Raw genomic sequence first — 69,890 nt, forward strand, 5'->3', positions numbered from 1 at the left:
GTGCTACTGCTAGGTGTGTTTTGGAACATGAGAGATGTAGAATTATTAGATGTTAATTATAGTTATTTATGTAATTGTGTTTTTTCCCGGTGTAAAGTTAAATATCTATTTATAAATATGAGATAACGAACCTTTTTACATATAACTTTTTACGAAAACGTATCGTTTAGCAGTTTACAAAGCATGCGTAAAAACCAAGGAAAACAACTAAAAATAAGTTGACCCGAAAAATATAGTCTAAGTACAAGCAAGGGAGTTAACCAACGCTAAGTAATATTTTGCAAAAATAAAAATAAATTGTTTAGTAGTTTGAAAAATATGCGTGTAAAAACAAGCAAAAAGGTGAGAAAAATCAAAAAAAAAAAGAAACGTAGCCGAAATACTATGACGAGACGCATCTCGTGCCCCGCGTCACGGCGCCAAACGGATGTCGGAACGCGTGTTCGCCAGCTGGGTCTCCAATGTGAAGTCCACGGGAACCAAGGGGGGCTCGAGTCACGACTCACGAGTTCAGACTCGATCATCCAACCGAGTGGTATTACGTATAACAGTATGGCGGAGTTGTCCTAAAAACCGGGAGCACATGAACATCCGATGGGATCAGGTTTTGTTATCACAGGACAACGTTCGGTGAGACAGCCGCGTCACACGCAGCACGGCGCCTATTTACGTACGCACCAGCTGCGCGTCCGTACACGTACAATAGGGAATCACAGGATGTTTGCCTCGTATTGTACTCTTCTTCTTCAGAGGTGCTACCTTGAGGATGCGTGTTTTATTTTTATTTTTATTTTGGAACGTGCTCGTTTCTACAGTAATTCTACGTGCTGTCATTTCGTACACAGAGAGTCATTACATCCGTGCTTTTCGCTCGCAAAGAGGGAAAAAGAATGCGTATTCTCGTTCTCTCCCGAAGCGATTCCTGATATGCCCCGGGCAAGCTGCAGCAGCAGATGGTGACACTCGACGCGTACTCAACGCACCATCCATCTATCGATCGAGCAACGCATTTCCGTTCCTACTCCTCCTCCTCTACTGCTGCTACCCGCGTCCTCACACGAACCTCGCGTCGCAACTAACTTCCGGCATTAGAGGGCACACGCTTTCCCTCCCCCCCCCCCCCCCCCCCCCCCCCCCCCTCGCAGGAGAGGCGCGATCCCCACCCCGCTCGCACGTAACTTCGCCGCGGCCGCGCACCGCGTGGAGCCCGGGTCGGGGGTGAGGCGGGTGCGGTTGCGGGTGCGTGCGTCGGTTTTCTCACGGGGAACGCGCCGGCCCGGGGTAATGACGTCGCGAGCTTGCTTCCTTCTGCCGCGTGATGCGATCGATCGACGGGGTTGCGTCGCGTCGCGCACGCCGGGCCGGTTTGTTAGGCAGGCACGGGAAACGATCGGGTGAACGATGCAGAGTTGGGGTGGGGGCTTGGCCGCGTCGCGGACGCGACGCCGGAGACGCCGAACATTAGGCGGGTTGGCTCGGATATGCTCGTGCATCTGCTTCGCACACCGGGCAATGAAATCTAGTCGTGGGTTAACACACGAGAGGTGCCGGCCCGCGCGCACATGTAACATGTTGCCCATGATCTCGCGAGTTAGGATTAAGTTAATGCGTACATCTTTGGTCCTAGTTGATGGATTTGGAGCTGGGCACAGGAATTAAATTAATTAGCAAGCAGCGCACACTGTCTATCGTCGCAAGTGGTGTTCAACAATGGAGTTGCATGATTGTTTGGTATTAGCACCGTGCTGCTGCTGGCAATGCTCATGAATAGCACCACACAATTTAGGAATACAACCACCTGTTTTGTTGGTATTTTATAAATAAATAACAACAAAGCTCGTTCACATTGTGCTATACTATAATAAAACCATGGAACAGATCGATCCACATGTGTAATACAAGAAAGAATTAATTAATACAGGGAGTCTTGTATATAGATCATGGGGCATATCATCATGTGCGCAGATGAATTTCACAATAAACTAAGAAATTTGTATATCAAAATCAATTGAGTCCGTGTAGGAATCGGAGAAAAAAATTCCAAACAGGACACAACATACTTCGTTAGATCCATAAACCTCTACCGACTCAAGGGTCAGGGCAATGACATTGCCCTGCGGAGACCGTGCTTATATGCCGCAATAACTAGGGTAACTGCTAAGACTAATTACGTACTCTTAATTCTACTCCATGATAAACCAACTCAAAGTTGTTAATGGAAAGTGAGCCAGACTGCCAAGTCGATCGGCCACTGGCTACCAGATGACGAGTTGGCGTCATGGCAATCGAGGTCTCAGATCGCAGAGGTGATATCGAGGCGATGATCAGCGCGAGTGCATGTCTCCTAGGCTCCCCAGCGCGAGCCAGTCATCGCGCTTCTCCTCCGGAGCCTTCGCCTTCTTCGCCGGCGGGCCGTACGACGGCCGCGCGTTGTCGGTGGCCCTGTCCTTGCGCTTCGCCAGGAACCTCTGCAGCGACGCCTTCCTCGCGATCGGCATGTCCACCAGCGCCGGCGCCGGCGCCTCCGGCGCGGTGCCCTGCGCCGCCGCCGCGTAGCGGATCAGATCAGCCGCCGTGGCCGGCGCGCACCGGTCGATCACGACCACCCTCCCGTCGTAGAAGATCGTGAACTGCTGCTCCCGGCCCGCGGCCGGCTCGCATCTTGGTTCTTGCACCGCTGCAGCGTTGAAAGGCGTTGCCGCTGGTGCTGTGGCCATGAGGCCAGCCGCCGCCGCCGTCGACGACGACGACGGCTGCGGGGAGCTGGCCTTGACGAACTGACTGAGCAGGCCGCAGGCGATGGTGAAGCGGCGGGTGACGGGGACCGTCGACGCCATTGCCAGCACGGGGAGGGGGGGGGGTGTGGGGGCGAGTGAGCACAGACGGGGAGAGCTAGAGATCAGTAGCTAGCTTGTGAACGTGTCGCTCGTCATGGACTCCTGGTGGTTCGTGGAGTTGGCTCAAGCTCAACCGCTCTATATAGAAGACGTACGGGGAGAAACGTGTGGTTGGTTAGTGGAGTGCAACGCGAGACGAGGAGAGGAGAGGACGTGAGGAAAACGTGGCCGCGTGCATGACGCGAAACGCGCGCGCCGTCTGTTTCAAAAGGTATTTCTTTCCGTTCCGCGACGACGGGCAACCGCCTCTTTGATTATCTCCTCGTTCCGGAGATAATGCCTCCTCTTGGTTGTTACATCGATCGATCAACACCTGGCCCGGCCACCGTTAGATACGTGTCAACTCAACCAAAAAGTTCGGATTTGCGTGCTATCATAGTACTCCGAAGTGAATCGGTAACCGGATGACAACGAATCTTTTTTTTGGGCGTAGAGATTAATCAGTTGAAAGAATTATCGTATACGGTATACACCACATGCGGCAATATAACTCTCGCGATTCGCACAGTGCGTGCCAATTCTATTCGAGGAGCCCGGGAGGCCTAAAAACCGAGCCGAACACGGCCTAACCCGCGCAATTCCAAGCATCGCGCAGCCTAACTCGAAGAGGCCCGCGCCAATCCATCGAGCACTTTGCCGGAAGCAGCAATGCACGTTGTCCCCGTTTGGTTCGTCGCCCCTGCCTTCTGCCGTTCGGTCGATCGGGAGGGTGAACGGAAAATCTTTCCGGAATGAATCAGCAAGTGTTCCCGCACGTTTGGCTCGTCGCGCCGGCGTTCGGCCATCCATCGGGGAGGATGCACGAGTTGGGAGAAGACGCCGACCCGGCTAAGCAAAACACAGCTGCGCGATCGCGATCGCGACGCGCAACGCCGGCTGGCTTAGCCTAGCTGCTTGCCGGCCTCGCGCGCCTGCCCGCTGGGGGCCTAACCTGGCGTTGGTTGATCACGCAACACGGCTTGCCTTTTCTGCTCCATCGGTGAAGGGCCCGGGCTAAGGGGGGTAACGCGGCAAAAGCGATAACCCAACCACTCCCTATTGCTAACGATAGTAAGTACGATGAGTCTGAATAAAATCTCATTGTATGATAGATAGTGCCTTATCTTTATACTATCATGTAGCTATACTATAAAACAGGTATAGTAATATAATAGTGTAGCAATATTTTTTTTATTTGGAGGTCTCGCTTAATCAAACTGATCCGCTGGCTTCGTGTGTGAGCATTAGCAATATGCTACAGCTCGCTTAGTTTTTCTTCTCGTGTTTTTTCTAGCCGCCGAAAGCGACAACTACGGCAACGCGACGAAAACGTCGTCTGGCGTCCTAGGTAGCAGGAACCTTCATGCCCCGTTCGAATGTTGCCGTCTCTCGTGACTGACCGATCGACACTAGTAGTATATTTTTGCTGCGGAGCGCCGTGGCCCCACATGTAAGCGACCGACGGCCGGCGGGGAGGACGGTCACCGCGTGGGCCCGCGCAACGTGCTTCTGCTCGAAAAAAAATGGTTGGATTCGCGACACGTGTCCACGATCGCAGGATGCCATGCTGACTTGCCGTAGTGTTCGTTTCGACTTTTTATTATTTTCTTCATCCAAATTACAGTTTTTGAGTGGCGTTGCAGTTGCGCCACCACCTTTGCACGCCTCGTGCATGGCATTGGCTTCACGCTGCCCTCCCTTTTCCGATTTCTAATCGTCAACCGCTTTTTTCAGGGAACTTTCTTTACCTTAGCATTCTGAGAGATTTTTCAGTTGTTGGTTGCAGTAATCTATTGAGACTTTAAGAGAACGTGCACTTTTGCAAGTACAAAATTCATCGAAAAAAAACGGCTGGCCATGCCGTCATGCATTTCCTATAATTTATCGTCGACCAGTTCTTGGCGAGAATAATCCTTCGCATAGATTCTGTGAGGAATTGCAATTTTCGCCTGTTTTTGTCAAACCGTGATAAAACAAAGCACATACATAAAGAGATATGGCCTTGCATGACATTCTCATATGGATATGCCTTGCTCATATGGATAATTTGCTTACGTGGGAGGGCTAAAGAAAGAAGAGAGGATTTCTTATGTGTGTTTGAATTTTTCGCTTCTTTATATGTTTTACATGTCTTCAAGTTTTCCATTTTAATCCTCCAATGCTTATTATGTTAGTTAATGGAAATTTTCATATTGCCCTCTTCACAACAGTAACAGTAGTACCACACCCATCGAGCGGGGTACCGCGCTATTAGGTCACTGATACCGCGTATTATCATCCGTTCGATCCGCACGATCCAAAACGGCTAGGATACAATACCGCTTGGGGTACCGCGCTATTAGGTCACTGGTACCGTGTATTATCATCCATTCGATCCAATGCCTAGGAAACGATACCGCTTGGTACCGTCCTAATTTGTTTGACAGTAAAATTCGATACCGCTTGGTACCGTCCTAATTTGTTGGACAGTAAAATTAGGATCCGATAGAGAGAAAACACACATGAACACAAGGAATTCTCATTTTTCAAATCAATTCATACAAAATCATCAAGTCACATATACACATGAGCTTTTTTTTTAAGAGTTGTTTATCGGATCATCTTCAACCAAGGAAAAAAAATAGGATTGTTCTAATTTTTAGCACATACTACAGAAGTGTTATAGACTATTCCATTTTGCACGTTAATTGTGAGTCGCAGTCAATATTATTTAGACGAAAACGAGGGTGTAGAAAACACTTAACACACCCGAGATAGTCAAAAGGAAATCTTTTTCACCCCACCTAATTTTAGATCGTGCACGCGGGCGGGCTGGTTATACTAGCTTGACACGTTTCTCGCACACGGTGAACCAACCATGAGGCCACAAACCTAACCACATGTGCGTGCGTGCGTGCGTACTGCCCCGTACTGGCCGCCTGGCTAGCCCGTCGTAGCGTAGCCAGCGTTTGCACAGTTTAGTTTGCAAAATTTTCATTTTACGCGGTACGTCGGACGTTTGATTGAATATAAGAAGAAGCTTTCAGACATAAAAAACGAATTTTATAGCTTGACTAGAAATTGCGAGACAAATCTTTTGAGCCTAATTAATATATCATTAGCATGTGTAAGTTAATGTAGCATTTGAGGCTAATCATGGCTAATTAGGCTTAAAAGATTTGTCTCATGATTTCACCATAACTATGCAACTAGTTTCTTTTTTATCTATATTTAATACTTTATTTAGATGTCTAAATATCCGATGAGATATTTTTTAAAATTTTTATTTTTAAAAAATTGGGAACTAACGGGCCAAGAGACACACCAAAAATTTAACCGAGTTCCCCCCCCCCCCCCCCCCCCCCCACCCATTTTTTCGCAGCGTGTTCTTTCCCCAATTCGTACGCCACGGCCCGATCGAAACAAACCCCAAAACCAACCGGAACTGCCGCGAAAGTAGCGAGAGACGTGCGTCGCGTGCCGGTGCCCTCCCCGCGAGTCCCTCGCTCGTCGCGCCACCGGCTTCGGCTCGGCTCACCTCGCGTTTCACGTGCCGCTTTTCCTTTTCCTGCCCAAGGAAACAGAGATTTCTCCCCTCCAGCTGTGCACCTATGGCGTAAGTAGTATATAGCACGGGCAGGCAGGCGGAACGTTTCGTCCTCGTTTCGTTTCTTTGGCAGCAGCAGGAAGCTTAAGCAAAAGTGTGCTGTGTTGTGCTGTGCTGTGGGTGTGGGCTTTGATGTGAGCTGGTTTGTTTTTGGTTTTGGTTTCTTTCTCTCGTACTACCTTGCGTACGCGCGACATGGCCGGTAGCGAGCAGCGGCAGGTGGTCAAGGCGGCGACGGCGGCCGGAAATGGCAGCAGGTTTGCGGTGACGTGTGGCCTGCTGCGGCAGTACATGAAGGAGCGTGGCGCCGGGAGCAGCGGCGGAGGCGGCAGATTCTTGCCGGCGGTGACCATGAGCCTCATGGCTACTGCTGGAGCTGACGCCGGCGCCGTTGGTGTGGCGGCGGCGGTGGAGGAGGAGGAGGCGCCGGAGGAGATCAAGACCATGGAGCTCTTCCCTCAGCAGGCCGGGATCAAAGACTCGCGGGAAAGGTACGTACGCGCAAACTGAACAAGCGCGCGAGAGTTCATCGATGGAAGCTATGCTAGTTAGCTTTGATGCTAAAGCTGCGAGCTTTTTTTTTTTTCTTGTTTGTCAGGAACGAGACTGAGAAGGCGCAACTGAGTCAGCTGACCATCTTCTACGGCGGGAGTGTGGTGGTGTTCGACGACTTCCCCGCCGAGAAGGCCGACGAGCTGATGAAGTTCGCGGGCTCCCGCGACACGGCGCCCGTCTCAGACGACGACGCCGGCGCCGCCGCGGCGGCTCGCCATCTTTCGCCGGGGCAGCCTTGCCTACCAGGTAGCTACTAGCTAGCATCAACTCCAAACACATACGTACACATGCACACGGGCCAAAACCCAAAGGTTCACGGACCCGATCCACGCCGCACACGCCACCAGCTGACAAGCATGAGCGCCGTGTGTCGAACCGTTCTGCAGACATGCCCATCGCGAGGAAGGTGTCGCTGCAGAGGTTCCTGGAGAAGAGGAAGAACAGGCTCGCCGCGTCGGAGCAGCCGCCATCCCCGGTGGCCTCGTCGTCGTCGCCGGAGCCGGAGAAGAAGGAGGAGTCGAGCAAGCGTGCCAAGAAAGACGATGGCGCGTCGTGGCTCAAGGTGAACCCCACTCTCAGCCTGTGATCGAGCCGGAGAAGAAGCTGAAGATAGCTGGAGATCAAGAAGAAAATTAAATTACTGCAGGCTTGATTAATTACTGCTACTGGGTTACTATTTTCCACGTGTCTGTGTGGAACTGTGCGTGTGTGTTGATCATTTTTCCCCTCCATTTCTACTATTTTGCAACAGTTGCTGGTTGCTTCCGGGGAATTACTAGCTAGGGTAGCTACGACTGGTTAAACCACTCTGTCAGCCTATCTGTTTGTTTGAGAATTCTTTGGTTATTTGAAGAATTCTTTCATGCTGATCTTGCATGTAAAGATCCATGCAAGCACACGGATTGATGCTTGTCGGATCTATGGCTTGTAAATCCGAATAAAATGGCTAACAAAGGTAGTGATAATTATCCTGTTCATGGTCATGTGTCATGCGTATGTAATAAAGTATATTTACGGCACGATCAATAGGATATATTTAAGTTCCTGTATCGGTTTAACTTGTCAGTCCTGCTATAAATACGAACTAATTGTTTACCTGCATATGACTAAAACATTGAATTATTAATTAGGCAAAAAGGTCAAGTAAGTGACACTGCAGCCGTTGATTAATTGGATCGTACGTAAGTCGGATGGTTGAGTCGTACATAATTGGATCGTATGTAATTTGATGGTTGAGTCGTATGCATATTAATTTTCTTAACTAGTCTACATAAACAGGAAAACATATTTTCGATGCACGTGTTTTTCAATGCTTCCTGCTGGTTGTACAATCAATCTAGAGCATTTATACTGTCTAACAATATAATGGATTGAGTTTATTTTTTTACATACATCAGAAGTAATACTATTTAATTATACTGGTGAATAATATCGGCAGTAGAATACTATGAATGGCCGTAAAGTTACTCTTTCTGGTGGGATAACAATATCTATTGGGATAGTATTTGAATTGTGATGCAAATACGCGAGGGAAAACAGGATCAAATTTTCGAAATGAACAAGTGCAGCATAAACAGGCTTTTGATTAAACAAAACTGGCAATACGTGTAAAGTTTCATGTGCCGGCCGGGGGTAGGAAGTAGGAACGAGTAAGAAAACAGAGACGTGCATGCATGCATGTGTATTATTTGTAGTCGTTACACGTCGTCTTCCCAAGACTTGGCGTGCGTGCGTCTACACGCTTACCATTTCAAAGCTCGATCCCGACTAATTAAGCCAGGAATAAACATGTGTCGTCTTTAATTGTGGCACCGAGAACACCGGTCGGTCAGTATAGCTAGCGTGCGTGCACGTAGTCAAGAGTAATGTCGTTAATCCTGGTACCTCGAAATTTTATATATATATATATATATATATGAAGGTTTCAAAATTTTGAATGCAAAATTTAGGAGCAACTTTCCCATCGTTGAAAAAAAAATCAAGATGTATCATATTTTTAGGGTAGAATTTAATATCTTCCGCTAATTTGTACCACCTCCGTCCTTAAATGTTTGACGCCGTTGATTTTTTCATACATGTTTAACTATTCGTCTTATTCATTTTTTTAAAAAATATGTAAAGCTATATATATGTGCATAAAAATATATTTAACAATAAATAAAATGATATAAAAATAATTAATAATTATGTAAATTTTTTAATAAGACAAGTAGTTAAACGTGTATAAAAAAGTTAACAATGTTAAATATTTAAGGATAGAGGAAGTATATCAAAATAAAAAATTTTGAGCGTTGATTTTGTTACTTTCTTAATACGATAAAGTTGTGCAACGATAACAATGCAGAGCCAACAAGTTCAACCAGCCTTCTCTTGCCACGATATTCCATTGCGCGTCTGCAGATTCTGCTGGAGCTCTGAATATTCGCAAGTTTCAGAGGAAAAAAAATTGCGGTAAGAATCTTTAGTTTCTCGCTGATGTACTTGTGACTAGCATAAATATTAGGTATTAGGTATTACTCTGGTTGTTAAGAGACGAATGGCTTTGCGTTCTTGAAGGAAGTACATAAATATATTTAATGATGTGTTGGATTAAACTAATTTAGTGCCATGGTCCGTACACGTTAATATAGCTTTATAGATTTAGTTAAATCTTAAAGATGTTTGATTTATAATAAAACTAATAACCTATAATATTAAACAGAAGCAGCACTTCTTGTCTCTAGCTTCAGTCGTCAAGTCTTCGGTCTCCCCAGTGGCAGCCACCTTATTTCTCCACCCGCAATGTATCAGCTTCCCACCTGTTTCCTCCTTTCCAACCAGATGCGAGATGTTGTGATGACCAATAATTTGAACATCAGTTTGGTAAAAAAAATATCGTTGTCTTTTGAATGTTCAAATCCTTTTTATTAAAGGGTTTTGGTGGTAAACCAACGGCAACAGATTGTATACCAGTATACCAGTTTTACTTGTTATTGATGGTGACGAGGCACAAAAAATTGGCAGAGACTACGTCTAACACACTTAGGCCGCCAGCACATATTACCAAACTATACTACGTGCACACTTCTCGGACCGTTAAATGATACTATATTTTTTTTAAAAAAATCTATAGAAAAAGTTGTTTTTAAAAATCATATCAATCTTTTTAAAAGTTTTTTATAGCAATTAATTAATTAATATTAATTCACTGCTACGTTTTTCGTGCCAGTTTCCACCCTATCTAAGGAACACGGCCTGAGTATACTAGCTAAATTTTACTGACCTTAAAATAGTATTAATTTTTAGTATAAAATTATAGTACTTTGCGTCTAAAGATACTAAGTTTGTACACTAGCAAGCATGGTTATGTATAATCTCACGGATGATAAATACTCAACATACTAACAGATCGCAAAAATGTAATCACGACAACAGTAACATGACATATTTACAAATAAAATTTTTATATACATATTCATAGCGATGGAAAATCTAAGATTGAAAAATAAACTTAAGTGAAAAAAATCCTAAAATCAACTTTAAATTAAAGGCTAAAAACTTAAAATTTGAAAGCATAAGTAGAACTAAAAAAATAGCTGTGACGGTCCATAGCAACATAACAAAATATAACAACTTGAAAATTGGATGCATCTCCTTTTCTCTTTCCCTTACTAATAAACTCATTCAATGGATATGTGATATTTCTGTCCAGATACTAGAAACATGAGTTCTGCTGACCTTTGCTGAAAAATTAGGGGCCTGTATGACTCGACAAATATGACCACGGACTTAGAAAAAAAACAAAAGAGGAAAAAAACATCTGACTAATTCAATAATGATCTAGCAGCTGACTAATTCGTAGCTGCGCTCCTGGAATCATGGAGGCGCCTGTGGTGATCGATCACTGCAATTAACATGCGTGGTTGACTCCAATTAATTATTCCCATTTACTTGTGCCATTTCTCTATCACAGGAATAATACGCAACTCCAATTAATTTAGTACGACTGTACCTGTACGAGCATCAGCAAAATTGTCAACACAAAAGTACTTCCAAGTCATGTTGCATACGGCATTACGGCTGTGATGCAGGATCAAAACCAAAACTGAAAAAAAACACCGAATAAACCACCCATCGACGAGTCCAGAGAATCGATCAAACTTCATGTGCGCTGGCTGGTGCGAGAAAGCGAAACTTGCTCGCTCTGTCTGCCTCATTTTTTTTTTCATTTCCCGTGCAACAAAAAAGTAGCATATCTATTAGTTTTAAATCATGTACTTAAACACATACGTCCCCGTATTTACGACTAATTAGTTTTTTATTGTTAGGCCTCCTTTGATTCAAAGGAAATTTATAGAAATTTTAGAGTATTTCATTACCATAGGAATTTTTTTCTACAAAGCCGTTTGAATCAAATGAATGAACTCTAAAAAATCCTATGAATTCCTATAGAATGTCTCTTCCCATACAAATTTTAGAGGAAATTTAACCAGAGGTAGAACCTCCTAGAAAAAAATCGTTTGAGTCTTTATCTCTTCTTAAATTTCTATGTTTTTCTTAGTCCAATCAAATAGTCATTCATATGTTCTTCTTTGTGTTTTGTAATCATCTGTTTTACCCTTACGTTCATATCAGAATTCTATTTTTTTATTTCTCTAATTTTTTTATTTATGTGATTCAAAGTGGCCCTTAATCGACCGACATCGAGATGTTCACGCCGACCTAATTAATACTAAAATAAGTTTTATGAACATATTTAAATATTGATGTGTTGTGAGTGTTTGTGTTTGGCTGTGTATTAAGAAAAATATCTTAACTGCTGCTCTTTAAATAATTATTTATGTCGACCGTCTCGTCGCAGTGTCTTTTCTTTTTCCCCCTTTTTAATAAATTCCACGCACGTTGCTAACCACGTGACTAAATTAATCCGGCAGCATATGTTGTCGCCGACCTCACGCGGCAAACTTAATTAATTTCTCCTCTCCCATTTCCTCTTCTCTCCTCTTCAAGTGGGCTGCGACGTCGCTGTCCTGCTCCCCGTTTCGATGAAATTAACCCCAACACATGACGCACCACTAGACTACGGCTGCAAGTATAGTACTAGTCCAGAATTAATTTGGAGACGCTAACACGCCCCCAATTGATTAAGCACAGGATTAATGTGATTGGGGCGAATGTTTGGCTTTTTCTATATGATATATTTGTAAATAAAAAATAGTTTATGAATATAATGTTTATATACGTATTCTTAAAATTGGTTCGTGGACGAGATATCATAGATCAGATCCATCCCTAAATTGCAGGATGAGTTGTTCTAATTTTTTGGTTTGGTTAAAGGGATGAGTTAAACTTTGTTTCCTGTTTGGTTAGAGGAATGATATGAGATAGTTTGGTTCGAGGGATAGACGTGAGATGCCTAAATGTGATTAACTTTCTACAATGAGGCGGTGAGGTTACCTCCCATCTCTTAAATAAAATTACAAGTATTAGGATTAATATGTGAATAATCTAAATTTATTGTTTTTACATATATACCATAATATATTTAAAATAAATTTAATAAATGGGACATATATTTCATAATTAATAAATAGAATAAACAATTCACCATTAAATATAGACACGTAAATCTTTTGCGTATTCTTTCAGCGCGCCCTAGGATGAGTTGATCCCTCCGGTTCAGAAGGACGTTGGATCTAAATCTGAAAGAAGGTTCAACATATCTCACTCATCCCTAAACCAAACAGGATTAAAAATGAGTTGGCTCTATCCCAACCCATTATGTAACCAACCGCATCATTGGTGATCCAAAAGCGAAAACTGGAAAATAAATTTAAGTGAAAAACTCTCCAAAATCAAAAAGTGAAAAGAAGGTAGCAATAATTAACCTAGTATCATCTCTCTATCAAAAAGCTTTCGCTTGAGCAGTTCATCTCCCTCGTGATCCATAAGTGTGGAGGCCGTGGAGTACGTGTACAGTGTACAAAAGAGGGCAACGAGAATAAAAGGGATTGAAATGGACTTTGATGGGGGTGAGAATTTTCCCGTGATTCATGAGCAGGCAATGGCAAAAGAAATTAAACCATACACATGCACAAGTTGGGGAGGAAAAATGTGAAGAGATTGTACGGTTTTCGCTTTCGTTTTTTTTTTCGTTTTGAGGTCTTTGACTAATAAAGCATTGTGTGCTACGTCCACGTTAATTAATAATTATGGAATGCGACGCACTGTGTGGTAGGAGTAAATAAGTAATTGTAAATACATATATATCGCATGCAATGGTGTGCAAACATAATAAAAGAGAAAATAAAACAGAGGATGGATGGACCACTACGCGGGCCAGCGGGCAGCAGACAACCAACCGGCGACCAACCTCGTGATGAAAAAACAATCAAAAAATTAATCAAGTGGAAAAATACATGCACATGCGACGTTAAGCTCACCTGCATGATTTCTTTAATTTTTTGGGGTTAATTATCCTTGAAATATGTTGTATGGCATTTCCATCCAAACAAGTGAGCACTTTAGAGTACCACTTATCTCACTGTCTCTCATTTAAAATTATTCCTACCTTACCCTGACTTCTTAGACCGCGTTCGATGGGGGTAAGTTCGGACTTAGTAATAGATTAGTACATGATTAATTAATTATTAATTATTAAAAAAATAGAATATAGATTAATATGAATTTTTAAATTTTCTATAGAAAGTTTTTTAAAAAATACACCGAGCAGTTTGAGAAGCATGCGCGTGAAAAACGAGAAGGGCAAGTTAACTAACCAGCACGGCGAACATGGCCTTACTCATAGCCAGCTCTCTTTTAATAAAAAAAAACATAAATCCTATAGATGGTATATTGTCTGAAATGATAAGACATGGTACATCTGTGTACCATATATATCTGATACCTAGTTATTAGGTCCATTGAAATGATAAGGGATTTTGTACTCTTCCTCTGTTAAATAATATTATTGTGTTTTTACCATGTACATTACGTAATCATACTAAAAGACCAATCTCATTACATAGTTTTATAGAGTATTATTTACATTTTTTATTGGATACCGCCTTATCTCTTTTGATGTTGTATATTTACATATAGGTCTCCTGCTGGGGGAGAACACAATTGGATTACCATTTTTCTTTTTTTGCTTTACATCTCCCTAAAATATTAAGTGCTTAAGTTGTTAGGATAAGACTTATTGGCATTGAGGGTTTATTTGAATAACGAGAACTAGCATCATGGCCCGCGCAGACTGCGCGGCTAATTTTGTTATAAAATTTCTTATATAATATCAAATATGTTTTATATTATATTTTGTAAAATATAATACTAAAAGTGGTAATATAGTTTTAAACTTGGATATAACTTAGATCAAACTTTTACATTTGATGCTTTCGATTCTTTTCCAATTTTTTTGTGCGCTTTTTAAGTCCTAGTTTCTCTTATAGAAACATTGATATGTCCAATTGATCTTTTCTCTCTGTTTTTTTAATTGCTATCGATCTGATCTGTCGTTACATACGGCGAAAATAAAAATATGATCTGGCGACCTGATCTTTTATGTAATTCGTCTCCGATTGATCTTTCGTCCGATTGAAAATCTGATCTGTCGACCTGATCTTTTCTGTTATAACTAATATTCGCCTGATTGATCTTTGGCGAAAATAAAAATATGATCCGACGACCTGATCTTTTTGTTATTCATCTCCGATCGATCTTTCGTCCGATTGAAAATCTGATCTGTCAACGTGATCTTTTCTGTTATAGCAAATGTTCGCCTGATTGATCTTTTTTCTTAATTTTCTTCGATTAATCTTTTCTCTTATTTTTCTTCGATTAATCTTAGAATTTCTAGCATACATGTATAATATATCCTTGTCCGATTCCACACAAACATGATTTTTTTCTTTTATTTCACATAGTTTTTTTAAAAACAATGCCTAGTCTAATTCCACGTGCGTATGCAGTATTTTTTTTCTTTTTTCCTCTTATTTTTCCACGGTTGTAACAAACTGTGTAGGTAGTTTTCCTTTTTTAAAAAAACGTCCTAGTCCGATTCCACTTAAAAAATAAAATAAAGTCATTTTTTTTCTCTTTTACTCTTGCTTTTTCACGGTTATAACAAACTGTTTAGGTAGCTTTCCTTTTTTTTAAAAAAAAACTTCCTAGTCTGATTCCACTTTAAAAAAAATCCAAAAAAACATGTTCTTTTTTAGGAATTGTCCGATCCAAAAAATCGTTTTTTATCCAAAGAATCACGCTCTTTTTTTAGAGTTATCCGATCAATAAAATCTCACACTCCTTTTTTAAGGAGTTGTCCGATTCAAAAAAAAATAGTTTTTTATCCAAAAAATCACCTCCTTATTTTAAGTTGTCCGATAAAAAAAAATCCTTACCTTTTCTTTTTTTTCTCTTATTTTCCTTCGATTAATGTTTTTAAGTTGTCCGATAAAAAAAATCTTTACTTTTCTTTTTTTCTCTCTTATTTTCCTTCGATTAATGTGGGATTTTCTAGCACGTGAGAGTAAACATGCTAGCTTCTTTTCCTATTACTTTATATATATAATAGATTTCCCAATCTTTTCCTTAACTCCTAAGAGTATCTTTTAATCATGGCCAATGATTCTTCGTATCTCATTTCATCACCCTCTTCACTCGTTTCTCTGTCCCAATCTCGCTCATTCTAACCCACTATCCAAACAAGACCGATAGTGGTTTGTGATAATTTGTACAACTATTTACGATATTTTTGCTTGTGTCAATTATTTCTCCTCTTTATATCTAATACATATAACTGACTATTGCATAACTTTTATATAGTAAATATACTTATAGTTTGATTAATTATTGTTCAAAATATATAAAATTAACTTTTTAGAAAACATAATGCACCGTGTTTTTCTGTGGATGAAGCACAACTCAACACCACTATAAACTGATCCCATCTAAGCACAAAATAATCCATGGCTCATTCATCCGAAAATAGATACCTCGTGCCGGGCCGAGTTTCATCACCGTAAAATCTCAACTGACACACCAATCACATTTTATTTTACTACTGTCCTAATTGATGGTCCATCCCATAATAAACGGTAGGAGTTCCGCTTCTTCTTTTTCTCCCTTCTCTTTTTCCCGTCTCCCCAGCGTACTCAATCTTACCGTATCGTTTTTCGTCTTAAACAAGAGCCAAAGCAGCAGCAGCAACAAAAGAAAAAAAAACTTACAAACAGAAGGCGTAGCGTTTTCCATGCGCTAATTAGAGGTTGTAATCTAGACGCGAACCACTCCCAAGTTGACAAGTGGGTGGAGGGAGACGGGGCTACGGGAGACAGGCAGCCCGGTCGACATGCGGCGGGCGAGAGCAACGGGAAACCGGGCCCCGCCACCACCACCCCCCAACCCCGCTCCGCTCCCGCTACGCATTCACGCACGCATCGACCGTTCCACCGCCCGTCGCTGTCGCCGCGCCACCGCATGGCACCACCCAACCCAACCCGACCCAACCCCACCCCACCCAAACCCCTCAAAAATCACGTGTTCTTCGTGCAAAACCGCACCGCACCGCACCCGCACGACGCCCCTCCCCCCACTAGTTTCCCTCGGCCAAAATACTCGCGAAAAGAATAAGAATTCGCTTGCTTCTCCCTCCCTTCCTTCCTTCCTTCCTTCGCATCGCAGCCCACCCCCTCCTCCCCCCACCCCTATAAAACGCAGCGTCAAATCCCACGACTCGAAAACCAGCAAACTGCAAACTCACCGAGGAGGAGGAGGAGGAGGAGGAGGAAGAGGAAGAGGAAGAAGAGGAGAAACCGCGTTTGTTCGGGTGAGGTGAAGCGGTGTGACCGAAGAAGAAGTGATATTTTTGTGATATGGCGGCGGCTATGGAGGGGAAGAGCCGGAGGTTCGCGGTGGCGTGCGGGGTGCTCAGCCAGTACGTCAGGGCGGAGCAGAAGATGGCGGCGGCGGCGGCGGCCGTCGCGGCGACGTCGAGGGCGACGACGCTCAGCCTGATGCCCGGCGCGGAGGTCGTTCACGAGGAGGAGAGGGGAGCCGCCGCGGTGGCGGCGGAGGAGGCCGGGCCCGCGACGGCGCCGCTCACCATCTTCTACGGAGGGAGGGTGGTCATCTTCGAGGACTTCCCGGCGGACAAGGCGGCCGAGGTGATGCGCATGGCGTCCTCCGGCAACGGCGCCGAGCGGGCGGCGGCCGCCCCGGCCACCCCGCGGGAGGGCGCAGCCGTGCTCGCGGACATGCCCATCATGAGGAAGGCCTCGCTGCAGCGGTTCTTCTCCAAGCGCAAGGACCGCCTCGGTGCGCGGGCGCCCTACGCCCGGCCGTCGCCGGCGGCGGACACCAAGGCCTCCGGTGACAAGCCCTCCTCCTGGCTGGGTCTCGGCGCCTCCGACGAACACGCCGCGCGCCGCGACGGCCTCACCATCGCTCTGTGATCCGCGACCTCGCCGCCGCATCTTGTGACGGGAGGAGCAGTACAAACTAGACGTTGATTCACTCATCAGTTGCTCATAATCCGGCGATGTAGAGTTCCATATACTCTTTGTAAAATTCGATAGGGAGATTGATCGAAAAAATTGTGCCTTTTTTGCCCACCTGTATTATTCTTTCTCGTGCAAACCACGGCTGATTCATGAAATTTTACCTCCCTCTCTCGATTAATTTTTCCATGATATACTCTCTCTGTTTCAGTTTCAGTTACAGAATATTTTGGTTATTTCTAGATTTATTAGTAAACCATTATACATACACATATATATATTTATATATATATTAGCATTTATGTTAATTAAAAAAATGAAACGGAGAAGCAGTTGCAACGAGCAAAATACCAAAAGATTATTGAATTATTACTTGTACATCTCTAACCACAGCTTCAGATCAAGCAACAACAACACAAACAGAAAAAAAGGGGACTTGGACTTGGTCTGAAAATAAAGAAGCCCAAACACGTGATGAAACGGGGGGGCATGTGGCGGGAGGCTCGCGTACGCGTCAGTCGGTACGCGCGACGCTTGCGTCTGTCCCTTGTGAACCGGGCGATCCGGCTTCGGCTCGGCTAAAAATCCCTTCGCGTACTTTTTTTTGTAATTTAAACATTTTTAATAAATACGTTTATTATTAAACCTTGAAAAAAATTTACAACGACATTTTTCATCAAGATCTATTAATAAATTTATTTATAAAAATGTTTAAAGTATATAAAAAATTCTATGGCCACCGGCTCACCCACGCGCGCGTGCCGAAATCACGTGGCCAGATAGCGAGCTCGCGAGTGGTCTCGTCTCTATCGGCGACCCGGGCGCGCTCGGTTCGGACTTCAGTTCAGACAACGTTTCTTTCTCCTCGAGATCGACGGACCACCTAACTCTGATTTGAACGCCATTTTTTTTAAAACAAAATTCTTCGTACGCAGGAATGTTTCTTGATGTGTTTTGCCGACACCAGGTACGTGCCCACACGCCTTGGGATCGTGTTTGGGTTTTTGTAGATAAGGAGAGTAATTACGTTTCTGGAACTTTTATATAATTAAACTCTATTGGAACGTGTGAATATGTTTTATGTTCCTACCCTACGGAAACCATTTTTGAACATTTCGACAAGGGTTATAATATTGCCGAAAACATAAATCAAGCCACCGAAATTAAATTGTGGGTAAAACTTTAATATTTATATTGTTCGTGGTTGAAAATTCAACAATCATAAAATAAACTAGGATGAAGAAAAAATAAAAAAATAACTCTAAAAATTAGCTTTAAAATTTTAAATTTTGATCGTGTCTGATAAGCCAACAATCAAATGAATTGAGCGTAAAATGTTGTTATGAATCAGCTTGGTTCAAACTAACCTCTGCTACAACCTACTATTGTGTTCGATTATGGTTTAATAACGCAACGATGATTAGTACTTTGTGTTTGATGGATCATTGTCATGATTGTTTTTGAAGAAAGCGCAGGAGCTCTGCCGCCATGATTTATATACCAAGTACTGTTGATAGTGGCATTGTCCAATTTATGCACAGAAAAGAAGTAAAGAACCCATTAAAGGTTAGACAGCTTCACTGATGTACACTTACAAGTCAAGATTAGATCTTGCCGGCCAGAAAAACACAGCGGTTAGGGAGCAAAGAAACCAGAAAAATTAACCCTAAAAATGTCAAACTAGGCAGCATGCCTAACTAGACACGGTCGCATGCACGGGCTCCTTTAATGATGGGCAAAATCTCTCTGCAAATCTTCAGAGATCGATCGAGACATAATAAGGACACAGGTGGTGCGTGTTTCGTCCACAAGAAGCACTGTTTACGATTAATTGGAGCTGTTCATCGCGGAACACAAACCAAAGTCAAAGCCATGCGTCCTTAAGCCTACGAGCAGCCAAAGCCAACGCGACGACTGCAAAGTCAAAATTCTCTGAAGAACATGTGCAGGCTAATGCTTGCTTCCTTCCAAGTTCAGATCAGCTTCCTCCTGCAGGAAAAATACACTCCATCTGTGCTAATTTGGACATGGTCAGACGCATGGGCAGCAGGAGGAGATGCAACGTTAATTTGCTCGTGCTTCCTGCGAGGAATCAAAGCTGTTTTTCTTCCTCATTTGAAAGATCAAGAAACGGAAATTCGATGACAGGGAGATTCAGAGGCTGAAAAAAACGACGACGACTTCAGCCAGCTGCTGGCTGCTGCCTGTATGGCTGTTTAGTCCGGGCGATGACCTGATGATTTTTCGTCTCTGAGAACAGTACGTACGCAGTACTGCTCCATACGCTTGACAAAACCGACACTGTCATCATCCAATAGTACTGCAAAAGAATATCTAGCAGCTGAAACACCTGTAGTTTCTGTACCAAAACCCGACTATAGCTAGCTGTGTTGCGATCAACTTTAGGTGGCGCTAGCTGTGTGAGATCGAGACCAGTTACAGCATGTGCAGCGACACACACATACACACAGCATTTCATTTCTATGTGTTTTTGGGTGCTTTGCTTTCCCTTTCTTCCAAGAGATTACTGTCGGCCACAGTTTAACTGCAGCTTTGTCGAGAGGTCGAAGCAACTTGCCGCCACCATCTCTGTCCCTATACCTTTGGGCTGGAAAACGATGGATGGCACGGCGGCCCGGCGGAAGCAGACGATCGAGACGAGTGTACGCGTTACGCCGGCCGCCGCCGGGGAGAGCGCGTTTCTACGTCGTCGTTGCTGCTCGCACACCACGCGATGGGATTCTCTCGTTATCCGGTCTAGACGAACAGCGTTCGCACGCCTGGGGATAACGGGAGAAGAGGCCGCATGGTTTCGTGGACGAGAGGTTGCACGCAGGCTTTCGCCATTTTTTTCCCCCTACGTTTTAACATTGCTCAGGATCAATTTTCGGTTAAAATATCGAATTGCTTCTAACAGATTTAAATGTCGAGCAGTAATTTTGCTCTAAATTTCAGTTAAAATCTGTTAAGAAACTGATGAAATTTATACAGGCATGATTCGAAATTCTGTCGTCAGCCGGTATTGTAAACCCTAGCGACACGCAGCAACCTAGCAGCTGCAGTCACCGTGAATTTGGAAAGAAAAAAGGAACAGTTGTACTTCCTCCATTTTAAAACACACGTTGTTTTGTATGATAAACATTTGGCCAAATATTTCTTTATTATATAATATAATTTTTATGATACGAAATTAATATTATCATATTTGTATTTGAAGCATTTTTTATGATTATACTTTTATGTTCCACAATTGATATATTATTAGAGTAATTGCGGTTAAAATCTGGTCCTAACAAAATGAAACATGGACTATATTTTAAAATAGAGCGAGTATTAAAATAGAGCGAGTATTAGTACAGTAAGCACACGAAGATACTTTCTTGGTCGTAACCTCATACAAATTCACACGGACTAGAGCACTGTTTACTTTTTCAAATCTGAATGTATTTGTCAGCTACTTTTCAAATTTGGATGCATCTGTTCCTCGCTACTACAATAGTTGCTTAAAAAAATTAAAGCTTTTATAGAACAAACGAGGGAATCTAAAACTAAAGTCCCACTGAGATGGAGGCGGTATCAGATAAGGCTTTAGATGGCAAAAATTTTTGGAGGGAAAGTTACATCAGACGTTTGACCGGATGTCAGAAGGATTTTTTGGACACGAATGAAAAAACGAATTTTACGGCTGGCCTGTAAACCGCGAGACGAGTTTTTTGAGCCTAATTAATCTATCATTAGCGTATATTGGTTACTGTAGCACTTATGGCTAATCACGTACTAATTAGGCTCAAAAGTTTCGTCTCACGATTTCTCATATAACCGTGCAATTAGTTTTTCGTTCTATCTATGTTTAATACTCTATTTAGATATCTAAAGATTCGAGGTGATGTTTTTGAGTGAAAAACTTTTGAACTAAACAGCCCCTAAAGCTTGTGATTTGTGGAAGCCAAGACCGACGTCACAGTTGGCACGCACATGTTTCACAATTCATCGTTGCCGTGTTGAGTAACCTGCACATCACGTCACCCCCTGGCATCTTGTACAGGGTGAACGGCAGTGTGTTACTGTCCATGGCACAGGGGCGTATGTGATATGTCCCCCAGAAAAAATGGGGGGACCCGAATGGAGATATTTGACAGTATTACGCTGTTTCCGTGTAGATAAGTGTGTTTGGCTTTGTGCGAAATGTAGGGATCAATGTTTTTGGAATCAGGGTTGGGACGCATGGATGAAAGATTAAACGAGTAGAAAAAGATATACATCTTCGTGTTTTCATTTATGATTATACTTATAATTTAAAATTTAAATTTTTAACTTTAAATTAGATTTGATTTTAGGTTTTATCACTAAAATTTATTTTTTTAGTCTTGATTTTTAAATCGCTAAGAATACATATATAAAACTATTTTTCACAAACTATTTTTTAATAAATATATTGTTTGATATTTTTATAAAAAAGTCAAACAATCCTCTCATAGGAGTATGATAAAATTGCATAGGAGTATGATAGAATTGCATGTGCAAAACGGCTGAACGAAGAACGTAGGAAAAATATGTAATGGTTTGTTTGGAACTTATGAACCTAGTAAACTGTAGGAATCTTGCAAAACACTGTTAATCATAAACGCCCTTGGAATATTTTGAACTCATATAGACTTATTAAAAACATATGTAACTATTATTTATTTTTTAGGATTTGTTTTATCATTAAAGAACTTTAAATTTTTTTATATATACACAAATTTTAAATAAAATAAAAGATCAAAAATACGTTTACAAGTCAATAGTGTTTAACACTAATAAGATCTACGAGTACGCAAAGGAACAATGGTCAGCTATTGGCTAATTGGCCCATGTTCTTTTTTCAGTAGTAGTTTCCAGGCCACTATTGCCTTCTTTGTTGCATTGAAATAAGGCCCAAAATCATCCCATAAACGTAGGAAAAATATGTAATCGTTTTTTGGGGAACATATGAACCTAGTAAAATGTAAGAATCTGGGAGAACACTGTTAATCATAAACGCCCTTGGTCAATTTGTCCTCAAATTGTGGCCCTTTGAAGTTTTCATTGCTTGTTTAGCATTGGACTTAGCAAACAAAGGAAAAAAGATGTTGGTAGATGATTGAATTCCTATGGACTTACGAAAAACATATGTAATTATTATTTATTTTGTTAAGATTTGTTTCATCGATAAAAGAACTTTAAACTGGAATTTTTTAAATATATAGACAAAATTTAAATAAATTAAATGATAAAAATAAACTCTTAAAAGTCAACCGTGTTTAACACTAAAAAGATCTACCACTATTGCGTTCCTTGTTGCATTGAAATAAGGCCCAAAATTACCCCATATAGCCCAACTTATTAATGGGTTTGATTTTAAGCTGCAAATGCAATGCGGGCTTTGGATTAGAGATATTTAACAAGCCCAATGAGGTTGCGGGCTAGATTTACACATGAGCTTTTAGCATTGCCATGGCGTCCTCGGCTCGTTTCCGGGGAGAGATACTCGACCTCGGGGCGCTCCGGCGACCGAACCGCCGGGAGGAAGGACGCCGGAGTCCGCCCGCCCGGCGCCGGCGGCAGCCGTAGCTCGAGGTCGTGCTCCGCGCCGCGCCCACCAGCGTCGCGGATTATGGGATGGCGCTAGAGATGGCTGGGACGCCGCCGAGCTCGATTCGATCCTCCCGTCTTGATCTGCCGCTCGGCCTCTTCCTCCACGCCAGCGTTCGGCTCCGCCTCTTCCCCAATGCCGGCGTCCACCGCTCGGCACTTGCCGCCGCCCTCGGATCCCCCTCTCTATGGAGGGTCGCCAAGCCCCGTTGCCGCCGTCGCTGAGCCGAAGCTCGAGCTGCCGCCGCGGACGAGGAAGCGGTGAGGGTGCCGCGGCGGCGACGGAGCTCCGCCGCATTGCTCTTGCTCGCGACCTCAGCCGCTCTGTGCAGATCCGCGGTTGCGGTAGAACTCGCCCGAGGTGGAGCCTATTGGCGCCCTCCTCCTCTCGCGGTCTCGCCGCCGACCAGAAGGCAGAAGCACGGATTAGCCTCTGAGTGCTCCGCATTCTCCTCTGGTTGCCTTCGTATCAGCATTGCTCCCGTGGAAGTCAGTTACGCCATGCGCGGCACGTGTTTGTGGGATTGCCTGACCGAGCTGCTCCGCGGAGGCGGTCAGGGCCGATTCTGCTGCTTCATGAGGCTGCTGCTGATGTCGGTGGAGCTTCGTCTGGCAATCGATAAGATTGCACATTTCAGCTGCGACATGGGGCTACCTCGTGATTTCCAGACACGATGGGTACACATGCTCCCAGAGCAATTCAGGGTGGTCAGGTTGGAGCCTTGGAGGACGGCGATTGCCTGGAGCTTGTCTCTTGACTCTTGGAACCCAAACTGCGAAGTCACTGAGCTTGGGGAAAAGGACGGCATCATTGACCGGCGATGCCACTGCTAATGGCAATGCCAGTCCACCAGGAGAGATCTCACTACCATTACCAGTGAAGTTCCCACCAAATTTTACATGTTACTACAAATTCCTAGGATATTTTCATAACTATGTGAAAGGACGCAATACCGAGCAGTTTCATAAGACAATATACATATATCCTTATGCAGAGGATACACATATCTCCTTACGCAGAGGATGCCGAGCAGTTTCAGAAGACAATATACAAGATGCTGGAAAATAGGCTGGTGACCAATCACTTCAACGCATTTCTGTCGTGAGTTTGTTATGCCACAGAAGTTGATGAGGCTGCTTCTGAAGTACAATGACATCTTGTATGTGTCTGAGAGGGGGAAGCAATTTAGCGTATTTTTGACAGAGTATTATGATGGGACAGAATTGTTAGAGAAGTGCCCATTGGTGAGGTGAAAGGAAAAAGTCCTAACTTACCGGCTACAGAGGGAGGATCAAGAATTTTGGTATAATTTGCGGAGTTGTCTGATTCAGAGGACTATTTGTTTGGTAATTTTGATAGTGGTGGTGGTAATGATTCTATATTGGATATTAAAAGTGAATATTCAGACAATATCATGGATGATGACGCTCTTGCAGATGATACTGAAATGGATTTAAGGGATCTAAGTGATTGTTGCATAGAGTGAATATGTGACATCCATTAATTTAAATAGCAGTTTCTGAAATTTGTTCAATGGAGCTCCAAAAATAAACTTTTTTCATCATAGGGCAATGTTTATATTCTGTTACTCCATCACTCATGATATACTTGGATTCTTTATATAAAATCAGGGCTTATATAGACACTATGGCCGGTTGGTATGTCATGTTTGCTTACTGCTAAAAGCCTAGACCATTCATACTTTATGTTCATGTAGAATTGTAGATTACTTGGTTCTTCCTTTTTAAGTAATGAAATTGTCCAACCAAGATTTGTTTAACAGTCATGACTTTGTCTGATTTCAGTCTTCCATCCTTCTAGTTTGTGATGGATTCGATATTTACATAAGTACATAACTTCTTCCTATTTCAAAATATAAGCATTTCTAGGTTGTTTAGCAAATACTAAGGTTAAGAAGAAAATATTTTGATGTTCCTTAATAAATGTGATGAAGAGGTCGGGGGATAGGTTGGGTAAGACATGATGAATTTGAATAAGAAGTAATTGATGTGATAAGTAGTAGTGCTACAAATGCTTATATCATCAAACAAAATTTGAAACCTAAATTTTTTTATGTTTGGAATAGAGGAAGTACTATTTCTATTTGCCATCAGCTAATTAGATTTGTTTACACATTGACAACCATGTGCTGTAAAAAGGGTAAAATATATACTGTCATAAAGGGTGTAGAACCGGCCAAAATGAAAGTGTGGAAGTTGAACGCTAGTGCTCAGTAAGAAAATCTGTTTGGAGTATTTCTACAGACTCAAAAGAAAACATAGTACATAATTTTTCTGACAGCGAGATTTTGCATGTGTTTTTCCTGGACAGAAGCTTTTAGTCACTAAAGTTACATTAGTTCTTTGCTCTAGGTGCTATAGTTTTCAATGTGCTTCACATTTTTGCTCCAGCTTTTGCAATTCCACTTGCTTCAGACGTTGATCCAACCTACAGCACATGACCTTTTTATTTACATTCTGTAGCCCATTAGTTTGAGGAGTAACTGAGTTGTCTATGTTTGTCTTGTTCTTTTATAAGGTCTAAGGTTTTGCCGAGGAAAAAAATGTACAAGTCTTTGTAGTACACAACGAATTTATGTTTGAGCTACTGACGTGCACTTTCAGCAATTGACTACAATAATGGTATATGGAGACTTGATTTAGTGCTAATACCTGATAATGCTTTGTCCTGCTAAAATAATCCGTTCTTAAATAGGGGAGCAATTTTACTGATGACTTCAAAATAGGCTCCGAAACTCCGAATGGAAGTTATAACATACTGTACTGCTCATTTCTTTCCAAAGCTTGAAAATCTAGCAAATTGTGTATATGATGAAACTAGGTCCTGGTGCATGCAGTAGAAAGGATGTCTACCACTGGCCATCTTTAGGTAACAATGTTAAGTTCGCTTGATTATATTCCTCGCTGCATGTACTCAATTTAATTACTTTAGAAGAATTTAGAGGTAATATTGTTTTTTTTCTCTTCAAGATGACAAATTGCTCTAGCATGCATTCTCCTTATTTCCACTTATGATTTACAGCTTTAACATTGAAAAATTCCTTCCTGTTCGCAAACAGTTAACGTTTCACTTGAGCATTCACTGACCAAGTGACCAGTCTATTGGGAGATCCAACACCTCTGCTACAAACATGCTCACATGGCGACCAGAGTAAGGGCTTAATGCTACCACATGGGGGCATGGTGTCTCATTTATTTCCTGGATGGTTGCAACTTGCAACCATGAATGTTCTTACTGCACTATAGATCTCCCATACAGCCAACCGGCCATACGAGATTCCCTCTCTTTCGTTTTGGTTGAAAAAATATAATATGCTCATTTGGGAAGAGCCATGCTCCTTATATTTAAGGCTTAACACGGCCATGCATTATGACTAACTTAACCATCGATAGACATACTATTGCAGGTTTATCAGATTGGCCAATGGGACATCATCGGCACAAATTCATATTCTCTCGTTCAGATTTCGACACTTTATGGTATGGTGGCCACCACTCATAGGAATGATTATCTTTACATTGCTATTTTATTAAGATAATGAAAAAGTATTTTACATCTCTAGCTTCTTCATCTTGGTGCACAATGCATACAGAAGAAATGTCCAATATTCTTTTATTAAGATATTGAAAAAGTATTTTACATCTCTAGCTTCTTCATCTTGGTGCACAATGCATACAGAAGAAATGTCCAATATTCTTTCTCCTTTTCAAACCATTTTCTTAGTTTAACATTTTGGCTTTTGCTTAACACCATGACCTTAGGGGGCTGATCGTTTGACTTTTTCTATGAAAAAGCCAAACGGCATATTTGCAAAATAAAAAATAATTTATCAATAAAACATTTATATACATGTTCTTAGCGATCTAAAAGCCAAAAAATAAACTACAATAAAACCCTCCATAAAATCGACTCCAAATTTAAGGTTGAAAATTTAAATTTTAGCTTGTTATCATAAGCATAAGGGAAAAAATGAGGTTGTTAGCCTTTCGGTCTATCATCAAATCAGAATTCTTCTCTCCGTTGAGACTGACAGCAGTGCTATTATGGCTTAACATCCGCCTTGCCAATTTAAAGCGGGCTGGAAGAAGTTGCATAAGCAAGTCGCAGTAGTGTTATATATGCATCTCACCAGCCAAAGATCCATTGGCTGACTCTCGTTGGTACCATTATATTATCATTGTCCTACTGATCGTGACCAACGTTTCAAGAGCGTGGCATGTACCTGCAAAAGAAGTGTAGATCAATCCAGTTTCAAATGGGTGATGGTAAAGTAGGAACCGCCAACTGCACAAATGTGCTTCTAGATTAATCCATGTTGCTGTTGCTTTGAACATATGAGCTGACGGTCTTGATCGTGTGTTCATTTTATAGATGCTTAGATCATTGTGCATCTGGAATTTTTCTTCTTGAAGACCTATTGACGGTTTTCTTCTCCTGTCAGGGAAGTGGCTGTCAGGGTTGCTTTCTTTCACTCTCAAGACGGTGCCGTTGGTAATTAGAAATTTGACTACTACAATTCCTCTTGAAAAGTTTTAGGAAGCAGAACCCTGAAGTCTGAAGAAACAAAGGTGCAATGAATTTTGTCAGCAAACAATGACATCGCATGGCGTACCGTGTATTCAATCAGTCAATCGCTACACTACCATCTATCGGCGTAGCTGGTGGTTGCTGGTTAGCGGTTGAAGTGATGAGTGGTTTGATGAATTCTGGTTTGTGCAGTCGTGCAACTCCTGATATGCAGTCATGCTAAACTGAACAGTCATGGATGGAGATATTTTTGGATCCTTTTCTTTGCTTCATGGAAAGGAAAACTGTCCGCTCTACTACAGCACTCTCACCGAATGGTTAACTGACTCTTACAGTTGCAGAACTGGGCACCAAAGAAATCATCAGAAGATGGTTTTTTGGCAGGGAACGGCCTGAAAGCTGAACAGTTTTTTGCTGCTACCTAATAAAGAGGCCCTCCATGAAATCTCGTCCGCCACTTCCTTCTACCACTGCGCGGTCAATCAATAAGGGCCAGCTAGCTGATCAAGAATGCCAGATCAGTATCCAAGAAGCAGTGCAGGTGCAGCACTCTCTGTCATACTATACTACAGAACATGTACGTCCTCCTCCCATCAACATTAGTTAATTTCACAGCTTTGTAGCAGTGTCAGGGTTAATTCAAGGTGTTTGTTTAGTACATCCACAATAAACGTGTTAGGCTTAAATTTTTCCCAAAAACATCACATCGAATTTTTGAACATCTAAATGAAGCATTAAACATTGATGAAAATAAAAACTAATTACACAGTTATGAAGGAAATCGTGAGATGAATCTTTTGAGCCTAATTAGTGTATGATTACCCATAAGTGATACAGTAACCAATATGTGCTAATGACGGATTAATTAGGCTCAAAAGATTCGTATCGCAGTTTCTTGGCAGAATCTGTAATTTGTTTTATAATTAGACTACGTTTAATACTTTAATGTGTGTTCGTATATCCGATGCGATGTTTTTGTAAAAAATTTTTTTCAAACCGAACAAGGCCTTAGTGTCACAATAAGCATATGGAGCTGAAACGCTAAAGCATGGCAGTCACACAGTCGGCAAGAAGAAAACACATACCACTGCATAGAGAGTACTGCAATAACATGCACATTTTTTTTATATACATACTCCACAGCACTGGTGTTGCACATGTTGTGTAGTTACTACTGCCACAACAAAGCCAGTGATCAGTTAAGCCAAAGCTAGCCATGAATTGCTTATTGCTACCGGTGTGATTCCCAGTAGTACTTGCAGCACAGCATGGCAGCCTCACACAGCAAAGATGCATGTATATGCAAGAACACCATGCATGAGGCAGACCTTTCTTGGCTCTTGCCGTCTAAGAGCAAGTATAATAGCAGGCTATAAACTGGATATATGCTTATGTAGAGAAGAGAGTGAATCAGAGAGTGTAAGCAGACTGTTAGCTTGTAGCAGCTTGGACACATGAACCAAGAAACTCTGTAAGAGTGACATGTGGGTTCTGCATTAATGATGAATGACTAACTAATATATGGGTGAGCTAAAAAAAGACTATAAGAAGTCTCATAGTCAGCTTGTTGACTATATTATTAGCCTAGCTCTAATGGCATTAACTGCCATCTACTCACCCACCCACCACCATCCCCTCCTCCAACCCTCTCCCTATATCATATCACTTCCTCTGATCAGTCATCACTGCCTTGCCTTCTCACTTGCTGCAGCAGCTAGCTAGCTTTGGCTGGTTAGCTAGAGGAGAGGAGGGGGTGCAGCCATGGCGCGGGAGCAGGCGCTGCTGTCGACGGAGATCGTGAACCGCGGCGTGGAGCCGTCGGGGCCGGACGCCGGGTCGCCGACGTTCTCGGTGCGCGTGCGGCGGAGGCTGCCGGACTTCCTGCAGTCGGTGAACCTCAAGTACGTGCGCCTGGGGTACCACTACCTCATCAGCCACGGCGTGTACCTGGCCACCATCCCGGTCATCGTGCTCGTGTGCGGCGCCGAGGTCGGCAGCCTCAGCCGCGACGAGCTGTGGCGCAAGGTCTGGGGCGAGGCCACCTACGACCTCGCCACCGTCCTCGCCTTCCTCGCCGTCCTCGCCTTCACCATCTCCGTCTACATCATGTCCAGGCCTAGGCCCGTCTACCTCATCGACTTCGCCTGCTACAAACCGGCCGACGAACTCAAGGTAATAATACTTACAATGCTAATCACATTCACGTATATATCATAGTATATCATTATCGGAGTAGATCATTATCGGAGTAGATCGGTATATGTTTAAATGAAAGCATAAACTTAGTTGCTTACGTTTCAGATTAATCTCACATAAGTAAAGATAGACAGCTTTTTGTCTGAAAGAATAAAACATATTTTTTGTGCAAAATGAAGATAGATCGGTCAAATGGTTTAGATGTGCGCTTCTATGAGCACTTAAGAACTAAATGAAGGTCTCATATTGGCGCATAGCATCGAATTTCATCAATCATCAAACCCATATGATTCTTCAGTGATGAACTGATGATCTAGCTAGCTATGCCTGCAACACCTTTTGGATTTACTGGACTTAGTAGCTGAAATCTCAGAGTGCTAGCTATTCAAGTTTAATCGTGAAGAGATAATTCTTACAACATGTTAACAATATTATTAACTGTTGGATATGAACTTAACAGCAACACAAAAACTGGCTCATCATAAGTTGGCTTTTAGTTGTGAATACTACTGTTCCTGTACACCCATAAGTACTGGTACAGTGGTATCTACGGTGCTCCGCCTGATCCTTTAATTCGGTCACAGTCCTGGCCAACTACCAACAACACAAATGCTTTTAATGCAGCAAAAATTTCATATATATATTCATTTTTTGAGCACTGTCACAAATATGTCCAACACTGACTAAAATATTGAGCGTGTTCGGATGATTACCACTTTCGTTTTACTTGACAGCCCCTAGAATCTGTATCATCAATTTAAAAGAAATCTGACCACTGATTTTTGTAAATGTTATATCATTAGATCTTTCATATAAAGCACTTTTTGTAGTTTTACAACTTTACTGTTATATCCTACTGTTTTGTTATAGAATAGTAATGGTCAAAGTGGTGTCTCAGAATTCACAAAGAAAAAAGTCAACTAAAGAAGAATGGAATATAAATCAGATTCAGAGGAACGCAGGGCCATATGAGATTATGAGAAGGACTCGTTCTGTTAAAAATTATACCATGAAATATTGGTAATTCATTTATTACATATTGATTCTACAACTAATCACTTTACATGTCACTTTTAGTATAAATACCATCACAACTCTCCAGTACACAGGCTTTGACCACTCCTTTATTTTCCTTGTTACTGTATGTTAGTAAAAGAAATGGTAAAACATTAACTGAACATAAGCTCAGAGGTGTTTTACATGATAGTAGATCCAAACATCTAGCTGTATATTTCTAGTGTTACAGCCAAACTGTTACTCCCTCCATCCCTAAATGTTTAACACTGTTGATTTTTTTATATATGTTTGACCATTCGTCTTATTTAAAAAATTTACTTAATTATTAGTTATTTTTATATCTTTTCGTATATTGTTAAATATATTTTTATGCATATATATAACTTTACATATTTGACAAATTTTTTTAATAAGACGAATGGTCAAACGCGTATAAAAAAAGTCAATAGCGTCAAACATTTAAGGACGAAGGTAGTATTGTAGAAGGTGGTCATCCCAAATTTATATGCTACCTAGCACTAAATTTTGGAAAAAAAAAAGAAAGAACATCGGTAAATTTACTATTGGTTTAAAACATTATTGTAAAAATATCGCTAGAGCTGTCTTTCTTGAGACATCCTTGCAATATAAAAAAAAATCTAGTGGTAAATTTGCAAAAGTCCTCCAAAACAGTTTGTTGGCTACCATTACTTTGTTGGAGTATAAGAGTATTGGATGCAAATTAGGCAGCTTTGGTTGGGCCCCGGTCCTTGGAAGTGAATGGGCATGGCAGGGCAGAAGTTATGACGAGCTGGTAGGATGCTTTCAGTTATGGTCTGCCCGGCCGGTGACTCGATCGGTCGGTCGCTCTCACCGGCCTGCTCGTGTCATCACATACAGTTGGGAGATTGGGCACACACACATTCAATGAGCCAAACGATATTGATTGGTAAAACCGTAAGCCTGATGATTTTGGGTAAAACAAGTAACTTAACAACTGGTAAATTGTTCGATCTGATTTGTTCCTGAAACTGGTTTTGAGTTCTTGGACCGTTTCATATTGTAAGTCTTTCAGACTTTGCCTAAATTTATTGATTGATGTTAATGAATCTAGACAATGCTAAAAAGATTTACATTGTGAAATGGATAGAGTAGTTTAGAGTTCTTAGATTATGGTAGCTGGTGACGCTAAGGATGTGATATGTTGCATGGATGGTTCAGGTGTCGAAGGCGGAGTTCGTGGACCTGGCGAGGAAGTCGGGCAAGTTCGACGAGGATAGCCTGGCGTTCCAGTCGCGGCTGCTGGCCAAGTCGGGCATCGGCGACGAGTCCTACATGCCGCGCTGCGTGTTCGAGCCGGGCACCAACTGCGCCACCATGAAGGAAGGCCGCGCCGAGGCGTCGGCCGCCATGTTCGCGGCGCTGGACGAGCTGTTCGACAAGTGCCGCGTGCGCCCCAAGGACGTCGGCGTGCTCGTCGTCAACTGCAGCCTCTTCAACCCGACGCCGTCGCTGTCCGCCATGATCGTCAACCACTACAAGATGCGCGGCAACATCCTCAGCTACAACCTCGGCGGCATGGGGTGCAGCGCCGGCGTCATCGCGGTCGACCTCGCCAGGGACATGCTCCAGGCCAGCGGCGCCGGGCTCGCCGTCGTCGTCAGCACCGAGGCCGTCTCCTTCACCTGGTACGCCGGGAAGCGCCGCTCCATGCTCATCCCCAACGCGTTCTTCCGCGCCGGCTGCGCCGCCGTGCTGCTGTCCAACCGCCGCAGGGACTTCCACCGCGCCAAGTACCAGCTGGAGCACATCGTGCGCACGCACAAGGGCGCCGACGACCGGAGCTTCCGGTCGGTGTACCAGGAGGAGGACGAGCAGCGGATCAAGGGCCTGTCCATCAGCCGCGACCTCGTGGAGGTCGGCGGCCACGCGCTCAAGACCAACATCACCACCCTGGGACCGCTCGTGCTCCCCTTCTCGGAGCAGCTCCTCTTCTTCGCCGGCGTGCTCTTCCGCCACCTGTTCCCGTCCAAGACCTCCACCCCGCCGCCGCCGTCCGCCAGCGGCGACGCCTCGGCCGCCGCGCCCTACATCCCGGACTTCAAGCGCGCGTTCGAGCACTTCTGCATGCACGCCGCGAGCCGCGACGTGCTGGAGCACCTGCAGAGCAACCTGGGCCTCCGCAACGGCGACCTGGAGGCCTCCCGCGCCGCGCTGCACCGCTTCGGCAACACCTCCAGCAGCAGCATCTGGTACGAGCTGGCGTACCTCGAGGCCAAAGGCCGCGTCCGCCGCGGCGACCGCGTCTGGCAGCTCGCCTTCGGCTCCGGCTTCAAGTGCAACAGCGCCGTCTGGCGCGCCGTCCGCCGCGTCCGCCGCCCTGCGCGCAGCCCGTGGCTGGACTGCGTCGACCAGTACCCGGCACGCATGGACGCTTAACCATGTCGCCGTCGCCGTCGGGGGATGGAAGCCGGCACAAGGTAAGTATGCAGGCTAATCAACGAAAAAATTTACTGCAACGATCACAAGGCGCGATTCTGCATGCGTGCATGCAGTGATGCTTGGTTAAAGGTTCAAGCTTGGTTAATTTGTGTTGTTGGTGTATTAGCTGTGAGAGTTGATGACTACCATAAAAAAGTTGTGTAACACAATGTACTGAGGCATTGTGTGCCAGTTCTGCGATATGTGAACTTATCTACGTTTGATTCTATTATTTATACTGCTATGACCTTTGAATTAATCTTGTACGTGGATGATGATGAATCGCTGCTGCTATGGATTAACAGTTGTTTGAGGTATATATGCTGCATTTGATTCTTGGACTAGCAAATACTCCCTCGTTACTTCCGTCTTAAAATAGGGCTTGGATGAGATTTGATCCATTCTAGATAGCTATTCTTTTCGTTTCATGTTATAAGACTTTCTGAACTTATCTAAATATTGTTACATTGATGATTCTAGATAAGTTCAGAAAATTTTATGATAAATTTAGAAAATCTTATAATATAAAAGAGAGAATACATTTTAAGATGAGACTCGATCCATTCCAGTAGATTGCTACAATTTGAGATGGGGTGGAATAGTTGTATAGCATTTGATCCTTTTTCATCTCTATTTGCTTAAAAAGTGTCATATTTGTCCATCACCTCCTTTCACTTGCCGTGCATGCAGCATGTTTTCTCGTAGCGTTAATAACAACGGCAGGTTATAATGTACGGGCACGTTAGATAAAAAGATAACTATCATGAGATGGATCTCCAACACATGAACACACAGGCTTCAAGATATGGATCCTATAGATAAATCTATAAATCTTGTTAATTTTCTATGACAAAACAATCATAAAATAGCTGAAATGTGATCATGTGAATGAGGTGACTCATTCATGTGACCGTGATCCATCTCAGCTCAGCTCCAAAATTTGTTGAGATCTATTTGTTGTTTACTTGTTTGGTTTATTGTCAAATATTGCCCGTCACAGCTTAAGTTAAGCATGTCATATAAATATGTTAAATGGCGATAATTTTATTATAACATAAAAACAACCGCCTAAACTCAACACTATACCACCTACTAGTAGCGGTATTTTGGGATTTATTTGACAAATAATCTCTGTAGGCATGTTTGATAAATGGAATCGCGAAATAATACCCTACATAGCCATCCATTATTCCCACCTCATCTCATATTAACCCTTGCTTATTTGTATCTATTATTCCTATATTTTTATAACCATCTGCCAAATAATCGAATATGTGTATTTTGTTTCAAAGAAATCCCTGCATAACGGAGGGCATTTAATTATTTATCGTTACTACAATAACCCATATCATCCTATATATCTATGACACGTGGTTACAGGATCCCATGTCATAAACACATATATTAATTGCCAAATGCAAAAAGGATGAATTAGTAAATATCCCCAAAACAGGTGGTATAGCACACGTGTCTACACTCAGGTATTGTTTGGATAGGACGAAACTCAGGCCCATCGGCGGCCACCTTTGACAATTGGTTTTTTAACCGGAAACAGATTTATATACGATTAATTAATTATTAGCTATAAAAACTTGAAAAATAAAGTAATATGAAATTTTAAATCAACTCTCATATATAATTTTTTAAAGAAATATTGTAACATGAGTTACCGAATGCGGCCGTAAGCGCGCTGGGATTTTCAATGGGCCGAAATACTTTTCTGACTAACCACGGCTCCAAGGCCCTGACCTTTCCGGCCCATTAAAAATGCCTCTGAGGCCCACTTACCAATTCAGGCCCATGCGGCCCGCCTCGCCCCCGACGAGAGGCGTGGCAGGCGGATAGCAGTTCGTCGCTGCTCCTTCGGTATCCCACCTCCCGCACCGAATCCCAATCCGGATCCCCCCACGCAAAACCCTAGCTTTCAAATCCAACCGAATCACCCTCCCCCGCGCGGATTATTCCCGCCATCTCGCGCTCCTGCTCCGAGGATCTGCTCCTCGCCGGCGCCCTCTCCGGCGAGAGCTTGGCGGGACTTCGACTCCTGCCACTGGGTCCGTCGATTTTGATGGGCGCGAAGCTTACCCGAGAACCGGAAGGAATCCTGGACGACAAGATGGTTCTGCTGGAGTAGTGAGGTTTTTGTGTTGGGTAGGGTCTGGGCTTGGACGAGGCTCGAGTTGAGCTCGTCGTGGGGAGGCGATTTGTACGGTATTTGCTCTTCCTAGCGTGGTTGCTTCGGTTCGGGTTTGCACCGCTGCAAATTTGAGTTGCAGGATCTGCGCTTGCTGTGGTGTTTCCTGGCGCGGTTTGTATGCAATGCAGTTCGAGGATCGGGGAGATGGTGTTGGTGCCGGTGATGGTGAAGATGGTGGCAGAGTCAGAGTGGATGAACTTACCAGGTGAAGGAAAATAATTACTGTATATTCTATATTCAGCACTTTAGCATCGAGATTTCGTCTGTGCAATGTTTAGACGAAGTTATTGCTTGCCGTGATAAGTATGAGCTAACTTGCAAAGCTAGGTATGTTTGTGGATAGGAGATTTCATGAGATGCCCTGGATGTTAGTATTTAATAACCTTTTGCAGTTCCTTTTTTTTCCCCAATTCGAGTCTTCTGTATTTGTGATAATGTGAGAATGAATTTAAATTCAGAAGAGTAATTGCCAAATAGCTGATCATTATTGTGTATTTTTCTCGGATCGAGTTATGGAGGCAATAAAATTATCAAAGTCTGTCTCTCTGTCCATGCATACGATGGATGTGTTAGTTGTGCTGAATTGCTGACATTTTGGCCACTCTACTACCTCATACTGCATACTGGCAACACGTAAGATGTTGGTGACTACTAGTATCATTATCATTCAACAGCATGCCTGAAATTAATACAGCTCATTTTTTCCTTCAATTAAGAACTCAATTTTGCATGCCAATGAGACAATTACTAACTATTATGTTATAGTTTTTCAGATGCCTACGCTGTGGCATCAGTGCAAATGCGACGCCTCATATGCGCCGTGGTCCAGAGGGACGGAGGACTTTATGCAATGCTTGTGGGATAGCATGGGCAAAGGTATTCTAGTTATCCACCACTTATTGTGTATACTCCCTCCAATTCCAAATATAAATCGTTTTGGTTTTCTATATACAGGGAAAAGTGCGAAAAGTTATTGATTCTGATACCCCCATGGATAATGCCACATTCGCACAAATGGTTCCAGAACTTGGCATGGAATTTGATGATGAAGATAGAGCATATGAGTTTTACAATAAGTACGCTGGACATGTGGGCTTCAGTGTTCGTAAAAGTTCATCGGACAAATCAGCTGAAAACATCACAAGGTCAAGAACCTTTGTATGCTCGAGAGAAGGTTTTCGTAAGGACAAGAAAGGAGCTAAGGAAGTCAAAAGACCAAGGCCAGAAACAAGAATAGGGTGTCCTGCGCGGATGTCGATTAAGATTACATCAGATGGCAAATATCGAATCTCTGAGTTTTTACCAGATCATAACCATCAGCCAGCACCCCCATCAACCATGCATATGCTGAGATCTCAGAGGATACTCACTGAGCTGCAAACAACTGAAGCAGATTCCTCAGAAGATTCAGCAACATTATCAAGGTTTTCTAGTTACTCTTTGGTGAAGCAAGCAGAAGTAATTAGAGGTAACATTTTTCTCCCTGCTGATTACAGGTGCCATCTTCGTTCAAAGCGCAAGAAAAATATGCGAGCTGGTGATGCAGGAGCAGCTGTGAAGTACCTGCAAAGTATGCAGCTAAACAACCCTTCTTTCTTTTATGCTGTCCAGCTTGATGAGGATGACAAACTGACAAACATTTTCTGGGCTGATTCTAAATCTAGAACTGACTTTAGTTACTACGGTGACGTGATCTGTTTGGACGCAACCTACAAGATAAATGAACATGGGAGACCGTTAACATTATTCCTTGGAGTGAACCACCACAAGCAAATTTGCATATTTGGTGCTACCTTGCTTTATGATGAATCAGAAGAGTCATTCAAGTGGCTATTTGACACATTCAAGGTTGCTACAAATGGAAAGCAGCCAAAAACAATCTTGACAGATTGGTCTTTGGCAGCAACTATAGCTGCTGCGACAACAGCAGCTTGGCCAGGAACAGTTCATTGCCTTTGTCCATGGCAAGTGTACCAAAACTCTGTCAAGCACCTTAATCACATCTTCCAAGGCTCCAAAACATTTGCCAGGGATTTCGGAAAATGTGTTTATGACTACGAGGACGAAGAGACCTTCTTGCTTGGATGGAAAAGTATGGTAGAGAAGTATGATCTAAGAAACAATGACTGGATTAAAAAGTTATTTGATGATCGTGATAAATGGTGTCCAGTATACAATCGGCATATATTCACCGCGGATATAAGAAGTTCGTTGCAGTCAGAAAGTGTTAGCAGTGCCTTGAATAAGTCCTTGAGTCCACAGTTTGACCTGTTGTCTTTCTTTAAGCATTATGAAAGAGTGCTTGATGAGCATCGTTATGCAGAGTTACAGGCTGATTTTCATGCAAGCCAAAGCTTCCCTAGAATTCCTCCATCCAAAATGTTGAAACAGGCCGCTAACATGTACACACCCATGGTCTTTGAAATTTTTCGCAGGGAGTTTGAGATGTTTGTCGATTCTATGATTTATAGCTGTGGTGAGGTTGGAAATGCATTCAAGTATAGAGTAGCAGTAACAGATAAGCCTGGGGAGCACTATGTTAGGTTTGACTCTGCCATGTTATCTGCTGTGTGCAGTTGTAAAAAATTTGAAATGATGGGTATCCAGTGCTGTCATGTGTTGAAAGTTCTTGATTTCAGAAATATAAAGGAGTTACCACAAAAATATTTCATGAGGAGATGGAAGAAGGATGCCAAATCTGCAAGTACAGGCAATCAAGAATTTCTGAATGGTGTAGTTTCACAAACTCCAAGTTCTTTGTTGAATGTTCCCATGCCATTTATAGATTCACAACATGTGCAATCAAGTAGCCAGCTTAACCATGTAAGTTGATCGAATATACTATTCATTAAGTTTATTCTTTGTTCCTAGTAATGGTTGAGGTCAAATCTGCATGATCAATTACAGGACACTTCTGTATCTAACTTCCACCAGCAAGCCCTTCATGGGGGTGCAGAGGGAAGTCAGGTATGGCCCTTTTGTAGAGCTGAACTCACTTCTGCAATACTTACAGGTTTTTTGCTCTTCTCCTAGTATTTTGTTACGACATATCCAGTGCTATGCCACTTTCTGAGGGAAGCAATCCATGAAGTTTTTATGTAGTCAAATTTGTTGGAAATAATATTTACATAGATCACATACCATGACCATGGCTGCATACAATTTGGAACCACTGGTGACAAAAGAATATGCTCACAGTTTTTTGTGCACTTCCGTCTTTTAGTTATACAGAAGATTAGTTTCTATATGGAACACTTGACACAAGACTCGGGATTATATGCAAGATTTTCTTTTAAAATTTTTGACTTCTCATTGTTTTACAGGGTTATGTTCCCTTGGCAGGGATGCAGCAGCAGGAGCAGCAGCCGTTTATTGGAAGTTTCCGTCTGAACCATGAAACATGTTTTTTATGAAAAACAGAACTGGCTCTTTTGCCCTGTTGTATCAAAAACATTTTTTTGCTCTGATATTCCAAAGACAATGACACAAGACATTGAAACAGTCACTGCCTTTATAATTCCCTTGTAAATTCTAATTCAGTAGTTTTCAGGAAACTATATTCAGAGTTTAGATGCTGTTAGTTGGACCTTGAAGAAGGTATCCATTGTCATATGTATGATTGTTGGCCTAAAATAAGGTTGTTATTACTTCATCTCTGAATAGTATATACTTACTGTTATACTTCTGGTAGTTTTGGATAACCTTTCAATTACTTTCGCTGCCAAATGGACACCAGAGATCATTCACTCTTTTAATCTAATTTTCTTTGTTTCCGATTTACACTATTCGCATGATGGATTATTGAATTTCCTAATTACTCTCTTCTAGTTGCTCTAATGCTTACTAATGCCATTTTTCTAAGAAAAAAAGGTACTTCCAGAATGCTGCATGTTTTGGATAGCCATTTTTGCATGAACTGACTGACTTCTGTGGTTACAGATTACCTAACCAGATAATCAAATCCCCGTGCCTGCATTACTCAAAGCAAGACCTTTCCCACTACTGATGAACTATGTTGTCTCCTTGCCATTTGGACGAAGTTCAGTACGGAAGGTAATCAAACTATTTGTGCAGTCAGATTTCAGCGTTGACGAGTGTACCATTGTGTGAATTACTCGACGTCTGCAAAAACATATGAAAAAGAGAAGCGCAGCCTCCTGACGAAACAAAACTGAAAATTGAAGTACAGGCAGCAAATATTTCTCCTTCTGCTGTCCAAATCGTCATATTACGCACTATCACACACACGGCCTACGTAAGGTGGCAGAGAACAAGAAATGAGATGGGATCAAAAACAAATAGGCATCACATAAAGAAAATGATGTGTCGTTCAGTTCTTCGGTGAAGTTCTTGGATTGCTCTCCTGGCCTGTCATGGGCGTTTCTGACGAATTTGATGTCGCTGCTGATTCGTTGGCGTTGGCAGCTTTGGTCACATCAAAAAACCATTCCATCTGTTCCAGACTCCACATGTTTACTGATGAATCCACATCACATGGCACACAAACACTACATCCAAACCAATACCTGAAGCCAGACAACTTTCTACCTCCATTTGTCGAAGGTGTCGTTCTAGGTGTATACTTGGTATGCAGTGATGCAAAAATTACGAAAGGTTTACACTATGCAGAGGTGAGTTATACAGACTTACAGGGAGCTAACTAACCATTACAGCACAAAGCCAGCAGTTTCAAAACATGAATTGGGGATGGTATGATCAAATCAAGTGCCCAATGCCAATATCAATTTGTTGTGCAGTGCAGCCGTGCAGCTAATCTGCCAGAGAGCTCACACGGACACGCGCGGGGTTGTCCGTCTTGTCTCGCGCGCAACGCTCCAACGGGCACAGCGCGCGGCGTCGTATCCGAGGGCCGCCGCGCGCCGGTGCTTCCTTTTTCTATCGAACACCTCGCCACCGGCGCTGCTGCGACCCGCGACGACCGTGCCGTGCATGGACGACTTCTCCTTCTCCCGCTCCGGCCCGCAAGGCCGCCGCCGGCGAGGCGGGCGGAGCCCCTACGACGTGACACCTGACAGCTCCACGTCCTTTGCCGGAGGGGTCGGCGGCCCGCGGCGCCGGGATGTCGACGATATGTCGTGGCAGAGTTCCGTGTCCTGGCAGCCGGACACGTCGTGGGCGCAGCCGCACGGCCTCGGCGCCGCCGTCGGGCCCTGGGCTCCTGCCGGGCTGGGGAGCGCCGGGCGGCGTGGCCCCGCGCTGTTCCGGCGGACGGCGAGGGAGTACTACATGTCGAGGCGGTCCACCCGGCCGTACCGCGACCTCTCCTCGTCGGTGAGCAGACCCGTCGCCGCCGGCGGCAGGCGGCTGGAGCTGCAGAGCGTCGTGACCGACGCGAGCAGGGCCATCGTCGCGGTGCCCAACACCTCGTTCGCCAGCAACGACGACAGCTTCGTCCAGTCCGCCGTCTACTCCGCGCGCGGCCACGACGCAGGTGGCGGAGCCGGAGCCATGGTGAGGTACAGCGAGACGAAGCCCCCCGACTCCCGCGAGGTCTCCTTCTCCCGCGACAACCACGACCAGCTCTACGTCTCCGCGGCGGCGCGGCCGGACCCGCCCAGCTTCGGCTACGACATCAGCGTCGCGTCGTTCAGCGACCAGAGCCGGTACCACGGCGGCGACGAGGACGCCGGCGACTTCGACGACGACGACGACGAGATCGACGTGAGGGTCGGGAAGCCCGTCAGCGTCGCCGGGCTCTTCAAGTACTCGACGTTTCTGGACATCGTTCTCCTCGTGCTCGGCTGCGTCGGCGCCATGATCAACGGCGGCTCGCTGCCGTGGTACTCCTATTTGTTCGGGAACTTCGTCAACAAGATCGTCAACGTCGACAAGACGGAGATGATGAAGGACGTCAAGCAGGTGCGCCACGCATCGCCATGACCATCATCACTAAATCCACACAAAATTCTCATCTTTCTAAAAAAAAAATCCGAGCTTTTTTCGTTCTCTGTGACTGATGCAGATCAGCGTGTACATGGCGATCCTCGCTGCAGTTGTCGTCATAGGAGCATATCTTGGTGAGCGTTTTGATTACGAGCTCAATTCTTGGGAATTTCATGAATCCGATTCTGATCATCTGGTCGAGCAGAGATCACCTGCTGGAGGATCATCGGTGAGAGGTCGGCGCTGCGAATTCGACGTGAGTACCTGAAGGCAGTGCTGAGGCAGGAGATCGGGTTCTTCGACACGGAGGTGAGCACCGGCGAGGTGATGCACAGCATCTCCGGCGACGTCGCCCAGATCCAAGAAATCATGGGCGAGAAGGTAGCTGCTATCAACAGAGCACACGAAAATCGCTGAATCAAAGGCAGTACGCGACTAAAATGCTCGATTTTGGTAAAAAAAAAAAGATGCCAGGCTTCGTGCATCACGTCTTCACTTTCGTCTTCGGCTACGTGGTCGGCTTCGCCAAATCATGGAGGATCGCTCTCGCCGTCTTCGCCGTCACGCCTGTGATGATGGCGTGCGGCATCGCCTACAAGGGCATCTATGGCGGCCTCACCGCCAAGGAAGAGGTTTAACCGGCTGCTCGTCCTCTTTGCTCTTATGCATGATCGGAGTACGTTGCGCATGAACTGAAACCGATTTGATTTGACGGATTTGCTAGGCGTCGTACCAGCGCGCCGGCGACGTGGCGCAGCAGGCGATCAGCTCGATCCGGACGGTGCTGTCGTTCGTCATGGAGGACCGGCTCGCCGGCAAGTACGCGGAGTGTCTGGACGTGGCGGCGCCGATCGGCGTGAAGATGGGGTTCGCCAAGGGCGCCGGCATGGGGGTGATCTACCTGGTGACGTACTCCCAGTGGGCGCTCGCGCTGTGGTACGGCTCCAAGCTCGTCGCCGACGGCAAGATCAAGGGCGGCGACGCCATCGCCTGCTTCTTCGGCGTCATGGTCGGAGGAAGGCACGCACGCACGCACATCAACCTCGTGGCGCCGTTTCTTGTCGCCGGCCGCCGCCGGCGTTGGTGCTGTGATACTGATATCTGGGGAACGGTGTGTGCAGGGGCTTGGCGCTGACGCTGTCGTACATGGCGCAGTTCGCGCAGGGCACGGTGGCCGCGGGGCGGGTGTTCGAGGTCATCGACCGGGTGCCGGAGATCGACGCGTACGGCGCCGGCGGGCGGGCGCCGTCGGCGGTGAAGGGGCGGATGGAGTTCAAGGACGTGGAGTTCGCGTACCCGTCGCGGCCGGAGGCCATGGTCCTCTACAACCTCAACCTGACCATCCCCGCCGCAAAGACGCTGGCGCTCGTCGGCGTCAGCGGCGGCGGCAAGTCCACCATGTTCGCGCTCATCGAGCGCTTCTACGACCCAACGCGAGGTGAGGCGGCAACAATGGCGCGCGAAGAAAAGCACACGCTCCGCAGCTACACGACGCGAGATCGGTTTTGACGAAGCTTGTTTGGGTTGCAGGGTCGATCACGCTGGACGGCCACGACCTCGCGTCGCTGAACCTCCGGTGGCTCCGGTCGCAGATCGGCCTCGTCGGGCAGGAGCCCGTCCTCTTCTCCACCTCCATCATCGAGAACGTCATGATGGGGAAGGAGAACGCGACGCGCCACGAGGCCATCTCGGCGTGCGCCATGGCCAACGCCCACACCTTCGTCCTCGGCCTCCCCGACGGCTACGACACGCAGGTGACACAAGAACACAATTAATCTAATCTCGTAAGATAATCACGTGATTAAGAGCTTAATGTGGAATTCAATTAGGTTGGGGACCGTGGGGCCCAGCTGTCGGGGGGACAGAAGCAGCGGATCGCGCTGGCGCGCGCCATCGTCCGCGACCCGCGCATCCTGCTGCTGGACGAGCCCACGAGCGCGCTGGACGCCGAGTCGGAGGCCGTGGTGCAGCAGTCCATCGACCGCCTCGCCGCCGGCCGCACCGTCGTCGTCATCGCGCACCGCCTCGCCACCGTCCGCAACGCCGACACCATCGCCGTCCTCGACCGCGGGGCCGTCGTCGAGTCCGGACGCCACGCCGACCTCATGGCCCGCGGCGGCCCTTACTCCGCGCTGGTCAGCCTCGCCTCCGACAGCGGCAGGCCCGACCTCGCCGGCGAGACCAGCGTGCCCGGCGCTGCGGCGGCGTACGGCAGCTTTACCGACGAGTCAGGGTACGACGTGTCGGCGTCCAAGTCGAGGTACGGCTTCCAGACGATACGAGAGGAGGCGGAGGCGGAGGCGGAGAAGAAGGATGCACAGGACGCCAAGGTGAAGGTCTCCGTCTCCGAGATATGGGGGTTGCAGCGGCGCGAAGGACCGTTGCTGATCTTGGGGTTCCTGATGGGCATACACGCCAGCGCGGTGTTCTCGGTGTTCCCGCTGCTGCTGGGCCAGGCTGTCGAGGTGTACTTCGACGCCGACACGGCGAAGATGAGGCGGCAGGTGGGGTACATCGCCATGGCCGTCGTCGGCCTCGGCGTGGCCTGCATCGTGACCATGACGGGGCAGCAGGGGCTGTGCGGCTGGGCGGGCGCCCGGCTCACCATGCGCGTGCGCGACCGCCTCTTCCGCGCCATCATGCGGCAGGAGCCCGCGTGGTTCGACGAGGAGGAGAACGCGATGGGCGTCCTCGTGACGCGGCTCGCGCGGGACGCCGTCGCGTTCCGCTCCATGTTCGGCGACCGGTACGCCGTGCTGCTCATGGCCGTCGGCTCGGCCGGCGTCGGCCTGGGCATCTGCTTCGGGCTGGACTGGCGGCTCACGCTCGTGGCCATGGGCTGCACGCCGCTGACGCTCGGCGCGAGCTACCTCAACCTGCTCATCAACGTGGGCGCCAGGTCCGACGACGGCGCGTACGCCCGGGCCAGCAGCATCGCCGCCGGCGCCGTGTCGAACGTGCGCACCGTCGCGGCGCTCTGCGCCCAGGGCAGCATCGTCGGCACGTTCAACCGTGCGCTGGACGGCCCGGCAGCCAAGGCGCGGCGGCGATCGCAGCTCATGGGCCTCATCCTCGGCCTCTCCCAGGGCGCCATGTACGGCGCCTACACGACGACGCTCTGGGCCGGCGCCTACTTCATCAAGAAAGGCGACTCCACCTTCGGCGACGTGTCCAAGATCTTCCTCATCCTCGTCCTCAGCTCCTTCTCCGTCGGCCAGCTCGCCGGCCTCGCCCCCGACACCTCCGGCGCTCCAGTGGCCATCGTCGGCATACTATCCATCCTCAAGCGCCGCCCCGCGATCGCTGGTGACTCCACCAAGCGGCGGCGGACGATCAAGGACGGGACGCCCATCGGCGTGGAGCTCCGCAGGGTGACGTTCGCGTACCCGTCGCGCCCCGACGTGGCGGTGCTGAGCGAGTTCACGCTGCGGGTGAAGGCCGGCACGACGGTGGCGGTGGTCGGCGCGAGCGGGAGCGGCAAGTCGACGGTGGTGTGGCTGGTGCAGCGATTCTACGACCCGGGCGACGGCAAGGTGGTGATCGGCGGCGTGGACGCGCGGGAGTTGGACCTCAAGTGGCTCCGCGGCGAGTGCGCCATGGTGGGCCAGGAGCCGGCCCTGTTCGGTGGGTCCATCCGAGACAACATCGGGTTCGGCAACCCAAAGGCCTCCTGGGCCGAAATCGAGCAGGCCGCCAAAGAGGCCAACATCCACAAGTTCATCTCCGGCCTCCCCCAAGGCTACGACACCCAGGTCAGCTCTCCTACTTTTTTTTTTAAAAAAAAAAACTTAAATTTACATGTTTTTTAACCACAAAAACTAGCGGCCTCTCCACCTTCACCTAAACAAGTTTGAACATACCTATCCACTTAAGACATTGTTTGATTCAACTTAAGATTATTATAATCTAATTTATTAAAAATAAGCTGAAACAAATAGATGGATTATTGTAACAGATTATTAAAATTTCGATGATACGAGATGATACCAGTTAGATAATATCAATTAATATCATCCGTATCAGATAATATCATCTGTTTTATAATTTTGTCCTGTCCAGATGGGATCCTGTCGTGTAGTTGGCTTGGATCACCGGCGGAGCCAAGGGGTGGTTCTGAAAAATGCCGATGGCCTCTAATACCCTCAAAAATGATAATTTTGTCCATTGATATTTACGTAAATGATGCAACATGATCATCTTTATTGAGCGGAATGTTCTCTTTAAAATAGATTAAGTAGATGTGATGAATACATTTATAACCATAAGACATGATAAGAAGAAAGATAGTACGATAATATTAATTCTATAAATTTTTCTCTAGTCATATAAGCTTCTTCGAATCAAAATTTTACTTAACTACTAATTGTATGTTTTAAGATGTTTTATTCATATATTTCGGTGCACTTTTAGTCTATTCTATCTACACTTGCAATATATATTAGCATCGTTATATTTATTGTGTTTAGAAAAATTTTTAGTCGGACCACCCATATTCTAAGCACTAGATCCGCCACTGGCTTGGATTGTAACTACTTAATGTTTGAGTGATTTTGAGTTGAATTGTTGAACTGAGAATTGCATTTTGTGTCGATCAGGTTGGGGAGAGTGGGGTGCAATTGTCAGGTGGGCAGAAGCAGAGGATCGCGATCGCGCGGGCGATCGTGAAGCAGTCGAGGATACTGCTGCTGGACGAGGTGAGCAGCGCGCTGGACCTGGAGTCGGAGCGGCGCGTGCAGGAGGCCCTGGGGAGGGTCTCGCGGCGCGCCACGACGGTCGCCGTGGCGCACCGCCTCGCCACGGTGCGCGACGCCGACCGCGTCGCCGTCGTGAGCGCCGGCAGGGTCGTCGAGTTCGGCAGCCACGACGCCCTCCTCGCGGCCGGCGGCCTCTACGCCGCCATGGTGAAGGCGGAAGCGGAGGCACAGGCGTTCAAGTAGGTAGAGCACGGCACGTCGCGTCGTCGCCATGTCCGGCAATCTTGATGATGCGTCGATCTTATGCGTCTTCGAGAAAAGAAAATGTCCAGCAATATGACGTCTTATTTTGGAGAAAGTTTTAAATTAGGGATTTGTATGCTGTTCAATTGATGATTGTTCCACTCTATGTGTGTGGATACACGGGTACTCATCGTTTGGCTTTCTTACGAAAAAGTCGAAACGATATATTTGCAAAATAAAAATAATTTATAAATAAAATTTTTATATATGTTCTTGACTATAAATAAAGGTTAAAAATAGATTACGATGATTTTTTCTAAAATTAATTTTAAATTTAGAAGTTACAAATTTTGGCTTATAAGTAGGAGTGAATATATGAGGTGATAATTTTTTGGGGTGATGCTACTCAAGACAACGGCATTAATAAAAATATGCAGAAGTATACAAATTAGATGGAATGTCCATATTGACCATACATGAACTCTTGATAGCTGACAACGATGCGGCAAAATGGGGAGAAAATATTATGAGGGAGAAACATGGCAGCAAAGGAAGATGAGAGATCTCCTCTGACAAGACCTGCGAGCTGCTGTTTTGATGGCATTAGTTAAGCGGATTTGATTTGGTCATGCCATCACCTTGAGATGGATTTGTTGAGCAACCTGGGGTGGATGGTGGAGCTGTTCCAATAATTGTGTGGTTTCCTCTCCTCACACAGCACTATTTCTTTATTTTTTCATGGTAGTGCTGAGCATTATGAGTAACCAAAAGCAGAGATTGCATAAGCCAATTCAACAAACACCTTACATAAGAGCATATCCAATAGTAGACTATAAACTAGTTATAAGCATATTTTAAGAAGACAAGAGAGAAGAGCAGCGAGCTACTAATTTGTAGTCAGCTATAGCACAAACTTCAATACATATATGTAAGACAGATAGAACCGAATACATATATGTATGACAGATAGAACCGAATATTAATTGTGTAGTACATATCTATTGTATGAATTAACTATTAAGTTGGCTATATACGATTTAGAGCTAATAGTTGGCTATACTATTGAACTTGCTCTAAGCATATATAAGCATCATGTCTTTGTCTTGCATAGATTATGATAATTCATTTTGAAGTGGGGTTCGTGCTAGTAGTACTTGCTGAGGTCCAGGGGGAGATCAGTGGCTTAATAATTAATTGTCTCAGACAAATCCATTTTAGCTAGAAGGATATGGAGTACCAACTGTCATTAATAGTACAATATAAATCAGCATATTATTATACAATACATGTGACTTAAGCTGTAACAAAACAGTTCATCCTGAGATAAGCTCATAAGCAACCTGTGCTGTACATGTTCAGAAAACGAAGAGCAGGGAATGAAGCGTCGTTTTCTCCAGAGGCTGACATTTTCGTCACAGCACGATTGCTGATTCAACACTCTGGACCTCTCGATTCTGTGAGGTCAGAGGCTCTGATCCTCTTCTATCCGTGAAAAATAATGTGCCACACCATCTCCCTTATTATCGCAGCGCCCAAATTTCTTGGTGAAGCAGTTCATGGAGTGATCTCTTTGAACCGCTACGGCATTACATGATGGACAAATATACAGTACAGTCTTTCCAATTATCATATACCAAATGGCCACTACGCCTAACCCAACAATCGGTAGTTACTACTACTGGTACAGTACTGATGGTATAGCCATAGCTGCAAAAGTGAAGCAAGTGGGGAGTTTTGTTGTACGGTATCTCTTTTCAAAACAACTTACGAGGTAACAAATATAATACCATATTAGTATCAGATCTAATATCGCACCAGTATCAGCTGATAGTTATGTGGTACTAGCTGATGCTCAAGTGGTACTTGGCAAAACCCATTGGTATTAGGATGATAGTCTAAAATATAAATGATATCTTAATTCTAATATCAAAGAAAATTTTTAAAAAAATGATAAAAGGAAAAAAAATTAATCCAGATAACGGATCTAGTTGCTACTAGTACTAGAGAAATCGTTGTCTCAACAGTACGCGTGGCGTACCGAATTCTAACATTTTCGTACTAGAAAAGAGCGCTGGAGTACACACATACGTGACACATGCACGTCACTGCAAAGTTGCGATCTACACATGTTCCTGTCGTGCAGACGGTTATACTAGTGCCGCATGCAGACGGTAGCAACCGTTTTTTAAAATTTGTAACGGTGGTCCGTTGTTTACCGTTTCTCAAAAAAAAAAAAAAACAAAGCGAAACGGCCGGCTGGCACGCGGATGCGTGAGGCGAACATGCGCGGATGAACTCGCGTCGTCGCCGCTGACACCGTTCCACCTCCACCAACCCAACTCATTAACCAAGCAGGCAAAGCAAGTCGAGCCGAGCCGGATGGCAACGTGCGCGCGCGACCGAGCGCGGAGACGGCCAGGCGGTGGAGGTGGGAAGTGCGGGCTTGACGCGGCGGTTTGGCCTGACCGGCGGCACGGCGGATGCGCCGGATGGCATGGCGCGCGGCGGGGGCGGGGCATCGGCGGGCGACCGCCCATCGGCTGCGACGCCGACGCCGCACCGGCTTTTTTTTGCGGTTGGTTCCGACTTCTGGCCTCGCCCGCCCTCGGGGATCGGGACCTCCCACCCGTTGTGCTCGTCCGATGAATCTTCGGTTTGGAGAAATTTCGCGAAAAATTCAAAAGAAAGAGAAAGGCTATCGCCTATGAAAATTATGGAAAATCCGTACGTTCCAAGAGGCGAGCCATCCATAGCATGACACACGATGTTTGATGGGTTGGTGAGCACATGCACACCCATTAACCCGTATGAACGGTTCAATATATATTATTTTTATAATTTATATTATATATATAAAGTTCGTATTTATATTTATAAGTTTTAATTTATAATTTTTAATATTGAAACAAATTTTACATATAAAATATCTATAATGATTGGAAATGTTATATATAAGTTCTTTTTACATGAACCTATATTAGTTTTAAAATAACATTTGTTAGATTTTCTCACGTTTAAATAGAAAGGTGTTCTTTCATGTTAGCGGGCTTGCCCGTTAGGCATTTCACCATTTGCTTTGGGCCCGCACGTCAGTGGGAGCGGCAACGTGCGGCCGCCACGGGGGAGCTCTGACATTCTGACCCGGGGTGTCAGAGACGGTTACGGGCGGCAGTTGGTCGCCGCGCGTCGTCTACCTCGTCTCCCTTTTTATTCCACCTCGGGGAGAGCCCAACCGCCGCTTGGCGACCTCCTCCTCCCCTCCGCCTCTCTCCTCGCGCGCGGCGCGCCCAAAGGTACTAATCGTCTCCTCCCCACCACCTGTTCGATGGAATGCCGCGGCCAGACCAGCCGCCCCCCTGTTTCGATCTACGCTGCATCCGTTTGTTGCTAGTTTGATTGCCGGGCTTTCTTGTCCTGTGGACGAGAATTCTTTTTTTGTGTGTCATTTGGTATACGCGTCTTTGCTGCTCGAGGGATTAGGCTGTTTCTTGGTGGTTCTGTAGGTGTCCTGGTTCTCGTTCTTGGACCAAAGGGCGGAAAACCATGCGTTCATGCGGATTAGGTAGACTGAACTTCTTAAGAGGGGGTGCAGATCGATTTTTCAGTTCTCTTCTGTATTACTTTCTAGTTCGTTCTTGTCTGGGATAATCCTTCGGTAAAGTAATTCTTTCCTCAATAAGGGGGCGTAGCTTAGTCCTTTGCTTTCTTTAGTTTCGTGTTTCCCGTACTAGGATTGCGTACCTTCTTGGTAAACCCAAGGTACTATACTAGTATGTCAATTAACCCCTTTCATTTTCATTTTGTTTGGAGACCAAGACCTCTAAGTACAGTTTTGCTGGACAAATTTTTCTCATGCAAATTTTCTTTCAAGTGAACGTATGAGACATTAATATCATTTCTGTGCCAAAAACCTGACAGAAGTTGGTTCAAGAGCCGCTCTAGAAAAGTTTGATGTTGTAAATTGACTAGTTGTGTTCTGAATTCTGATCAAAATGCTCAACCACCCTCCCCCAAGAATTGCAGTTTCTTGCGTTGTTAGGTATCTCCTTTCCTGGCCTTTAAGTCAAGAAACCCATATAATTTGTGTCTTCTTCCCAGAATTAGGCAGTGTTTCAATTCATACTGTCATCTTCCTAGGGAATTAAGGCACGGGAATTGGGAAAGTTGGTAACTTTTGCCCTTTTAGGTGTCCACGTACCTGGCCATGAAGAGCTTCATAAGAATTATTAGGTTGCGTTTTTAGTTGATGGGCTCTACAAAGCTTTGCTGGAAAGCTAAGAAACATTCATAAAGTCAAATTTCCTTTTCTCCTAATGCTTTTACTTGGTCGGTTAAGGTCCTTCTCTTATGTGCATTGGAAGGCATGGGATTAGACTTTTCTAGTTGGATATGCTGCTGTTGCAGGTGACTGTATGAAAGTACATATATTTGGCTTGATTGATGATGTGGTGAGATTTCTAATTAAATACATTTTGCTTCACCAGGGAAAAAAAAGTTTGCTTCAGCCTCCTTGCGTTTCGGTTCTACGTGACTGTTTTTTACCTAGACTGCAAATGAGGCTTGGGAGTCCAGACTCCAGAAATTCCTACTAACTGTAACTCCATATGTTTTCCTTTTGTGGTTTTGATGCTTTGTCCAAGACTGTTTTTCTCCTTTTTATCTGTGTATTCACAGTGGTAAAACTGGGTTGTTAAGTAGTAGATTACGTTTTTTGGCCTTTGTTGATATTGTGATTTATCATTTGAAAACTTTTCAGGAAAATAAAAGAGAATAAGCTGGCTTGAAGATATGGCATCTCTTACTCCTGGGGTACTGTTAAAAGTACTAAAAAATATAAATTCTGATGTGAAAGTCTGTGGAGAATACCGGTCCATTCTTCTCCAAGTTATTAGCATAGTTCCTGCAATTACTGGTTCAGAACTTTGGCCAGACCATGGTTTCTTTATAAAAGTCTCAGACTCGTCTCACTCAACATATGTTTCTTTATCAAAGGAGGATAATGAACTTATCTTATCAAACAAGCTTCAACTTGGACAGTTTATATATGTTGAAAAGGTTCAATCAAGTATTCCTGTCCCAATTCTTGTTGGGGTTCGACCTGTTCCAGGAAGGAACCCTTGCATTGGAAATCCGAAGGATTTGATGCAGATGTCTACTCCTTCCGGTGTTTCAGAAGCATTGGATCAACAACGGAAGGCTGCCAAGTCTGCTGAATTGTCTGAGAGTGAAAAGGAAAATTCTCAGAGGAAGGTAGTTATCAAAGAGCAGAAGGCAGTTGTAGCTTCACGATACATGCTTGGTATATCTAGCAACAATAGCAAAATTACCAATCTAAACTCCAGCATTGATAGTGATAAAAGTAATGGAGGGAGTAGCATATGTTCTGCAAATCAGAAGTCTGCTCCTCCAAAATTTAAACAAGAGCCAAAACCTCAGGTACGTTTAAGCTTGTAGGTTTCATTGACATTTGAACTAAGATGCTACTATCAACCAAGCATTGACGTTACTATATTGTCTCTGACAATTACCATGCATTTCCATCGTGATGAATTAATCCATTTACTATGGGTCTTTGAGATGAGCAAAGTTGTACTAATGGTAATTTAATGACACCAGTTAATATTCTGAGTTTTTATAGATTCTAAACCAAATAAATATAGGAAGCACAAAAGCATACCTATTACCTAGGATGGTTAGTGATTACATTTGCTGCTAGTATTGCAGGAACGGCCAAATACTCCATCTCGCAGTCCTGCTAAGATAGTTTCTGCAAAGCAAGAAATTAACAAGGACACGCACAAGAATAGTGCTTCTTTACCTAGTCAGAATGGCTCTGCTGTAGTGAAGAAGCAAATCCCTAAGGAAAGCAAAAGGGAGTCTGCATCTGCAAAAAGCTCACCGCCAAAGATTTATAGGACTTCACCACCAACACCAACACCGCCGCTGCCTTCTACGACCTCACCAGCAAAGCCTAATGGTACCTCCAGTACAGTTACTTCTGTGCTGAATGTTAAACGAAGAGTTACTGAAACTGTCTCCTGGGACTCCCTTCCAACAAGTCTAATCAAGTCAGGAAAGGTATACTTTAACATTGTAATTTTTAGGATATCTTTTTTTTACAAAAGAGACTGAGCATTGAGGCCCTCGAGACTTGATTATGTGCTGTCTCTTATGTGGGCATGCATGAACTGCAAACCATTACTTGAACAGTATGTTTTATAATGCTTCTTGAAGTTCTAATCCATGCTGGATATTCATTTCTTTTGTGTGAATAGGCTGTTGTCAGGAGGAAGAATATTGCTCTTGTAGTAGCAGCTGAGGCTCAAAGAGAGGCTACTGCAGCTGCATCTCTTGTTAAAGGCCTTGGGTAAGTAGTTCTATGCTGAATTTCTTTTAGCTCAGGTATTTCTTTTACGGCTAGTCCATTTTACATTTTTACTGGGTAGTGACTATAAACAATAAATAAGCCGTGTAATTTGTTGGTGGCCCCTTGTTTCCTTTTTTCTTGAGCAAATCCTTTCCAATTTGAAAAAAAAAAAACTTCTATATGAAACTAGAACTTCAGTGGGTACTGGAATATATGCAGTACTCTTAGTACTACTGAATGTAAAAAACTTCTTATATGTCTGTCTGTTGTTCCAGAATATTTGCTGAGATCAGGAAATCTGCTGAGGAGGATCCTCATGCTACAATTACCAAGTTTTTTCAGCTAAGCCGGCTGATCATTCAGCAAAGTGTTGTTTGGAAAGATTACTCATCAGATTCTGTCAAAGAATCTCGGCCAGAGAAGGAAAAACCATCAAGGAAAGCCTCTGCGTCTCAGAATAAAACTGTTGCAAGTAGTACAACAAAAAACTCTGACGATGCTTATACTAGTGAAAAGATTGACTGGGCCAGAGAGGATGGTTTCAAGGAGATCTGCAGATCATGGGTTATTCTAAAAAAAGAGTCGCAATCATGGTTTCTCAATTTCTTGGAAGATGCTCTTGAAGCTGGATTCAAGTTTGAGGGCCAAAACAAGAACACCAAAGAACGAGTGAGGCACTCCAAGGGTGGAGATGGGCAAATCGCAGTCCGGCTGTCACAACTGAAGGAAACGAGTAACTGGCTTGACCAGCTGCATGCTGAGGCTGATAAATCTCAAGATGCTTTGGTTGCAACCATTGAGCAACTCAAGCAGAAGGTGTACACCTGCTTACTCGGGACCGTCGAAACTGCTGCATCAGCACTTGAAGCCAGGTAGATGCTGTTCAGAGGCTCATCAGGGCTGGTTATGTTTATTTTTTGACTTGGAACCAGCTCAAGTTACTCTGTGTTGTAAGAGCACAGCAACACATACGATCGATCCTGATGCCAAGGAGAGTGAAGAATCGATCATCTAAGTTATTCCCACTTGTACAGTTTGTACGAGGTGACATAGGAGTGAGAAGTGAGGTGTAAATAGTCGAGGTGTGCGTCCATTTAAATTATACATTAATTTATCATTTTTTTTCCGGCAGCGTTCGTGTTGCGTGCGTGGTGGCAATCTCTGTTACTCTTCGTATTTGCTCAATACAAATCTGAAGCCTTGCAGCTTGCATCAAAATGGATAAACTTTGCGCTGTTGTCATGCGTGCCCATGGATTCAGAACGTATACACTAGCTTCTCTTGCGCACGCAATGTATTGATTGGCATCGTTTTGTGGAAACCTCGAGCTGACAGAAAGCATATGTGCATTAGTTTTACATGTTGGAGATGCAGTTTTGACAGTGCAGTGACAACCAATTCCTTTTCAGTTATTCGACAACCAAGTTTCTCGCTGGTTGCCAAAGCATTTTTTGGTAGATGTTGACGCAGCGAGAGAGCAGAAGCTTGACGCGGGTTAGGCGGCTACGTTTTCGTCGCGTGTAGCACAGTGTCACACAGCGCACGGGCACGGCCGCGACTTTTGGTCGGCCAAGCTTTTTTTTTTTTCCCCGTTATTAGGCGGGCCACCGCATGACGATGACGGCATGAGCTTGCAGTGCGCAAGGAGTGGATGCAGCGAGTGACATACGGTGCGGGCATAGATATGCAGCTGGAAAGACGTTGCTCTCGAGCTGTGAAAGAGTCCGAGTGCGAGTGCTGGATGGATCGCATTCTCGCCATGGAATCACTCCTCACGTGGTCCCGCCGTAAAGGGAGACCATTCCTCTACATATCCCTTCTAAAATGTAAGTCCTATTTCTATTCTAAAATATACTATATTCGTTCTATAATATTTGAGATTTTGATAATGTAAATACATAACTAAAATTCCTTATATTTTGAGATGAATATAGAAAATATTTTTAGGCTGTTTAGTACTACCTCAATCCTAATTTAAGTGTACTTGTGGATTTTCGTATCTCCATCCTAATTTAAGTGTACTTGTGGATTTTCGTGTCCAACGTTTAACCATCTGTCTTATTTTAATATGATATAGTGAAATGGAGGCGGTACTTAAAAAACCAAAGTTCTTTACCCCCTGCTTACCAACCTATATTCTCTTGTTTTTCACGAGCATGATTTCCAAACTGCTAAACGGTCTATTTTTTTTAAAAAAAAATCTATATAAAAGTTGCTATAAAAAAGAAAAACCGAAAAAAGAAACCAACCGCTGCTCTCACGTGTACGGCACCATTTTGACGAGAAAAAGAAAGCAGAACAAATGAACCATTTTCGTTTTACCCAATCTGTTAGGCCTATTTCTAATCGGATCACAACACAATCAATCAATAAGATACCATAACTCAACGTCCCGTTACAAAACACACGTACCTTGCTAGTTTAAAGAGAATCTGGGCCTTTTCATCTTCCGAACACTAGCTTATTTGCTAAATTGTATGGCTAAAATTCAATGGAACCGAAAATAAGAAATTTGTATAGGAAGTTGCATCTGTCCGATACACATCGAGACGGGGCCGTGAGCCCGTGACCGTCGGAGGGGCGCATGACGCAGCGGTTGCAGAAACAAGAAAAAAAGGCAGAGCAACTAACTGGCCCTCGGAGGTTGAGAGGCCGGCCATCCGGCCTGCAAGGTTTTTCAGGGAGGCCGATCATGGTGGGCCTGGCTGGGACGAAGAGTATGTCTAGCAAGTTTTAGATTACAAGAAACAGTAGCCAGTTTCTGAGAATCTAAAAAAGCTATTAGATCTAGTTTCTCCAGCTTTTGAATTCTCAGTTTATTTTTTAGAATCTGTAATTACATATTCTCAGAAGTTATGAACCGTTTGAAAAAAAGCTACGATTAAAAGAAAAAAAAGCTCTCCTAAACGGGCCCTAAGGAGGCAGCAGAGCGGAAAAACGGGAGCCAACCGCGTTGCGTTGCATGAATCCCCCACCGCACCACGACCCTTCTTCGCTCGCTCCTCCGCGTCTCCATGCAGCCACGCGCCGCCCCGGCCCCGCCGTGAGCCCGTGACCCCGCCCCCCCTCGCAGGCTCACAACAGCTTAGAGCGAGATGCAGGTGGACGCTGAGGCGTTAGATTTGCGTCCAGGTGAATGAGACGTAAAGAAGGATGGAAGAAAATCGAACCACATATTTGTTACCGCCCGGCTACGAACTTGAACGAGTTACGTGTAATTGATAGATATATGTGCAGTGTATCAATGTATTAGTACGTATACGTGCGGTAAACTGTTACACGCGTTTACTCCCATTGTCCTAAAATAAGGTAATATTTTGGCTATATGTGTCTAACATTTGACCATTCATCTTATTTTAAAAAAATTTAGGAAATTAAAAAAAATAATCACATGTAAAGTACTACTTATGATTTATCATCTAATAAAAACAAAAATATTAATCATAATTTTTTTAAGTAAGACAAAGCGTCAAATATTGTAGCTAAAAGGTAAAAATTGATTTATTTTGAGACGGAGGGGTATCTTATAGATAATATGTTAATGTTTAAAAAGCTGACTATACTATTGACACTGATGTTGTTAGGCTAGCTGAATCCAAATCAAACTCAATTAACATGGCTAGAGTAAGGGAACACAAGTTACTTGTCTTTTTTAAGCGAATGTTTTTCAAATGTTTAAACAGTATTATATATATATAATCTTATTTTTATAGTACTAAATTTAATCATTTATATCATTAAACAGCTAATTTTTTTAAAAAAAAGTGTTTCACCCTCCTTTCATCATCTTTCATGGATAAAGTCCACCACCACCACGGTGCATGAGTGACTGACGCGCACAGGCGAATCGAACTCACTCATGCACCGCACCCACCGCGCGTGCCGTGCCGGGGAGCGGAGCGGAGGCTGGCCACCGACCGACCGAGACGACGACCCAGCTTAATCTATCTAGCGCGGTAGCGGGACGACACAAGCTCGATCGCTCGCCCGCCTTACCCGATGGATGGATCGATTTTTTCCCTCGTCACCGCGCGAGCGAGCGAGCGTTTTTCGTGCGTGCGTGCGCGCGCGCATATATATCTTCGAGATCGATCGATCGGCGCCGGCGCAGGGGTCGTCAGGTCACGCGTTGGTCCGTGCTCGGTCTCACTGTACGCGCGACCAAGCTAGCTAGCTGCTGCAAGCTGTAACGGCTCGAGACTTCCAGGAGATTGCTAATCTGCCCTAGTGCGCGCACCCACCATTCATCTCCATGCATCTCCGGGAATTTTACTAGTTTTCACCACGTGTATTTTAGTTTATGATACGTCAAATAAAAATTACAATCATACCATTATAATTTTATAAAATTGGAGATATGTCATCCTGACCCATATGTCATTGACTCGTACGGTCCCATATATCATTGAGATACCAATGTCATATTTCTAAATTTGTAAAATTATAATGACACGTTTACAAATTTTCCTTTCTTATACTACTGCCCTTAATACCCACTATATTCCCTCTTCTTCGCTACCCTGCATATGTACATCCCGATTATTTCGCTTTTGCTTATGTCTATAAGCCAAAATTTAAAATTTTAACTTTAAATTTTAAGTTGATTTTAAGGTTTTTTGCACTTACATTTATTTTTTCAGCCTTAGCTTATAGATCGCTAAGAATATATATAAAACTTGTATTCAAAAAATATTTTTCATCGCACGTAGTATACAAGGCATGTCTACGTAACACACAGGTGCATACATACTCCGTATACCTATACGGGTCACAGGGGTGATCTTTATGCTTTTTAATAGAAAAAACAAACGATATATTTATAAAAATTGTAAATAAATTTTTATATATGTTTTTAGCGATATAAAAACTAAGTAAAAAATAAAATATAATAAAAGAAATACCAAAGCAACTCTAAATTTAAAATTTAAAATTCAATTTTTTTTTGCTTATGACCACTAGCAGAAGCGAAAAGACGAGAGTGCACGTCATTCCCCATTTCTACATTCAATTGCGTGTAACAAATCATTTACTTTTTTTGGTAGCGATAGCTTGCGGTTGGTTTTCTCTTAATCGTGGTCCTATATTCGTCTAATCATATTCTTATTTTTTTAAGTGTTGATGATCCTCGATCGATCGATCTATCTCACCGTGTATGACTAAATTGACTACGTACGTATCATGCACCATACTCGTCTTGAGTCGTTTGATCTCGCCACATAATTTTTTTGACATGGTCTAGTCTGGTTACGTCTACTACTGGTCTGCTGGGTTTAGTAATAAGTCCCAGATTGAGTCGATCCTACATTTCATACCGGCCGGTCCACAAGTCAAGCACATGGCTAACCTTGCATACATACCATTTCCATTCCATTCCATCACATCATGTATGCAACAATCATGGAGTTTAATAATTAATTCATCCAAACTGTGGAGTGCATATGCAAGTGTATGTGTCAAGTGTCATTAACCACCAAATTAAGCAATAATTAATTTGCAATTAGATTAGCTTTGCAAGATCATGACCTAGCTAGCTAGGTAGCATCAACAATCAAGCCCACAGGGCAATGAATGAATGGACAGTGCTGGACTTAGCACCCCAAATTAAATAAATAATGCCGTCTTGGTCAAGCCTTCCTAATTAACGCTGATACTGCTTGTTGACCACCTCAAAGGCTCAGGCTCAAAACCTTGTGCTCTTGCAAAGAGCAAAGCTAAGCTAGCTGTTTCAGTGTTAATTAGTTTCTTGACAGGGAACTCCTAATTAAGTATTTTATCACCTTCCATGGAAGGTCTTGTAAGCTATCTAGGTAGCTCGATCCCCTTTTCTGAAGTATATCTAATCGAATGTTTGGTGTTCTATGCTTGATCTGCTTGTATATATGGTTAATTAGTAAGTTAAATCATTGGAGGGAAATTAATTATTTACGGTATTGATTAGACTACGTATATTTATATTATATACAGTACTCCTATATGTATAGTATTGTATTGTATACATGCATGGTCTTCAGACAAATTAAGCAGAAGAATACTAGGAAAATGACTGGAAAATATGAACAAGGATATTAGTCAGCTGAAAGTACTTTTACTTGATCTTTGTCTCTCGTGTTCCCTTTTAGTTATGCGGTCAAGTAGTTTGGTCTCCAACAGTTCAAAGTTTTCTACCACATTCTTTTGTATTAATATTCAAATGTCCACAGTTGAAAAATCATGAGCTAGCTCCTTGAATCTCGACGAGTGATCGATGACTACTGAAGAGTATATATGCACACATTGAGCATAATGCATATTATTTTTTTTTACTTTCATTTTTGTGTCTCATACAACACATGTACAAGAAATGTAAGCGAAATTTGCCTCAAACTTAGTGGTAATTTCTAGTGCGTGCATCCTTTGCTCAAATACTCCACTTAATTAATTGTTAATTAATTAATTCGTTAGAGCTAGCAAGTATTATCAGAGTCAAATGAGATCAACTATATATAGATCGATTATGCTTGATTTTTTTTCTTAATATAGGAAACATATGCATGAGTTCATATATCTATATGTAGTACATACGTTCTTTTTGGCAAATCGTGGTCAAAATGAGTTTCAATCAGTAGGTAGTTATTGCTTACGCATGTTCCAAAAATAAATGACTCCTTTAGATTATAGATTGTTCCAAAATAAGTAACAACTCCGGAGTGCTACTTCTTTTACATATGTTCCAAAATAAATGACCCATTTAGATTTATAGATTGTTCCAAAATAAAACATCTCTCGCGTGCTAAGCGGCATCTTGTTTATTTTTCTCTACTCTTTATTTTTCACCTCTCTTCTAAAATGATCACTTATTTTAGGACCGTGGGAGTATCGGCCAAGAACTCTCTGGAATAAACACATTTAATAATTTGTTGTTTTTAACAAGCTCTATTGCAAGTAGGTTTGTTAATTTGTATTTAGGAATAAAAGAAATTAAGTTAGCTACTAGTCAGTAAAACCGTACGTGCATGTTTCTTTCGCATATATTCGATTGGACCAGTAATTAAGTAAACAGTACGTGCGTGTGCTTCTTTCACATACCGATATATCATGTCAAAAGTCAAAAAGAATTACTATTACAATAGAGTAGAGTAGTAAACAAAACCAGATGACCATTTCCATGTCATTTCTGAATGAGTTATTTTCAATCTACATTTGCAACTCCACGTGCTGATATGCATCCATTCTACTAAACTTAATTACTTTGCAGTTTCTTAATTTCACCATTTCTTTAAGACTCCCCTTGCAAATGTCGACACTGATCAAATTAATATACCATTTTCCTGGAGACACACACACATATAATAATAATAATAATAATAATAATAATAATAATAATAATATACACATATGTCCACATTTTATATGTATATTTAATATACATCTCATCCATATGATGAGAAAGTACCAAGAAAATTAGATCAAACTTCGTGGTAAATGCAAGCAATAGTCAAGAGATAGCTAGTTTGCGTATGTATGATGGTTTTTGTACAATCATCAGAACCAAATACACTCAATTAATAAATATATTGCCTAATAATTGAGCAACTAGACCAATGGAATCAGATCCATGTGGAGGATGTTGGTTAATCTGGGCCATGTGGTGTAGAATAATCGATCATATATGCATTGTTAATGCACTAATCTAATTAAGAGATCTACAAATGTATACGGTCAACGCAAGGGTCAAAGTTAATCTCCACTATAATCAAGGTCGTCAGAGGAAGTTCAGATGCAAAGTACACTTGCTATGTTTGTTGATGCTGATCAACCAAATTATTCTTGGTTCTGGTATGCCCATAGCATGTGTTGTTTCAAGGTCAGCCTGCCAAGCAGCTACCTGGTCTTGGTTTCTTGAGTTCATAGTGCACACACATACACACTCCAGTTTGATACAGTGGTTTAATTAATTATTAAGAAATTAATTAAGCTGGTACTGTTTTATACAGTACCATATATATAATCATTGGAATCTTATTTGCTGAATGCAGAAGAAAATATTGCTTTCATGGTCTGAAGAAGTGTGAATTGCTGGAAATGTAACATTTTCTTTTCTTGGGAGAGAAGCTCAAAATGTTCTAAATAACATGATATATATAGAGTACTACTAGTAATATTTCTAATTGTGTAGGAATTAAAGATAGCATATATCACTATCCATTAACTATAAAAACACATAGAGCGGTATTAATTGAATGCATAAAGTGACAATCCTGCATCCAGCACTGTCACTATTTGCATGTTTGACAAAATAGAATACAGGAATGTACCTGGATAGTTTTCTCACTACTTTTTGTTTCAAGGTTTGTATCCTAGCTAGCAACATGTACCACGCCAAGTTGGCAGACTTACCAACTGAAATTTCGGCTTCACGATTGTCCCCATAGGATCAGATTTTCTGCTCTGCATTTCTAAAAATATGTTTCTTGAATAACTTTTTCCTACTGCATTGTTTAGACCACATCTTTAACTAGTTATCTGTCAGGTTAATTTCCCAAAATATTGAATTTACATCTATAATCAAACAAATTTTTTTTTAGAGAAGGGTATTTTTTTACCCGGTCTCTTTATCCAACCGGATATATGCATCATTATTTTTTAATTTTGGGAACTTAGCCCAATTAGTTAACTTAGTCCCTCGAATAACTCAATCTGAAATTCACGTTCTTGTGAAGATTTGAACCCAAAACCTTAGTGCTACTCGGTCGGGTCACTGAAGGCTACATGCGCTTTCAAAAAATCCGCTCAACAATCTGTTTCAAACGCTAACTCAGACATGCAATGGGGAAAAAAATGCAGAAACAAAAAAGGCATATAAACTCGCTGATCAATTTGTTGCTTCCATACTGCGGTGACAGGGAAAGAATAGTCCGCATTAGGCTTAGCTGCTAGAGGAGGCAGTCAGCAGCAGTGGCCACCATGGCAGCCAAAGGGGACAAGGACTGTCTGGCCGGTCTGTTTCACTCGAGGAGGGTGACAGGGAAGATATAGCCATGGACATGCAGCCAGATTTGCCCAAGCAGATACATGCATGGATGGGTCCCTTCAGTTTTCTCCGGTCCAAAGCTAGCTGAGGCAGATCTTAAATTTGCTCTTGGATGGACGACGACGAGACATTCAAGAACGGATTCTTGGGGATCGAGACGATCAACAGGATCGAATAATCATCGATCCAGTATACTCCCTTGAACGAGACAAGGTCGTCGCTCCCGTGTCGTACGTGGATCTGATCTCTGTCAGATTATATATCAGTGGAAGAAAACTAGTAGTAGTAAAAATCTATGGCGACCGAGATCCCAGAGAATGAATAGGAGTAACGAAAACGACACGACTAATTTACTGTGCCCGTGTCATACGACCTCCTGATTTTGTCAGAATTTGTTGGAACAATAAAGCTAGGTTAATAGTTATTTCTTTAATTACTGTTTTTAGGAGGAACATTTCAAAGGGTACTCATGTGTTTTTTTTCTCATGAATGACTGAATTTGCGATAATTATTCAAGGGCACAAATGGATGAATTAATTATTATAAAGTTAAAAAATACAGTAAACTAGTGTGTGTATATATATAACTTTTTAGAAAATCTCACTGTTTAACAGTTTTCCAAGTGTTTGTTAATCCATTCATCCATCTATTTGTTATATTACAAAAATAGGTAAAAAATAAATTAACAAGTAAATTATCATGTTAATTAAAAAATTAATTTTATTCTCCGATTATGGTCGAACCAAATTAAAACTGTAAAGATTGATAGAAAAAGATATATATATGCAAAATATATACAACTGTATCTGTGGAAACAAAAGATGACAGTTGTATGTGAAATTTAATTATATATTAAGTATAATATCTACCGTATACTAGTTGCACGTGTGGAAATCAGAGCTAAAAGTTGTACTATATCAGATTCAATTTAACTATTACGGATAAAATTTCACGAAAAATCCTCCGGTTAAGCAAAAAGGTATAGAGATATATATGTATTTGAGTAGGGAGTAAGAATAATTTTAATTCCCACTGTCTATTTGATTTTCCACGTGAACATATCTAGTTAATATATAGACAACTCACGCAATATGTCTATTTGCCTATCTCCAACAAATAAATTTGTATAATTAATAATTTAATTATATAGATGGTATATATAATAACATATATGTAATTAAGCTATATATGGACATTCTTCACTCTCCTCATTCTCTTTCCAGCATCAGTAAAAGTATATCTACCATATTCTCCCAGTTTCTCAAACAATGATGCCAGTGTCTCCCAGTTCATGTGAAAATATACTACCTTTGATTTTTCTTTTTTTACTTTATTGACTTTAAATCTACATTTAACAATTTGTCTTCTTAAAAATAAAATTACATGCTTATCAATTTTTTGTTTTAATTTATTTTACAAATAAAAATATTTTGATTTATAAATTTGCATATTTATACAGAAGTTTTGAATATGACAAATGTTAGTCGTAAATCCAAAATTTAACGGCGCAGTCAAATTAAAAAAAACACAACGAGTACGTCGTAAACTGGTAATAATCATTACTAAAAAGGTAAAATGGTTTTAAGATGCAGCAAGGAGCTAGCCAAGAAACGTATTGCGAAAAGTCAATGCGGGCATGGGCCCACTTGTCAGTGGGATACACACCGATCTCCCGCCGCGTAAGATCGTGGCGTGCATGCATGCTCCCCACAGTCGCTTCTGTTTTTCTGTATGGTTTTTTCTTAATTTCTTCTCTTCTCTTCTTCTCTCTCGTAATATTTCCCTACATTTTCTGTGACACGTAGTGGAAGGTGCTCACATGGCTTAAGCTTAAACCCTCAATCGATTTGCTCCTATAAATACACCTCCTCCCCGCCCTCCCCATCGCCCACACTAAACTCAACTACTCGATCCTCTCGTTCATCACATCACCTTGCAGCGAGCGAGCGATCGAGCTGATCACCATCTCACGAATTCGTGCGTGAGCAACTTGTGTGTGTGTCATGGCGATGCAGCAGCAGCAGCACAAGCAGCAGGAACGGTGCACGAGGGAGAAGGTGCCGGCGGTGGGGAGGGTGGCGATCATCGGCGGCGGGATCAGCGGGCTGGCGGCGGCGAAGCAGCTGGCGGGGCACGACCCGGTGGTGTTCGAGGCGACGGCGTCGATCGGCGGGGTGTGGAAGCACTGCGTGTACCGGTCGACGCGGCTGCAGACGCCGCGGCCGGACTACGAGTTCTCCGACATGCCGTGGCGCAACCGCGACGACCCCACGTTCCCGACCCACGGGGAGATCATCGACTACCTCGAGGACTACGCCGACAAGTTCGACCTGTGGCGCTACATCATGCTCGGCGCCAAGGTCGTCGGCGTCAAGTTCCTCGGCGGCCCCGCCGCCGGCTTCACCGAGCTCTGGAGCGGCACCGGCGAGCCCCTCCAGGGCAAGCCCATGTGGGAGGTCGGCGTCTCCACCTCCGACTCCGACGACGATGTCCAGGTACCCATAGCTAGACACACACACACACTATGCATGCAAGCTAGCTAGTCTCTCGCTATGGCTTGTTAATGCAATCCTCACGTAGCTAGCTTTCATGGTGATCGATCCATCCATGGCCGCAGTGGTACAAGTTCGAGTTCGTGGTGATGTGCACGGGGAAGTACGGCGACGTGCCGAGGATGCCGGTGTTCCCGCCGGGGAAGGGGCCGGAGGTGTTCAAGGGGCAGGTGATGCACTCGCTGGACTACTGCAAGCTCAACGAGCAGGAGACCGTCGAGCTGATGCGAGGCAAGAAGGTCGTGGTGGTTGGCTACAAGAAGAGCGCTATTGATCTAGCCCTTGAATGCGCCCAAGCCAACCAAGGTAAAAAAAAAATTTATAAAAAACAAAACTTACCCATCATATCTATCCTCTCGTTGAATATTCGTCAGTAAAAATACCAGCATGTACCATGCATATAGGTACAGTTTGTGGTGAAATTCACTCTCATGTGTGCATATATAACTTGAAAGAACGAAAGATAAAACCATGCTTTGCTACTGCAGAAATTCCATAAAAATGTTCTTGGAAACATGCATGTAACTAGCCGTAGCTATCATGCATGCATATGCAGCATGAACGTACGCGGAGATTAACAAGTAAATAACCATAGAAAAAGAAAGTAAAGATACATGCCAAGTGCCCAAGTTTCACACATAACTGACTCAAATTTATATAGTAGAATCGTCCAATCATTTGATGAACTTGGGATTGCATATTATATACTTGCATACCGCATCGGCGACAGCAAATTAACCTGTAATGTGATCATAACGAATTGGGGAAGACCGGACCCAATCTCTGATACATACTCTGCTCCAGAAAAGGTCACTCTTGTCTTGATCCGTCGTACACTCCATCTAGAAAAATTCTTTTATACCACATGTAGCCAAAGCCAAACCCGCTCTTGCTCTGCAAGTTCAAAGTACGCTAAACACAACAAATACGCATGTACATCTTGACTTTTCAAGCTAAAAAAAAATTATACGATAGCTGGTAGGTAGCTACGCGTACGTTAATTCCACTTGTTCCTTTTTCTAGCTACTCTGAACAAGCTGCCTGCGCAGATCACTCCACCACTTTGACTGTGTACTTGACCACATTAAAGCACTAACTAATCATGTATCATTCCCTTTGTTTGGATACTTCTTGGTTAATTTAATTCCTAGTGGCCTTGCAACAGAAAATACCTGTCATTAACTCTGAAGAACTCGAGCTATTCCTAGCTGATCTGGCTAGCTTCTGAATTCTGATGGACCATGGATGTTGGTGTTGCAGGTGAGGGAGGGCAGGCATGCACGATGCTGGTGAGGACGCTGCACTGGGTGGTGCCGTCCTACTCGATCTGGGGCTTGCCTTTCTTCCTCTTCTACTCGACTCGCTTCTCCCAGCTCTTCTACGAGAGGCCCAACCAGGGCGTCCTCAGATCTCTCCTCTGCCGCCTCATGGCTCCACTGGTAATTAATCAGCTTGTCTGTCACTGTCATCAGCAAGCATTGTTATGGATGGATCTTGATGTTTGTTGATGATGATTTGTGGGTGGGGAGCAGAAGGCGGGGGTGTCAAAGTTCATCGAGTCGTACCTGTCATGGAAGCTGCCGCTGAGCGAGTACGGGCTGAGGCCGGAGCACCCGTTCGTGGAGGACTACGCGAGCTGCCAGATGGCCATCCTGCCCGACGGCTTCTTCGACATGGCCGGCCGCGACCTGATCCGCTTCAGGCGGTCGGCCGGCGGGTGGTGCTTCTCCGAGAACGGCGTCGTCCTCGACGACGGCACCGAGGTGGAGGCCGACCTCGTCTTCCTCGCCACAGGCTTCGAGGGCAAGGACAAGCTCCGCTCCGTCCTCCCCGAGCCCTTCCGCGGCCTCGTCGTCAACAAGTCCGCCATGATGCCCCTCTACCGGTACGTACTCTAAACCTGCATCACCACACTCGCACGCACAGCAGCGGATCAATGGCTGACGGCGAGGTCGCTCGTGCATGCAGGGGGACGATCCACCCGCTGATACCGAACATGGCGTTCGTGGGGTACGTGGAGAGCGTGTCGAACCTGCACACGTCGGAGCTCCGGTGCCGGTGGCTGGCGGGGCTGCTGGGCCGGCGGTTTCCGCTGCCGGCCGTGGAGGAGATGGTGCGGCACGTCGACGGCGAGACGGAGGCGATGCGCCGCACCACGCGCTTCTACCGCCGCCACTGCATCTCCACCTACAGCATCCACGACAGCGACGCCATGTGCGCCGACCTCGGCTCGCGCGTCCACCGCAAGCCCAACTGGCTCGCCGAGCTCTTCGCGCCATACAACAACCAGGATTACAAGGAAGAGTAGTAACCGATCCTGGCCGTCCATGTCCATCCATCCCTGCCGCCACACCGCATCTACGCCGTCCAAAATTTAAAAAAAACCCTTCAATTAATATATTATTATTAATTCAGCAATTGTTAATAAAAATAATTTAATAATATTCGTTATTTGTTTATACTAGTATAAGTTAATCAAGGGTTACTGATTAGTTTTAATTAATAATAATCATCGAGGACTAGGTCATGTGTCATGTGAACTCGAGACTTGGAGTTCGTTCAGGTCTCAGCCGCGACCGCGAGATCTCGGTGTCAATGGGACCAGGGACCATGTAAGTTAGGTCCGTATGTACGGTCTGTACTACGATCATGTATGTGTTCATGGTCGAGGTGGTTTTTCCCTAATTTGTAATCATTCTTTTTGCATGATGTATTCAATAAATTCATTTATTGTTGGAATGAAATCGTATGTGTACATGTGGATGATCAAGTTTCTCAAAAATCTATTATGGTCATACGAATTAATTTACGACTTTACGATCATGATTAAGGGGTCTGATTTTCTATTATGCTTATAGTAGGTAGAATATAAGATTTTTATATATACGATTAACTTTATGTTTATGATCCTACTTCCTCCATAAATCAATATTAAAAAGATGTTTTGGTCATACCTACATATATCCATAGATCAGTATATATTTTACGTGTTCAGATTCATTAGCATCCATATAAACTTATGAATGAATAGAATATTTTATAATATGAAATAGATATATTACTTAATTAGAGACCTCATATCCCAATTCAATACAACATATTTAAGAATCTTGGTGTGAATGCGATGGATATGTACTCTCTCCATCCTAAAATATATGTAGAGTCGAGCATAAAGATTAAGAAATATTGGTATGAATGATTAGACAAAGGTTGCTGTGATTAATTGAAATAAAAAAGCAGATGTAGAAATAGCTTCATTTCGTCCTAGCAGTGAATGAGCTCGTAGTTTCAGAAGGCCGGCTTTAGTCAGCTGTCGGCGTCGCAACCTTTGAGGATTTTTTAGGAGTGTAGAGCGGTCTTGTCCCCTCCCTTTTTTCCCCCTCTCCTAGAGTTATGTTTTGTTTCTTAGTCACGCATCTAGTTTAGTCACCCTGTTTTTATCTTCTTGGGTCTCGGCCTTAAGCACGTTAGGCCTCTAGACGTCGTGTACTAAAACTCTTTCTTGCTAATATATTGACGTGCAAATCTTTTGCACATTCGAGGAAAAAAACTTTATTTGGAGTAAAGGATAGGTGGTAGAAATAGCTTAATTTTCTGACAGGTGGGAATAGTGCTACGTTGTTTGTATGTCTTGCTTAAATTTATCATGTGAACTGGGAGTATGATTAGTTCTTAGTTAAATGCAAGTTGCAACCAGTAAACAAGCAAATAATTCATGGTATTTTGAATATTTCCATGGGTCAAGTCAATAGCTTCTAAGATGCACATGATACCTAAAATACAGCCAAACCAAGTCAAAACGGTCAAATGGTCGATCCTTAGTACTCCAACTAAAGTAGCACTTAACTAACAGTTGACCATAATAATGCTAGCTTCAATTAGTCGGTACTTATGTAGTTATTATGTACTATATTAGCTCTCTCCCTTTCGGGCTGTTGCAGCATGGTCAGCTGTTAAGTAAGTAATTGACTACACATATAGACCATTTATTCGGCAGATCTTATTTTTTTGCAAGTTGCTCGTTTATGTTGGGGTCAACAGGTCAAAACCATGGGTTCATCATGGTTCACAGTTTAGTTTTGGCCTCCGAAAAGGTAAGCAGCTAGCATATACGCAACACAACTGCAGATGCATCGAACAAGAGATAATTTAATTATTTTAATTACGACCTAGTTAATATCCAACGTATATATATATAGGTAGTACAGGTGTATTTAGACATGGCGACGAAGCTTCAAATGCAATGCATCTTTCGTTTTTGGAAATAGTCCGAATTACCATTTAACTATTACGACGGTCTAAATTACTTCCTAAACCATAAAATCAGCTTCAGCTATGCACATTTCGCACCACAAACTCTTTAAATAGTACCAATTACTCCAGCTCAATGAAATAAACATTTCTAAAATTAGGTAGTTACCGCGTGGTTTCAAAATCTAAAAAAATTGAATTCAAAATCTGTGGTTACCGTGTGGTTTTGGATCAAAACCAATGCTAGCAAATTTTATATAAAAAAATCATACCTATTTAAACGGCATGTAAATAATATGTGCGATTGTACCTAGACGTAAAAAATGCTTGTCCGTTGGCATTTGGCAAGTCGTAATTCCAGTGAATTCACATACAACGAAACCAAGATTACCGAGTAACCGATTGATACCTCGTCAAGAGGCAACAATGCGCATATATATATATATATATATATATATATATATATATATATATATATATATATATATATATATATATATATATATATATATATATATATATATATATATATATATATATATATATATATATATATATATATATATATATATATATATATATATATATATATATATATATATATATATATATATATATAGCTACGGTGAGTTGCAACTTACGGGCTGCTTCATGAGTTGGGGTCCAAAAACATATCAAATCACCTCTAAATTTTGATTTATATGGTTCACTAGATTCTTTATATCAAAATCTTGTAGCATGTAAATTTTTTTATTTTTAAAGACTTTTAAGTATTTTTTGAGATTTTTAAAAGTGATACATAACACATCCTTAAGGAGGTAGGTACCACTGTTTTATATATATATATATATATATATATATATATAAAAGTTTTTTTTCTCATCCTTAAAGAGGTACCACGAGATACCACTGTTTTTTATTTAAAATTTAGTATCTTACATAGAAAACAGTGGTACTTTCTCAAGGATGGTAGAATTGCTATATATAGAGAGAGTCTAGCTACGGTGAGTTGCAACTTACGGGCTGCTTCGTGAGTCAGGGTCCAAAAACATATCAAATCACCTCTAAATTTCGATTTATATGACTCACTAGATTCTTTGTATCAAAATCTTGTAGCACATAAATTTTTTTATTTTTGGAGATTTTTAAGTATTTTTTTGAGATATATATATATAGAGAGAGAATAAACCTAGAAATATGTGTGAAATTGCGTCGAAAGATGCCAACAGCACACATTTGGACGACCAATCAAATAATGAAATACACACATACTATGTGTACTAGTAGTAGGTTTTTATAGATGGTGGCCAAGTTGTCATGTTTGCGAATTGATGTAGAATTTAAC

At 43.4% G+C, this 69,890-nt stretch overlaps 8 protein-coding genes and 1 pseudogene across 16 annotated transcripts; 8 read left to right on the forward strand and 1 right to left on the reverse strand.

Moving 5' to 3' along the window:
• Positions 1-1,784: 1,784 nt before the first annotated feature.
• Positions 1,785-2,951, reverse strand: LOC121053921 (protein TIFY 11a-like). Its single transcript, XM_040522467.1, has one exon. It carries the CDS (start codon positions 2,835-2,837, stop codon positions 2,325-2,327), a length of 513 nt encoding a protein of 170 aa, XP_040378401.1. The 5' UTR covers positions 2,838-2,951; the 3' UTR covers positions 1,785-2,324.
• Positions 2,952-6,434: 3,483 nt separating this feature from the next.
• On the forward strand, positions 6,435-7,978 carry LOC102709909 (protein TIFY 11c-like). The gene is made up of 3 exons (XM_006649438.3): positions 6,435-6,953; positions 7,061-7,263; positions 7,404-7,978. The coding sequence occupies exons 1-3, from the start codon at positions 6,658-6,660 to the stop codon at positions 7,601-7,603; spliced, it is 699 nt and encodes a 232-aa protein (XP_006649501.2). The 5' UTR covers positions 6,435-6,657; the 3' UTR covers positions 7,604-7,978.
• Positions 7,979-16,659: 8,681 nt separating this feature from the next.
• Positions 16,660-17,650, forward strand: LOC102704786 (protein TIFY 11b-like). The gene has a single exon (XM_040522359.1). It carries the CDS (start codon positions 16,869-16,871, stop codon positions 17,445-17,447), a length of 579 nt encoding a protein of 192 aa, XP_040378293.1. The 5' UTR covers positions 16,660-16,868; the 3' UTR covers positions 17,448-17,650.
• Positions 17,651-22,966: 5,316 nt separating this feature from the next.
• On the forward strand, positions 22,967-24,877 carry LOC102705058 (annotated as a pseudogene).
• A 4,474-nt stretch (positions 24,878-29,351) lies between these two features.
• On the forward strand, positions 29,352-33,646 carry LOC102710188 (3-ketoacyl-CoA synthase 10). Its single transcript, XM_006649439.3, has 2 exons — positions 29,352-29,826; positions 32,068-33,646. The coding sequence occupies exons 1-2, from the start codon at positions 29,416-29,418 to the stop codon at positions 33,283-33,285; spliced, it is 1,629 nt and encodes a 542-aa protein (XP_006649502.2). The 5' UTR covers positions 29,352-29,415; the 3' UTR covers positions 33,286-33,646.
• Positions 33,647-35,225: 1,579 nt separating this feature from the next.
• Positions 35,226-39,255, forward strand: LOC102710476 (protein FAR1-RELATED SEQUENCE 5-like). 5 transcript variants are annotated; one of them, XM_015834205.2, is made up of 6 exons: positions 35,226-35,729; positions 36,298-36,400; positions 36,479-36,948; positions 37,021-38,347; positions 38,432-38,491; positions 38,848-39,255. In XM_015834205.2, exons 1-6 carry the CDS (start codon positions 35,647-35,649, stop codon positions 38,935-38,937), a joined length of 2,133 nt encoding a protein of 710 aa, XP_015689691.1. In that variant the 5' UTR covers positions 35,226-35,646; the 3' UTR covers positions 38,938-39,255. The 5 variants fall into 5 exon arrangements, with proteins under 5 accessions (XP_015689691.1, XP_006649503.2, XP_015689690.1 ...); XM_006649440.3 differs by having other exon boundaries at positions 36,479-38,347; XM_015834204.2 differs by having other exon boundaries at positions 36,479-38,347; positions 38,867-39,255.
• Positions 39,256-40,615: 1,360 nt separating this feature from the next.
• On the forward strand, positions 40,616-46,594 carry LOC102705330 (ABC transporter B family member 19-like). The gene is made up of 10 exons (XM_040522803.1): positions 40,616-41,404; positions 41,508-41,562; positions 41,634-41,809; positions 41,896-42,060; positions 42,153-42,459; positions 42,546-42,866; positions 42,959-43,182; positions 43,258-43,589; positions 43,644-45,180; positions 46,024-46,594. Exons 1-10 carry the CDS (start codon positions 40,616-40,618, stop codon positions 46,363-46,365), a joined length of 4,248 nt encoding a protein of 1,415 aa, XP_040378737.1. The 3' UTR covers positions 46,366-46,594.
• Positions 46,595-49,616: 3,022 nt separating this feature from the next.
• Positions 49,617-53,950, forward strand: LOC102710767. 5 transcript variants are annotated; one of them, XM_006649441.3, is made up of 5 exons: positions 49,617-49,658; positions 51,122-51,801; positions 52,090-52,443; positions 52,641-52,732; positions 53,008-53,950. In XM_006649441.3, exons 2-5 carry the CDS (start codon positions 51,154-51,156, stop codon positions 53,606-53,608), a joined length of 1,695 nt encoding a protein of 564 aa, XP_006649504.1. In that variant the 5' UTR covers positions 49,617-49,658; positions 51,122-51,153; the 3' UTR covers positions 53,609-53,950. The 5 variants fall into 5 exon arrangements, with proteins under 5 accessions (XP_006649504.1, XP_040377965.1, XP_040377966.1 ...); XM_040522031.1 differs by having other exon boundaries at positions 49,643-49,658; positions 50,850-51,801; XM_040522032.1 differs by lacking the exon at positions 49,617-49,658 and adding an exon at positions 50,623-50,959.
• A 9,795-nt stretch (positions 53,951-63,745) lies between these two features.
• Positions 63,746-66,602, forward strand: LOC102705612 (probable flavin-containing monooxygenase 1). The gene is made up of 5 exons (XM_015834305.1): positions 63,746-64,237; positions 64,360-64,600; positions 65,555-65,733; positions 65,827-66,179; positions 66,263-66,602. Exons 1-5 carry the CDS (start codon positions 63,746-63,748, stop codon positions 66,600-66,602), a joined length of 1,605 nt encoding a protein of 534 aa, XP_015689791.1.
• Positions 66,603-69,890: the final 3,288 nt, after the last annotated feature.

The sequence above is a fragment of the Oryza brachyantha genome, chromosome 3 (genome assembly GCF_000231095.2).
Source record: "Oryza brachyantha chromosome 3, ObraRS2, whole genome shotgun sequence".
NCBI lineage: Eukaryota > Viridiplantae > Streptophyta > Magnoliopsida > Poales > Poaceae > Oryza > Oryza brachyantha.

Bases quoted from the DNA above. Each gene is read 5' to 3' on its own strand.
- LOC121053921 (XM_040522467.1), bottom strand. From the start codon at position 2,837: ATGGCGTCGACGGTCCCCGTCACCCGCCGCTTCACCATCGCCTGCGGC.
- LOC102709909 (XM_006649438.3), top strand. From the start codon at position 6,658: ATGGCCGGTAGCGAGCAGCGGCAGGTGGTCAAGGCGGCGACGGCGGCC. The intron at 6,954-7,060 runs GTACGTACGCGC...CTTGTTTGTCAG, and splicing joins ATCAAAGACTCGCGGGAAAG to GAACGAGACTGAGAAGGCGC. The intron at 7,264-7,403 runs GTAGCTACTAGC...ACCGTTCTGCAG, and splicing joins GGGGCAGCCTTGCCTACCAG to ACATGCCCATCGCGAGGAAG.
- LOC102704786 (XM_040522359.1), top strand. From the start codon at position 16,869: ATGGCGGCGGCTATGGAGGGGAAGAGCCGGAGGTTCGCGGTGGCGTGC.
- LOC102710188 (XM_006649439.3), top strand. From the start codon at position 29,416: ATGGCGCGGGAGCAGGCGCTGCTGTCGACGGAGATCGTGAACCGCGGC. The intron at 29,827-32,067 runs GTAATAATACTT...TGGATGGTTCAG, and splicing joins AACCGGCCGACGAACTCAAG to GTGTCGAAGGCGGAGTTCGT.
- LOC102710476 (XM_006649440.3), top strand. From the start codon at position 35,647: ATGCAGTTCGAGGATCGGGGAGATGGTGTTGGTGCCGGTGATGGTGAA. The intron at 38,348-38,431 runs GTAAGTTGATCG...GATCAATTACAG, and splicing joins CAAGTAGCCAGCTTAACCAT to GACACTTCTGTATCTAACTT. The intron at 38,492-38,847 runs GTATGGCCCTTT...ATTGTTTTACAG, and splicing joins GGGGTGCAGAGGGAAGTCAG to GGTTATGTTCCCTTGGCAGG.
- LOC102705330 (XM_040522803.1), top strand. From the start codon at position 40,616: ATGTCGTGGCAGAGTTCCGTGTCCTGGCAGCCGGACACGTCGTGGGCG. The intron at 43,183-43,257 runs GTGACACAAGAA...GAATTCAATTAG, and splicing joins CCGACGGCTACGACACGCAG to GTTGGGGACCGTGGGGCCCA. The intron at 43,590-43,643 runs GCCCGACCTCGC...GGCGTACGGCAG, and splicing joins CTCGCCTCCGACAGCGGCAG to CTTTACCGACGAGTCAGGGT.
- LOC102710767 (XM_006649441.3), top strand. From the start codon at position 51,154: ATGGCATCTCTTACTCCTGGGGTACTGTTAAAAGTACTAAAAAATATA. The intron at 52,444-52,640 runs GTATACTTTAAC...TTGTGTGAATAG, and splicing joins GTCTAATCAAGTCAGGAAAG to GCTGTTGTCAGGAGGAAGAA. The intron at 52,733-53,007 runs GTAAGTAGTTCT...CTGTTGTTCCAG, and splicing joins TCTCTTGTTAAAGGCCTTGG to AATATTTGCTGAGATCAGGA.
- LOC102705612 (XM_015834305.1), top strand. From the start codon at position 63,746: ATGGCGATGCAGCAGCAGCAGCACAAGCAGCAGGAACGGTGCACGAGG. The intron at 64,238-64,359 runs GTACCCATAGCT...CCATGGCCGCAG, and splicing joins ACTCCGACGACGATGTCCAG to TGGTACAAGTTCGAGTTCGT. The intron at 64,601-65,554 runs GTAAAAAAAAAA...TTGGTGTTGCAG, and splicing joins ATGCGCCCAAGCCAACCAAG to GTGAGGGAGGGCAGGCATGC.